Below are 62,322 nucleotides of genomic sequence, written 5' to 3'. Positions count from 1 at the left end.
GTCACGTGCACACAAGAAATATTTAATTTAAATGAGAGATGATTTGATGAGAATTAAGGTTCGATCCCATAACCTTTGAGTTTGATATTATGTTAAATTATCAATTGTCCCAAAAACTTAAGTCGATAGAAAAAAGTAAATTTAATTGCTTTAACATTACTTTGTGACAATCAAAGCAATGGTGTGATTGGAACCTTCCTTAGATAAAGCCGCAGTGCTTCAAAGTGGTGGACGAGAAAAGGCTGACTATTTCTAAAGAATTGCTCAGAACCTTCATGCGGTACAAAATGCAAGTGGAGCCTGCCTTGGATGTGATTCTTCTCAAACAACGAACCAAATTGATGTGGTATTCGGATTTTTATATTTACACCCGCTTCTTCATGCTCATCCAATATACAATTGGCTATTCTTTTAGCTGTTGACCTGCCCCTTTTTTCAACTCAGTGTTCAAATTTAATATAAATGCATCGTTTAATTAAATGGGTCGAGTTATGATTGATTTATATTGTCTTATGTCCATGTCTCGATACAACATGACAAGTGATATTTAGGGCTATTAAATTTTGACACGAGTTTGACAAAAACCCAACATAAAATTAGCAGGTTAGAGTTGAGGGATCTGACCCGTTTAATTAAATATGTTAAGTTATGGTTGACTTATATAGTCTTATACTCATTCATTGATACGATTTGAACCCGACACGTGAAAACGAATTGCCTCCCTTATCTTTAAGCCCTTAGAGGTCGGGATACAAATTTGAGTGAAAATGTAACTGCATCCTGCTAGCTAATTAATAAAAAAGAAATTGATCAAGTCAAACATATATGTGTGTTCTTAGGCTTTAAAATTAGGTTTGACTCATATAAAAAAAATTAAATTTGACCCTTGGAATGAGAAATTATGATTCTGTCCTTTTCTGTTTAGGTTTGTTTCACAAGACACGTCACTCATGCATGCTGTCTCTGTTAATTGTATGAGAAAACAAACCATTACGTAGAGATAATTTAACAAAATAATAACAAACATATCCAGAATCTTTTTCCTTTTAAAAGAAACCCTTGTACAGAGAAATGATTCTCAAAAAGGCCCCTATATTATATTATATTTGTGATGATTGTTGTGGAGGCGATAGAGATAGGGAATCAGACAATCAGTGATGTTATGCTTCATTAGAAAACTAGTTGAGGAAGTGGCCTTGTGTTGTGAATATAATTAGAATAGGATACGCCATTATATTTATTCTCCTTAAGGTCAACAAATTAAGGGAGGGCAGCAATATCTCTCTTTGTTAATGTGTTTTGATGAGTATTATTTATTTATTTATTATTTTTAGTTTGAAAAAAATGTTTTGATGTAATATAAAAGTGACAAAATTGCTTTGTTATTTTTTAAAGTATTTATATTTGACCTTTGTTTTGTTTTTGAGAAAATAAAAGACAAATAATACAATAGGGACCTCAATGGAAGACAAACATTTGCACATCACTCTCAAATTTCATTATTGTGAAGTGTTGTACTAGTTTCGGCAAGTAGCTTATTATATGAGAAATGTTTTTTCTTTTATATTTTGGGTCTATTTTCCTTTATTTTATTTTATTTATTTATTTATTTTTATATATATTTAGATCTGTAGAGATGTACATATAGCAGATCCTTGTTATATATATATATATATATCAAAGAAAATTCATTGTCATATATCAAATCAATGAAGGAGCAAATTGCTCTTTCAAAATTACATCACGGATACAATATGGGGTTTCCCCCATCCAATCTCTATCCAAGAAAATCTGTTTGGCCACATTTGCTAGAAAATGGGCCGCTTCATTACCATCTTGATGAACAAAATTGCACTTCCATCCACAGAAAGATTGTAAGACTCTCTGTACATCTGTTACTATATGTCCAAATCTTGACATATTAATCTCCGTTGAACAGATTGCATTAATCACTATTTGGGCATCACCCTCTAGAATAAGGTTTTGTATACCCAACTCTTGGCAAAAGCACACTGCATAGAAAGCTCCAACAGCTTCAGCCGAACTAGGATCCGGTGCAACCTCCCTCATCTGACTGCATGCTGCTACAAGCCTACAACATTTCCCAAGTGATCACGCAATACAATCCCCACACCCAAGCGTTCCTTGCCCACATCCAAACTAGCATCCCAATTTGCTTTTATCCAACCTTCAGGTGGGGCTGTCCAATGTGTACGAGACTCCACATTCTCGGTTTGTCTCCTTGTAACACATGACCGGTTTGCATTTTGAAATTCTTCCACTGCTCCCCTGCTAGAAACAAGTAGATTTGGATGAGTAATCTATCTCCATGCTCCACTTCATTTCTTTGAAACCATATTTGACTAAATGTATCTCTCGAAATTTTTTACATGCTAATTTTATATAAATCTTATAATATTCTCTAAGTAGCAAATAGTGCTTGATGGCTAATGCAACCAAAATAAATATCGTTTTTGCCTTATTTACTCAATAGAGAAAAAAAGATGGTTACCAATAATTAATTCAATAAAAAGCTTTCTCTTTCAAGTTATTTATTTATTTATTTATTTTAATTGAAAAATATATAGGATCTATTTTCAAAAAATTTTCTTATATATATATATATATATATATTTTAAGTTGTGGGGGCTACAACCCCACAGGCCCTAACGTGGCTCCGCACACTTTTTATTTTATTTTATTATTATTATTTTTTTTATAGAATCAGAACTTTACATTGAATTAAAAAGAACCTTGTTCGGAGAGCACAAGCTCACAGATACAAGAAGGATATGAATCCGTCCATAGACTTTCCTATCTAATGGATAAAGCTAATTTGGCTAATAAATGGGCCACTTTATTACATTGGCGGGGGACGTAATTGACTTTCCACTCCTGAAGATTATGCATCATGCTCCGCACGTCTTCCAGCATGTGTCCATACCTTCCAAGCCGATGACTCTCATTGTTAAGGCCATTGACTACTTCTAAAGAACTCCACATTTTGCAAACCCAGACGATGGCTAAGCTCTGCTGCCTTCCAAACTTCTAACGCCTCGGCCGTAGCTGGGTCAGCAATGTACTCCTTTGTAGCACATAAAGAAGCCAACAAAGTGCCAGTATGATCCCGGATGACAACCCCCATTCCCACCAGTTTCCGCTGCACATCAAGAAATGTATCTTAGTTAATTTTGATAACATTTGTAGGAGGTTTCTTCCATGTAGGGATTGCTTGGGCAATGTGTGGGTGGCCAAGGATCGGCCCCTGCTCAGCCATGTCAAAAGCCTTCATTTGCTCTTTCGCCCGTTGCACCACCACTGTAGGTGATTCTAGTACTCCTCCAAGCACAACTGTGTTTCCATGCAACCAGATTTGGTGAGCTACAGTGGCAAAGAGCTGAACCTCCTCTTTCTCCAAGATACCAGTAAGTTTCTCAAAAATTGCTACAAAGTCAGCCACATCACTGGTACACTTCTGTAATTTTTTGTTGCATTCCATCCAAACATCCTGTGCTGAGGCGTAACTCCATAGAATATGGCCCAAGGTTTTCACCTTCAACCCACAAATAGGACAAAGGGAGTCAGAAACCATGTGATGTCTAGATAAATTTTCTCTAGTTGGTAAAATGTTGTTACATGCCTTCCATAGGAAAAGTTTTACCACTGGTGGTCCCTTGGTTCTCTAGACTTTATTCCAAAAATCCATAGTTGCAAGTTCATTGGAACATTCCCCTTGTCCCCTGCCCTCAAGTGATCTTGCTAAATGATAAGCACTTCGAACAGAGAATTCCCCGTTTTTTGTGCATGACCACACCACCTGAGCCGGTTGTCTCCCAGGGCAAATTGCTATACTACAAATCTTGGCTGCCTCGTCGTCCGCAAAAAGTTCATGTATCAAATTGTAGTTCCATCACTTAGTTGTATTGTCAATAAGAGCACTCACCTTCTCCTCACTGTGAAGTAGCCGAATAGGGGATTGAATTGAGAAAGTGTGTGGAGAGTGGAGCCAACGATCCCCCCATATCTTAATATTTTGCCTATCCCCCACCCTTCACATCAACCCTTCCTTAAGCAGTGGGATAGAGTTCCATATACTCCGCCATGTGTACGATGGAGTCCGCCCAAGATTTGCATCTAGGAAAGAGGCACTTGGATAGTATTTGTCTCGAAGAATCTGTGCCACCAACGATTGAGGGTTTTGGAGCAATTTCCAACCTTGCTTTGCTAACATAGCTCGGTTAAAATCCTCCAAATATCTGTATCCCATTCCCCCCTTCTCTTTTGGTAGGCTCAATTTTTCCTAACTCTTCAAAGCAATTCTAGATAGGTTCTTCTTATACCCCCACCAAAGCCTCGCCATCATGGAATTGATCTTTTTGCATAAAACCTTCGGGAGTTTAAACACTCTCATCGTGTAAGTTGGGATGGCTTGAACCACCGCCTTCAAGAGGATTTCCTTCCCCTCCTGTGACAGGAATCTCTCCTTCCAACCGTTCATTCTATCACACACTTTCCCTAGTATGTTTTGAAAAGAGCGTTGTCGAGATCGACCCACAAGGATAGGTATGCCCAAGTACTTCTCAAAGCAAGAAGAAGATCTCACTCCGGAAATGCTAAGTATTTGGGTACGAATTGCCTCCTTGGTATTCTTGCTAAAGAAGATAGATGTTTTGGCTCTATTAATCTTCTGTACCGACGCACTCTCATACACCCCCAAAAGCTCTTGTATTTTCTGCCATTCCATCAAATTGGCTTTGCAAAAGAGTAAGCTATCATCTGCAAAAAAAAGATGGTTAAGCTTTGTGTCACCCCATGTGATTGGAAGGCATGTCAGAATTATGCTCACCCAACCATGCATTGTGGACAACATCATGGAAATCCAGCTTAATCAGCCATGCAGCTTCAAATCTGAAGCCTCTTCTTTGCTGCTGTCAATTCAGATTGTCATCAAAATCAACAAGAAGTGGCTTGTGATCTGAGGTACGTGTCGCTAGAACTCGCACCTCCACTGCCGTGAAAATAGAACACCATTCTTGATTGGCCATTCCGCGATCCAGCCCCTCCTTAGTGAATTCATGACCCTCTCTTCCATTCGACCATGTGAACCGTGACCCCTTATACCCCAAGTCACTAAGTCCACTCTCTTCTATTGTTTTCCTGAAGTCATCCATTTGCGTCTCTCGTCGCAAGGATGCTCCCCATTTTTCCAACTGAGAGACAATCTCATTAAAATCCCCAATGCACAACCACGGCTCCGGGGGAAACCCTTTGAGATGTTTTAATAATGCCCATGCCTCCTTTCTCTTTGCCACTTCTGGATGGCCATAAAAACCCGTGAGCTTCATTGCCTTCCATTTCGGAACTGAACAGTAGCGTTTATATGTGTTCTGAATGGTCAGTCCGTTCTCCTCATGCCAAAGCAAAGTTAGACCACCACTTCGACCCACCGGTTCAACTACAAACATACATGAGAAACCCAGTCTTACACGAATCTGTTAGAGTATATTTGAATGACCTTAAAGTTAGGGATTTGATTATGATTTGATCACCCTAAATTAGGGGATTTGATTAAGATTACATTTATGTGTAAGCTCTATAAATAAAGCATTATGTATTGTAAACAATCATTCAATAAGAGCTTAATAGTCCTTTGGGCTTTATCTGTGGATGTAGGTCGTTGACTGAAACACGTTAAAATCTTTGTCTCTCATTTATTTTATTTCCGCAATTTATTTCTATTTCTACTTCATTATGAATTCTATCATGGTATCAGAGCAATAGGCTAACGCCATTGTACGATCTAATGGTCTTGTGAATTTCTTTTTCCTTCAATTTATTTTTGTTTCTTGAAAAAAAAAATTGCACGGCTGCGTCCCACTCCGCCGCTGCCCCTTCGCCAACATCGGGTGAACGCCGCCAGCCACCGTCTTCCATTCCTGCTCACAGCCCAGCGGTTCCCACGCTATGTTTGGCCTTCCACGGCTCCATCCAGCTTGTCGCCGCCAAGCCAGTCGAAGACCAGCCTGTCGCCGCCCAGCCGTCGCACCTTCCTTAGCACTGAACACGGCCTTGTAGAACTACACGGCGTCGTTCGCCTTTGGAGTCTCCACCAGCACCCAGCTGTCCAGCGGCCACTGTTACTACTGGATTCGGCATCCCAACCCCGCTTCCTATTTGCCCCATCTAGTCACCGCCGCCATCCATGGCCGTGAAGCCCCTGCTCCCTTCAGCCGCACAACAGCCTTTAGGCACCGCCTGCCACCATTCCAGTGGCGCCGTTGATCTTCCAACCTCCATTCAGTCGATCTTGGCTTAGAGAGAAAAGAAGAAAAAGGCTTGTCATGAGATAAGAATTTGAAGAAGATGAAGTGTGTTTGGTTCTAGGTGTGAGTTATTCTCAATTAAGTGCAAAATTATTCCTATTCTAGTTTAGGAATATGATATTTTTGTTTAGTTGTTATATCAGGAGCTGTTTGGTTACGGGAATAGGTTATTCTTATCCCAACTTATGTAAATAGAGTTGGGATGGGCTAGTTGAGAGGGGCTTCTTTGGCCCGAAAACCCATGGACCTGAGGAAAGATTGGTCTGACCCGAGAGTGCCTACCGTAAGAAAATGAACCAGATTGAACTACGCCAAAGAAAAAGGCTATGAAAGCAAATTGAACAATGCATGAACCGACTTGAACTGCATAAAACAAACGCCTAAATTTGGAGAGAATCTTATTTTCTGCCATATACAGATGCCAAAAGAAAAAATAGACCACAAATTTGAAATCAGGACGAAAAATTAAGTGGGAAACACCTGGTCAACTTTTCGAATGCTCAAAGTCAACGGTCAACGATCAACACTGTAGAAAGTCAAAGCCAAAAGTCAAATCAAGAAAGCCAACTCTGGCAAGGTAATGACGTGGCAGAGTCGCTGATATGGTTGATATGCTGACGTGGCAGTGAAGCTAATGTGGCCATTCTGAAGATGTTGTAGAAACGTTGATGTGGCGCTGGATGACATGGCCTAGGGCTGACGTGGCGAGTTGGAGCGCTAAAAGAGGCCTAAGTTGCCCACCAAAAAGAGGCCTAAGTTGCCCACCAAAATTCAAAAGATGCCAAGTTGCCCATCCATTGGCCCATAGTTGGCCTATTTTTGCTCGGCTCTGTAGTATTGTTTAAAACCCATGCCATTTCAACCCATAGTTAGCTTTCACTTGAGCCCAAAGTTGGCTTTCATTTTATTTAGCTTTGTGGTATTGTTTAAAACCCAAGCCCACTTTAGCCTACAGTTGGCTCTCATTTTAGTCAAAAGTTGGCTCTCCTTTTTGGCCCATAGATGACCCACTTTTATATTGTTTTGCTATCTTAAAAAAAAAAAAAAAAAAAGGTCAAACTCAAGGTTTCAGGATCTTCCACCTTGAGTTTGAGAGAGGATATTAGAGTATATTTGAATGACTCTAAAGTTAGGGATTTGATTATGATTGATGAAGATTAGATTAGAATAATTTATGGATTTGATTATGATTCGATCACCCTAAATTAGGAAATTTGATTAAGATTACGTAGAGTATTCTGTATTGTAAACAATCATTCAATAAGAGCTTAATATAGCCCTTTGCGCTTTATCTATGGATGTAGGTTGTTGATCGAACCATGTTAAAATCTTTGTCTCTCATTTATTTTATTTCCGCAATTTATTTCTATTTCTATTTCATTATGAATTCTATCATAATCCTCTTCATTTTAGACGGAGAACTTTTTGTTTCCATGAGAAACAAAAAGTGGGGCTTCTTATCCTTTACCAATTGGCAAAGGTCCCGAACTGCCGTGGGGTCTCCAAGTCCCCGACAGTTTCAACTTAAAAGAATCATTGTTTGCGGCGGGTGCAGCCTTCGCCATGACACCCATAATAGATGCCTCAATATCTTCCTTCTATGTTCGTTCCATGTTCTTTAGTATCGCCGCTGGCTCCACTCGGGCAAGCTTGTTTTTATGTGTCTCCTCACCCCCCAAGTCAAGCTGCAATTTTGGGCCTGGACTGCTCCTTGCCTTTTGTATGTATATAGTAGGGTTATTAACTGCTACCACAATTAAATTCATGTCAAAAAAAGAAAAAGAAAAAGAAGGAAACACCATTAAATTTATTCTTCTTAATTAGGTCAAGAAAGTGTCTCTCTCATGCATAAGACTTTGAGTGAGCAAATTTCTCTTTTGCCAATGTATTTTGAGGAGAATTTTTTGCTTTTAACTTAGAAAAGTGTTCTAATGTAACATAAAAATTGTTTTATTTATTTATTATTTTTTTAAAGAATGTTTATGTTTGAGTTATTGGACCAAAAAAGGAGGGGAAAAAAAAAATCTAACAAACAGAGCCTTATCTTCTCATTAATTGACTGTAACCACCTTTGACATTAAATAATACAATAGGGACCTCAATGGAAGCTAAACTTGAAAACAAACATTTGCAGTAGAACTGCAGCTCAACAATGCATTAGTTAAATTAAAAGATCAATTTGATTACTTTTTCTTTTTTAGAATAATGAAAATAGATAAATAAATAATATTTTAAATTGAATAGTAAAAGTGGGTAACTAATATGCCGAACCAGATATAGTATAGGTACTTTGAAAAAATTGGTAGCTAAAATAGAAAAATATGTTCATTAACTAAATTTTAATTAAATATTTGTGATGTCAATGCTATTAAAATTTTAAAGGTCCTCCTAAATAGGTCAAAGGCCCTTATAAATAGCATTTAAGGTAATTTATCACAACAATTATTTCCTTTCTAAGATTCAAAAACTACTATGAATAAAGGTGCGTTTGGGAGTGCGTTTTTTTAAAAATAATCTGCGATTTTAAACCAAATCACAATTTTAAGGTGTTTGGGATTGCGATTTTAAAAACGCAAATTTTAAAATCGCAAAAAAATCTGCGATTTCCATAAGCTGATTAGAGGGTGCTTATTTAAAAAAGTGCGAATTTAAAACAAAATATCGATTTCTATTAAAAAGATATTTGGCGCAATAGTTACCTTTTTTAGAACGGGAATAAAAAAAATATCAAGAATACCCACCTAAAATATATTAAAACCCTTCTTTTTTTTTTTCTTTTTTTTTTTTCTTCATCCTCTCTATCTTGTTCATCCTTATTGGTAATTTGGTCATAAAACCACAATTATATGCTAATGTTATCCAAACACTCAATTGATAAAAAAAGTACTTTTTAGTATGTTTTACCAAACGTCTGTGCGATTTTAAAAAGTAGCGATTTTAAAAACACAATTTTTAAAAACATAATTTTTAAAATCGCACTCCCAAACGGGCCCTAAGCCAAGGTCTTAGAATTAAGATTTCATTCAGAAAAGTTACAGGAACAAGATTGTCTTCTGGAGAGAAATTCAGTTATTTTTCCACTCGAGGCAATTTTTATAGTTTATTTTTGCTAAAGAGATTACCAATTTATTTTTTTATTTTTTTATTTTTTTTATTTTTTACTAAATAAGTCAAAGGTCCTTAAAATAAATAACTTTTAAAGTAATTGACCACGAATTATGATCCTCTACAATTTTAAATAAATTGTAGATTTTCAAATTACAGAATTTAAGTCATTTCTAAGCATTAAAACACTTTGAAAACGTCACGTATTAAAAATGTGGCATGTTACAGTTAAGAATTGAGCATTTTCACCTGATTCTTGTTCTCTATGTTGTAAAAAAACTTTAAACCAAAAATAGGTTTTTAAAGAAAAAGCGCCTCTGTGTTTTTTTTTTTTGTAGAAAAAAAAAAAAAAAAAACTTTTTAGGAGGACAATTTTTTCTAGCTATCTCAATAACTTGCCACCTTTTATATATAAATATATGACATTTTCAAAGTGTTTCAATACCTAGAATGGAAACAACCTAAATTCCATAATTTGAGAATCTACAAATATTTCAAAGAAATTATAGAGCGGCAGTAGTTTAAAAATGGTAGCTATCATCATATTTCTTACCTAGAAAGCTTTGAAACCTAGATTTCTAGAATTGTCGGAAGCAAAATTTAAAGATGAGAAATAATAATAATAATCATTCTCTTTTTCTTTTTTTTTTCTTTTTTTTTTTTTGAAATAAACTGATTTCATTCCTCATAAAAGATAATTAGCCAAGAGCATAAAACTCTAAACAGCCAGAGCAGATTGCTCTAATAAGACAATATCATAAATACATCTAGGAATTTTTTCCATCCATATTTGCTCCGTGGAACATATAAGAGCAAATTTCGCTAGATTATGAGCCGCTGAATTTGCATCTCGCTTGACATGATAATAATAAGCATTCTCTCGACCATCTTTGAATCATATATGTATAGTGAATGTGTAAATTTACCATTAAATTTTTGTGGAACCCTATATGAATATACAAATCCAGCCAAAATAGTGAATCTATTAAATTTGTTTTTATAAATAGTTCCTTATAAATAGTTCAATTAGTTCCTTATAAATAGCTTTTATGATAAGATCATTTACTTGCTCAGATTAAAAAAAAAAAAAAATTCCACTATAAATAAGACCAAGGACCAAGGTCTTTATAACATTTTATTCCGAAAACGTCAGAGAAATTAAACAGCATTATTAGTTGAAAAATGGCAGCTACCGTCAAATTTCTTTGCGTGCTTTTCTTCCTCGGTCTCATTGACCAAGGTAAATAATCTATAGTTTATTTTTTTATTTATTTTTTTACAATGTATGACGGTAATTAATTAATTAATTAATTAATTGCTTTATTATGTAAAAATGGCAGGAAATTGTCAATGCAGCCTTAGCCAAGCAAACATTACTCAGTCTAAAACGGGAGAAGTAGTCCAAGGGAAGCCGGTGTGGCGCGTGAGTATCACAAGCGGGTGCCCGTGTTCTCAGTCAGACTTGCGATTGGGGTGCAATGGTTTTCAGACCGTGAAACCGGTTGACCCGTCGCTGCTTTCCAAGTCCGGCGACGAATGTCTGGTCAACAACGGCCAGCCCGTTTGGCCACCTTCGTATACTCCATTGAACTTCACCTACGCTTGGGACACCCCATTTCCATTCAGCCCGCTTTCCTCCCAAATTAATTGTTCTTAAATATTAAGGATGCATGTCTGAGACAGTTTATTGTGCTCTTGGTATAAATAAGAGCTTCATGTTTCACCCCATTTTGGATTATAAATCCAATATATATATTGCACAATTTCGGTTTATTTATTTATTATTTTTTTCTTAAAGCTTCACAAAGTATTGTATTTTGTTCTTATTTCTTGGGTGATGTTAATAATATAACAGTGTGTTTATAATATAACTGTCTCCTATTTAATTATATGAGAATTAGGGTACGTAGATGAAAGCAATACAAATATGAAGATAGTATTATATTTGAATGTAATCTAAAAGATAAGAGATTACAACCAAATCCCATAGTATAACATAATCAAATATACTCTAACAAATTGTCACTTCTCTCTTTTCTAGAGAGAGAAGCTCTCTCACTTGGGCCACTTCTATCCAGTAAAAGTTTTTCCTCCTCCTAATAACCATTTTTCCACTATTGAAAAAAAAAAAAAAAAACTCAATTAATTCATATCTCCCAGTCATCAACCAAGGAAAGAGAATCATTTATATTGAGAAAATAAGTCAATGACAAATCAATGGGATGGAATCATTCTCCTCCATAGGAACTACAATTATATTTCATACAATTAAAATATAAAAATAAGAGATATTTATATTTATTAACAATTAATTTTAAAAAATAATTTAAATATACAAGTTTACGTAAACAATTTTATTATTTAATGACAATTTAACTCTTGTCCATCTCTTGTTCAACTCTTTTTTAAATTTACTATTGGACCTGTTGGACCTACATGTTAGTCCTACACATTCAATAATATATTTAATTTTTTTTTTTTTTTTTAATAAAGTTGGATGCGAGATGAACATGATAATGAAAGAGAGCCCCTACTATCCTGATGGGCTGTACAAGTGAGGTTTTACAGCCTCCAATGAGAGGTTGGCATATCATATTAAAACACCAAATACAATAAATATAAAAACGTTGGATCTTATAAACATTGGCACTTTGGGTTTTCCCTTTCAAGAGACCCCACAGCCCTAAAAAACCCACCATCTTCTAAGCCTAATGCCGCGGCCGGATTCCGCTAAAAGCCACCGTTGAAGGCCATTGCCTCAAAGCCACTATCATCACTAAAAATGGTACAAAGGAATACAAATTAAAGGAAAAAGAAATCAGAAAAGAAAACCATGACACCACTACGGATGTCAGATGGTACCTGTCTCATCCTCTTCCTACAAAATTACCGACTCCACAACCTGATACACACGCCACCCACAAATAGAACCACCGCACTGCCCAAGTTCTAGCCCGCCACAGAACAACCACCCCCGACCCACAACCCATCACTGCTTGTAACCACCACAAAATTGCCACCCACATTCATGAATCATCACCCGCCTGAGCTCAGAACACCATCATTTTTGGCCAAACTAGCACAGATCTAGCCGCTCCTTTAGGAAGCACAACCAGGTATGGATCTCCACCGTCAAAGGTCGTCTCCCAAACCTCTAAATCGACCTCCTAGGTCACTAAAAACCCATCCAGCACCACATCGTCAACCCTTGGCCTTAGTTGCTCGTGGTGTGGTTGCTCTCCACAAAATTAAAAAAAATAATATCCACCTACGACCAGAATAACACCATGAGAACACCTAACATTCCCCATACTCAAAAGCCCACCACAAGAAATGTGCGCACTTGTCCTAAAAGCTTAACTTGTGGGCTCAAACTCATTTTTAATAGGTAAGGCTCAACATGTGAAATATTTAATTTAAATGTGGGGTGAATTAACGGAGTCAAGATTCGAATGAGTTTGAGCCCATTCGAATCTTGACTCAAACTAACATGAGAACACCTAACATTCCCCATACTCAAAAGCCCACCACAAGAAATGTGCGCACTTGTCCTAAAAGCTTAACTTGTGGGCTCAAACTTATTTTTAATAGGTAAGGCTCAACATGTGAAATATTTAATTTAAATGTGGGGTGAATTGACGGAGTCAAGATTCGAACTCAGAACCTCTAACTCTGATACCATGTTAAATCATCATTTGTCCCAAAAACTTAAGCTAATAGGAAGATGTAAATTTAATCACTTAATCAATACTTTAACAAGAAGAATATCAGGAGAACATATATCATTTCCCTAATCTAAATATAAAAGTTTACGTTGACAATTTTATTATTTAATGAGACATGCTATATCTTTAAACTCTTGTCAACCCAAGTGTCAGTCCCACATATTTAATGGTAGATTTTAAAATAAATGGATATAAATTTAAAAATAAATCAATGAAAAATTTAATTACATACCTAAAATTTTTAAGGACAAGAAAAACTATTTGCATTATAGTAACACTTGTTATTGGAGATTGTGCGAAACTGCAAAACTGAGAGTAAAAATTATTATTTGACTAGGGTCGGTGCGTTACGTGGTAGGTGGGAAGGGAAACATATTTTTGGGAAAAACGCACTTTACCTCTTCGAAGTTTGACCCATTTTTCAATTTGAACCCCAATATTTAAAAATTTGCAATGTACCCTAAAAAAGTTACAAAATTTTGCAATTCGATCAATTCGTTACTGAATTCTATCTTCTTAGATAGAAAGTTAACCACGTGACACGCACGTGAGCTTTTAGCTCTAATTCTTCCCAGATTGCCCCCAACCCCACGTGAAATCTTGACTCTACCCATGATAACATCCACGCATGTTTAACCATTTTTAAACTTCTTTTTTTTTTTTTCAACTCCCCTCGACAGCCTCAAACCCAACGTGCTTTAGAGAAGACAAAGAGATAGCAGAAGCTTCTCCATGTTCTTCGTTCTTCGACTGTTTCGAGTTACAAAATATTGTAGTTCTTTCGAGAAAAGGTGAAGTTGACTGGCATGGCAGAAAAGTTTTCGTGATCTTCCGATTATAGATGTATGAAGGTATCCAAAAAAAACCATCTTTTTAGAGTTAGGGTTATGTGTAAAATTGGGGGATTTTGGGGGGAATATTGTGGGTTTTTCAAATCCATTGTCTTGTAGTTCTTAAATTACTTTTATTGTTTAATTATTGCCTTTGATTTGTGAAATTTTGAAACTCTTTTGAATAAAATGAAACATGTGACGTTGATAGATGATAGGGTTGGAATGTTGCTTTCACATGTGGATGGTGGGGTTGGTGTGCATATTTTGGTCGTGCTTTGTGTGTAGTTGATTGTTGGTTTACATTTTGTGCTTTCCAAAATTAGCGGTCCCCTATTTAACTCTTTATTTTTCTGTAACTAAATATGTTGTTGACTTGTTGTATGTTTAGTGTTTCTTATACTTTTATTATTGTCTATATTTTATTATTGTCCAAAATTAGTGGTCCCCTATTTAACCCTTTATTATTCTATAAATGAATATGTTATTGACTTGTTTCCTTATACTTTTATTATTGTCTATCTTTTATTATTGTTCAAAAATAGTGGTCCCATATTTAACCATTTATTGTTGTCCATCTTTCATTTTGTTTATTACAAATGGAAGGACAATGTTTAGTGTTATTAAATATTTATTTTCACCTTGGAGGATGGCCATTTCAAAATTAGTGTTTGAGCTTCATTATGGGAGTAGATTCAACAGGAAACTTGGTTGTGAGTTCGTGGGGCTGGACCATCCTAAACAAAGCCTAACAATTCCAATGTAGCTGAGAGTCAGAGTGACAAATATGATAGGAATTAGAGAAGTATAAAAGAAAGTAATAAAGAAGGTGACAAAGAGGGTGATGAAGATAGAAATGATGATGTTGATGATGAGGGAGAGGGAGATGCTACTGTTAACCAAGATGAAGGGTATAATAGTGGTTGTAAGTTGAAGAAATCGTTTGAAGATGATGATGATGACACCCCACCCCATAAATGGGTAGGAGTGACATACTTGAGTCAGTAGTCATTCGTGATGAAGATGGTGAAACCACATTTGATTTTCATGTTGTGGATCTAGTTAATCCAATCATTAATCTTCGTATGAAATTTCCAAACATTCAATTTTTTAGAGAAGTTGTTAGGGTGTATAACCTTAAGAGGGGGAAGGACAATAGATTTTTAAAAAATGTATTAAGGAAGTGCATAGTGGTATGTAGAGATGCCAAATATCAGTACTGGGTGTATGCAAGAAAGATGGCTGATGAAGAGTCATTTCAGATAAGTTTTTTACAGTTTAAACATATTTGTGGTAGGAAATACAGAAACTCCATGGTCAACTAGCCAACAAGCTAATAGAAAAGTTTAGGATTCAGCCCAACATGCCTTTGGATATAATCCAACATGAAGTGAATGATAAATGGAGGGTGGATGTAAATCCAAGCATGATGTATAGAGTTAGAAGGAAGGCCAAAAGAAAAAAGATATATGCTAAGCTTGAGGATCAATATGGGAGGCTATGAGACTATTGTGAAACCTTGAGGCTGACTAACAATGGAAGTTGTGTACCGATGAAAGTGGACAAACCAAACCCAAATGTGTCTCCAAAATTTCAAAGAATATATGTTTCTCTAGCAGCAATGAAGAAAGGTTTTTTAGAGGGTTGTAAGCCTATCATAGGGGTAGATGGGTGCTTTTTAAAATGATAATTTAAGGGCAAACTACTTTCTGAAGTTGGAAGAGATGGGAACAACAAGATGTACCCAATTGTTTTTACTAATGTTCATACTCTTACTTTTGTTTTGTTTTGTTTTTGGAAAATAGGTTAAGAGTAAAAATCATCCAAGTGGTGCTGCTCCAGAAGCAACAAATGCCCTAAGACTTGTTGATGAGAGAGACCACACACCTCCCCCTAATTTGTGATGAAAGAAGAGTCTCACCTCCCCTTGGATTTGATCATGAACAAGGATTTGGTGCAGGCATTATCCTGCTTCTAGAATGAGGTATGTCAGCTAGAGCCTTAACAGAAGATACATGAGTTCTTATATTGTCCACATGAGGGTCTGCAACAAGGACTCGCCATTCTGATCAGATATCTGGTATTTGTTGTAGTGTTCATATAAAAAACAAAGGCGTAATACACATTGACCTAACTGAAGAAGCATGTCCAATTGACACTACTGCAAGAGGACCTACACATAGGGGTGGTGCAACCAGAGGAGCTTCTACAAGAGGACCATTAACTAGAGGTTGTGCAACTGCAACAACTGCAATTAAGGGTGGTGCAGCCAGAGGTTGGTAAATTGTTTTACCTGTAAACACGCGTGATTTTTTTTTTTTAATGCGATGGGAAATATGTGCAATAAGTTGAGCCAAGTTCAAAAAAAAAAAAAAAAAATCTCAGAAGGGGGTGTTTGCCCCCCTCCTGCCCCCCTTTGACTCAACCTATTATATTGTTCAAAACGTATAAATGTAATTTATAATTTATTTAGTTGTCCTTAGCAATTTTTCATATTTTGCAATTGCTATTTAATTTCTTCATTGTTGAATTAAAATGATGTCATATTTTTATTTTTTAAGAAATGTTCTATTACGCTTAATCTACCTCAACAAGAGTTTGTTAATAATTCAATTGAGGCTCAATAAAATTATTGTTGTCATTAATCTCAAGCTTGGAAACGACACCATTTTAAATTAAAACGATAAAGTTAGATCAAGTTGGGTTCGTCAGAATTCCAATGAGCCACTTTCAACTTTCCACTTGATTTCGGTCAAAAATCTAAAGGGTTTGGAAGCCAATCGGTCAAATTCCTTTGAGGATAAGGTTGGACCCCTCGGGTCAATATGGGGTCCATGTGTATGACCCATATAGTTTCACAGATTCAATGGTAATTTTAAAAAGTGGAAAGATGGAAAAAGAACCCGGAGAAAAAATATAGCATTTTCCTATTTTTAGGAGCCATTTGGGGTAGTTTCCCACCCTATAATATATTCGGTAAATCTTTTTATGTAAATTGTGAGGCTACAATTGCTTTGACCTTTGATAAGTTTTCCTCCATAAAGCACATATTTGCCTTTTGAGTACATAACATTATAACTGCTTTCGACTCTTTCTTAGAGCGGGTAATCATAACTAAAAGCCTAAAACGGCAAATTATACATAAACTACTTAAATTTTAAGCGGGTTAGAGGGGTGTTTGACCTCTTTCATCCCCCTCTAGCTCCGTTTAGGAAAATGTTATGTGTTCTTCTAGTGTGCTCATAGTGTCCTTCCAGCTGTGATGTGTCTTTTAAAATTATCGTTGAATTTGAGATTATCATTATTGAATTTTAATTTATTGGTGATTTTAAAAGTCACATCACAATTGGGAGAGCACTAAAAGAACACCTAGCATTTTCTCTCCGTTTATTATACCCCATCCTCCCAAAAGAGGAGGTAAACAATGGGTGTGGGTAGACTTTTTTTTTTTTTTCTTTTTTTTCTTTTAACCTAATTAAAGGATTAAATGGGGGTATCCAAATTAAATGATGTGGAGATCTTCTCATTCTAATCATTCTAGATTTGGAGATCTTCTCAAGTAAAAAATTATGATGTGGTTATTTGGAGCTAATTTGAGGAGATATCTGTTAAAAGTTGTCTCCTAAATAAAATTGTGAAGAGACATCTGTTAAAGTTGTACTTACCATAATTCTCAAGGAAATTAATTCATTTAGAAAATCTGTTAAAGTTGATTTTGAGCTAATTTTAAGGTGATACCATAATTATCTATGGAACTCCAGAGCATATATAATTTTTTTTTTTTGACATGTCGGCACGGGAAGAGGAGGAAAATTCGAACTAGTGACCTCTGCTTCCCTCATGAGGTGTGATTCCCAGCCGATTGAGTTACCCCTTAGGGACCAGAGCATATATAATTGAATTAGTATCCTTTCCAGTTTATTTGAACTAGATAATATTCAGTTAGTTATAGTGGAGGGTTATTTTTATCCTCTCAAAAAATGAAGAGACAAAAATACGCATCAAGTATAACTAACTGGATAATTTTCAGTTCATTTGAACTGAAGAGGATCCTGTTCCCATATAATTGGAGATCACATGCCCATTCCCTCCTCCAAATACCAAGAACTTGTATTTCAAAAATATATATATATACCAAGAACTTGAAAAAATTTCTTAGCAATGGCAGCCATTACCGAGTATTTTATTGCTATTCTCTTTCTGGGTCTCATTAGCAAAGGTACAATAATTGCTTAATTTTGTCACTTTTCTTGTTTTATTTTGTCACAATTCTTAACGCATCAGACACCCTTCCTATAGTACGACATCTTCCTTTAAACCTCGTTGTACAAAAACTTTTAGGGTAAGAAACACTATAGGCCAAATGATCGAGTAAAATCTTTTTTGATTTGTTTTACCAATTCTGAATTTTTTTTAGTCCAAACAAAATCTTTTATCCATTTTCAGTTTCTCAAAAAGGGAGGTTTCTTTTTTGGAGAGATTTTTTATGAAATTTCTTCCACTTCTTGTGGAATTCATTTTTGGAAAATCACAACCTATTTTACAAGATTCTTTTAGAATTTTGTCACAGCATTTTTGGCCTCTTTTTTTGGCTTTGACTAATAAACATTGGTCTATTATTTGTCTAAGAACAAAGTTTGTACAACACAAACTAAGGGTTTGCGTCTTGTATTATGTGTACAAAGGACACAAGGTGTCACATTAGTAATTAGAGACGTATAACACTCTTAACTAGCTTGTGTCCTACACACACAACACAAACCAAATGCTTGTGTCTTGTGTTCAGTGTGCACGTACAGAATGCAAGGTAGAGATGTCATGTCAATAATTAGAGGCTCACAACACCCTTAGCTAGCTTGTGTCCTATGCACACAACACAAACTAAAGGCTTGCGTCTTGTCTTCAGTGTGCACAGAACGCAAGTTGAAGATGTCATATCAGTAATTAACTTACAACACCCTTAGCTAGTTTGTGTCATATGCACACGACACAAATTAAAGCTTACGTCTTGTGTTCACAGAACACAAGCTGGAGGTGTCACATCAATAACTAGAAAGTCATAGCACTCCTAGTTAGCTTGTATCCTATGCACACAACACAAACCAACGGCTTGTGTCTTGTGTTCTGTGACACAAGCTGAAGGCGTAACATTAGTAATCGAAGGCTCGTAACACTAGTCCTAGGTTGCGTGTCTTTGTGCGCAAGACACAAACCAAAGTGGAGTAAAATAAAGTAATGGATTAATAAAAATGCATGCATGCAAGGGTGTACGGCTGCACTTTGAACGACTTTACGATAGGCACGGTGAGGAGCGGGAGACAGATACAAGGGAAGCCGGTATGGGACGTGACAGTGATCAACAACTGCGCCTGCCCTCAGAAGCTCATAAAATTGGCCTGCAAGGGATTTCAGACTGCAGAAAGCATTAATCCTTCTATTTTTTCAAAGGAAGCTGGTGATAAATGCCTCCTCATCAAAGGCAACAGCTTGGCGGGATCCGCTTCGGCTTCGGTCAAGTTTTCTTACGCTTGGGATCCTCCTTTTACCTTTTTTCCTTCCGAGGCTGTCACAGTTGCGTGTCGAAAGAACTTCTAGCTAGCTAGCTTAATTAGCTAGCATCCAAATAAGTGAATGGGAATAACTTGTCATTTAATTTGAATCATTTAAATTTTAAATGATGGTTACTGATGAAATAAAGGAGGTTGATTATTATTTTCTTGTGTTTTGAATGTTACGGCTCCCTCAAAATAACAATAAGGTCACGACTCCTTCAAAATAGTCATTTATCGAACGTAGGGGTAGAGAGTGTCGTCGCATGCGAAGGTAGGTAGGTGGAGCTGGTAGTGGAGAAGGGAGGAAAAATGCAGCAAATTAATCTTACCTTCAAGATGCAGACGACACAAGAGGAAGAGAACAAGGAAAAGAAAAGAAAAAAAAAAAAAGTGCTTAAAAAGGAAAATAAAAAGGTGGTAGAGGATGAGGGAGGAGCCTTCCCAATTGGCAATAACAAGGAGAGATCAAAAATGGAATCTGAAACCATAGTTGCAAGATGCTCTCTGGAAAGCTCGAGGGGAGAATTATTAGTATTTTAAATTTCAAATTGATTTCATCCTTAAACTTACCCACGTTGCCGTAATGGCATTTATTTTTTTGTTATTCAAACCAAAAATATAAATGAAGCAAAGAAATAATAATAAAAAAAACTACTCATTTCTTTGGGCTTTCTTTTTTGTGTTCTTTGGACTTTCTTGCTTCCTCATTTAATATATAATTTTATTCTTTAGTATAGTTCTTACGTCGTTATTGGACAGAATATATAAAGTAGCATAATAGAGCTGTAGAATTAGAAAGATAATGAAGTTTATTAGAACTGCATGCATATTTCTCTAGTCCATGTCGACAGACAACCTGAGCCCTTCTATCAGGGCGGGCTCAATTTTTTCTGGGGCGTTAGGCGAAACTTTTAAATGAAGCCTTTGTTTTTTTTAATATTTATATATTAATTAAATAATATTTATTCTAATATTATTATTATATTTAGAGTTCTCATTTTTATTAATCCTTACAAAAATAAACACAACAATAAAAAAATCAATTTTTTTTATGAATCAATCCAAGAACCCCACCAAATCTCTGCTAAGCACATATTTCAAAACTGAAGCACACAAAAGCAAACTAACCCAAATATATATATATCGTGGCAGTAATTAACTTCCTCACTTGATTCTTTGATACACCTCTGTTTCAAACAAAACCCACCAAAAAAATTGTCAAAAACCAATACAAAACCCAATAGAAAAATCAAGCACAGAAATAAACATTACAAAAAAAAAAAAAAAAAAAAATTAATGAATCTTTACCTCTTTGATACACCTGTTTCAAACAAAACCTACAAAAAAATTGGACAAAAACTCATACAAAACCCACAAGAAAAATCAAGCACAAAAATAAACATTAAAAAAAAAAATCTATGAATCCTTACCTCATTGATACAAATGTTTCTCTCTCTCGCCTAGCCTCTCTCTCTCTCTCTCGCTTCATCTCTCTTCATCACGTTCTGTTTTGAGTGAAACTAAGGAAAGAGAAAAAAGAAGATAAGAGGGGGAGCTGTCGGCAGTGGAGAAGAAAAGAGAGAAAGAAAAAGAAAGGAAAGGAAAAAAAAAAAAAAAAAGGCCTTAAATTACAACAAAAAAAATAATTATTAAAAAAAAATTTTGGCAAAATTTTTTTATTTATTTTGGACCTTATTAATCCGGGGGCCCTAGGCGAGCACCTCACTCCCCTAGTGGTCTAGCTGGCCCTGCCTTTCATGCTTGACCTTTACTACCCCCACCCCCCACAATCCAACAAAAGATGCCAAAGTAAAAGTAAAAGTAAAAGTAAAAGTAAAAAAAAAAAAAAAAAAAAAAAGATCCAAATTCACACTTTTGAGGAGATCTTCTCAATTAAAAAATTAATGATGTGGTTATTTGGAGCTAATTTGAGGAGATATCGGTGAAAAGTTGTCTCCTAAATAACATTGTGAAGAGATTTCTGTTAAAGTTGTACTTACCATAATTCTCAAGGAAATTAATTCATTTAGAAAATCTGTTAAAGTTTATTTTGAGCTAATTTTACGGGGATACCATAATTATCAATGGAACTCCAGAGCAAATAATTGGAGATCACATGCCCATTCTCTCCTCCAAATACCAAGAACTTGGAAAAATTTCTTAGCAATGGCAGTCATCACAGAGTATTTTATTGCTATTCTCTTTCTGGGTCTCATTAGCAAAGGTACAATAAATTGCTTAATTTTGTCACTTTTCTTGTTTTATTTTGTCCCAATTCTTAACACACATCAGACACCCTTCCTATATTACGACATGTCTTCCTTTAAACCTCGTTGTACAAAAACTTTTAGGCCAAAGAAACATTATAGGCCAAATGCTCGAGTAGAATTCTTTTGATTTGTTTTGCCAATTCTGAATTTTTTTTGTCCAAACAAATTCTTTATCCTTTCTCAGTTTCTCAAAAAGGGGGCTTTCCTTTTTAGAGAGTTGTTTTATGAAATTTCTTCCACCTCTTGTGGGAATTCTCTTTTGGAAAATCACAACCTATTTTCCAAGATTCTTTTAGAATTTTGTCATAGCATTTTTGGCCTGTTTTGCTTGGCTTTGACTAATAAACATTGGTATGTTATTTGTCTAAGAACAAAGTTTGTACAACACAAACTAAAGGCTTGTGTCTTGGATTCTTTGTGTACATGACACAAGTTGGAGTTGTCACATTAGTAATTAGAGACTCATAGCACCTTTAGCTAGCTTGTGTCCTATGCACACAATACAAGTTAAAGGTTTGCGTCTTGTGTTCAGTGTGCACAGAACACAAGCTGGAGATGTCATATCAGTAATTGGAGACTCACAACACCCTTAGCTAGCTTGTAACCTATGCACACAACACAAACCAAAGGCTTGCGTCTTGTGTTCGGTGTGCATAGAACGCAAGCCGGAGGTGTCACATCAACAATTAGAAACTCATAACGCCCTTAACTAGCTTGCATCCTATGCACACAACACAAACCAAAGGCTTGCGTCTTGTGTTCGGAGTGCACAGAATGCAAGCCGGAGGTGTCACATCAATAATTAGAAACTCATAACACCCTTAGCTAGCTTGTGTCCTATGCACACAACACAAACTAAATGCTTGTCTTGTGTTCAATGTGATAACGTAAGTTGGAGATGCCACATTAGTAATTGAAGACTCGTAGCACCCTTAGCTTGTGTCCTATGCACACGACACAAACCAAAGCTTACGTCTTTGCGTGTATTTGTGCGCACGACACAAACCAAAGCGGAGTTAAATAAAGTAATGAATTAATAAAAAATGCATGCATGCAGGGGTGTACGGCTGCACTTTGAACGACTTTACAATAGGCACGGTGAGGAGCGGGAGACAGATACAAGAGAAGCCGGTATGGGACGTGACAGTGATCAACAACTGCGCCTGCCCTCAGAAGCTGATAAAATTGTCTTGCAAGGGATTTCAGGCTGCAGAAAGCATTGATCCTTCTATTTTTTCAAAGGAAGCTGATGATAAATGCCTCCTCATCGGAGGCAATAGCTTGGCAGGATCCGCTTCGGCTTCGATCAAGTTTTCTTATGCTTGGGATCCTCCTTTTCTCTTTTTTCCTTCCGAGGCTGTCACGGTTGCGTGTTGAAAAGAACTTCTAGCTACCATCTAAATAAGTGAATGGGAATAACTTGTCATTTGACTCATTTGTATCATTTAAATGATGGTTACTGATGAAATAAAGGAGGTTAATTATTATTACAATACAATTTGCTGTGTTTTGAAGGTTACAACTCCCTCGAGCGTTAGTGGAGAAGGGAGGAAAAACGCAGTAAATCTTACCTTCAAGATGCAGACGACACAAATAGAAGAGAATTAAGAAGAAAAATAAAACAAAGGAATCTGAAAGAGGTGAAACCAGAGTTACAAGAGAGACAAGATGCTCTCTGGAAAGCTCGAGGGGAGAACTATTAGTATTAAATTTCAAATTGATTTCATCCTTATATAAACTTACCCATGTTGCCTTAGTGGCATTTATTTATTTTATTATTCAAACCAAAATAAATTAAAAAAAAAAAAAAAAAAAAAAAAAAAAAAAAAAAAACAAACCCTACTCAATCCTGGAAATAGATTGTTCTTAGAACTTTTTTTTTTTTTTTTTTTGGGTTCTTTGGACTTTCTTGCTTCCTCATTTAATATATAATTTTATTCTTTAGTATAGTTCTTACGTTATTGGACAGAATATATAAAGTAGCATAATAGAGCTGTAGAATTAGAAAGATAATGAAGTTTATTAGAATCCACCCCCCACAATCCAACAAAAGATGCCAAAGTAAAAAAAAGAAAAAGAAAAAAGGTCAAAAAAAAAAAAAATGCAAAATTCACACTTTTATTTTCTCTTCTTCGCAGGTGGCTGAGGCACCTCTTCCTCATCTTCTTCATCTTCTTCTTCCTCATCCTCTTCATCTTCTTCCCCATCATCATCATCATCATCGTCCTCGTCATCATCATCATCATCTTCGCTTCCACCATCCCCATTGGCCACAGGCTCATCTTCAGGATCCGCTTCATCTTGACCATCATCACCAGATTCATCATCGTCATTGTCTCCATCACCATCCTCTTCATCTACAGCAGCATCGTCATCATCCTCATCTTCATCATCCTCTGTTTCACTGGCATCTTTGTTCTCGGGGCAAGGTTTTTTCACTGCATGCAGCTCAGAGACTGGAAACCTGAAAAATGAATTGGTTTAGTGCTACCTCTTTCAAAGCTAAATTGAGCAGGAATTAAAACAGGGCTGTAGAAATAAAGACACTAACCCGCCAAATGTATCGGGCTCTTTGGGGAAGACATCAATTCCATTTGGCAAAACGCCCATCTGAAAACAAATCCAAGCTCATATTAAATAATATTACACCTTAAAGAAAGATTAATTTGTGTTTTTGGAAGGGAAGTAAGAAAGTGGAGCCCAAAGATCAATAATAAGGTGACACAACAGGTCACACACACCCTTTCTAGAGATTAATGCTTATACCAAATTAATTACAATCCCTTGCACATGGCATTTTTCAGATTGTACAGAATTTCTCTTTCACTACATCACACAATTCAATCATATGTACAATAAATAGTGTGAACTGTGAACAACCATGTCCTTACTTTAAAGCTAACACTCTGTACCTCCAAAGATCAAGGAAAACGTAGACATGAATACACACATAAAATGATAATGCATGCTCATCATTTAGGCTGCTAACAAGTTCCAAAACCCAATCATTTCCTTTGAGGAAACACTTGTACAATTACTTATGTATGTCTCTTCCCTCATAAAACTCTATTCAATTTGACAGTCATTTCCATACGTATTCACAATGGAAATGCTGGCCGGTTAAAGGGGGAAAAAAAAAAGGGTAACAAGTAGCAAATCCTCTCACCTAGTCTACTCCCCACAGGATAAGGATGGTTAGCCTAATAAATGCGTCTAGATCAAAAATACTTATGGGAAGAGAATGTTGCAACACTACAAATGAGGATTATTAGCGGAGTAATGCTACTCTTCACACTCGTTTATCACACCCATTTTATACCGATTGACGTTGAGTATTTTAAGTGGCTTTCCTTTTCTTTTCTTTTTTCTCAAGTGACTGACATTGGAAGCTACTTAAAACATGTCATGTTAGTCTATGTAAAATGAGTGTGATAAATGGGTGTGAAGAGTAGCATTACTATGATTAGAGTTGTACATGTACACAAGAATCATTCTTTCACATGTATCATATTCCCCTGCAAGGAGAATAGGATGGAATACAACATATCAGTGTGAAAAAGGAGGAGCAGTCACAAACTGAGACTGAGAAATTGGAAATAAATCATGAATTAAACAAGACCAACGCAATCTTTTTGCCTAACCTATGCAGAGGCCGGAACCACGTTAGTCCACGGGTTCCACTTGGAGCTAAAAACCAAGTTATCAAACCAAAAACATGAAAAATACATACGGCAGCATAAGATCAATCATCAAGAGGAGAACCAAAGGGTGTAAACACCTATGCCAGCCAATGAAATATTTAAACATTAAATTAAATCATACACATGTTCAAGGTTTGAAATTAATAGACAGCGTCAAGGCCAATGCCCGGACCACAGCTACAAAACTGGAGTTGATTTACTCATATCAGTTTTCTTTTGAACCCAATGAGACCAAAATAAGAAGAAGAGAGATTCAAGGACGAATCTTCCCTTATTCTCCAAGCCCCACTAAAAGCCCCGGACAATAATTTTCAAGAAACTTGCAATCAACAATTTCAACACAACGTTCAAATACAAAAGGCCAGTTTCCTCTGATACAAACACTCCCTGTACTGAAAAACAAAATGCAACATGACCAATCTCTTAGGTTTGGATAACAATTAACAGGAATAATTCACAATAAAAAACCCATCTTTCTCACAATCAAATAATTAAAGCGAAACCCAAAAGACACGATACAAAACAAATTCACATTTCAAAATTCAAAAAAATAAAAAATAAAAGTAATTATAAACTCATAGTAGCAAACATAGCAAAGAATAGCGAAATCTCAGATACCCATATAGTTCATACCATCAAGAGCGAGCAAGCAAGAGACTTGGCAGCGACAATGGCCGTCTCAACCGCTACAGAGCAGAGAAAGCCCTCCAAAACGACAGCGTTCGAGCGAATAGTATCCATATCCATCTCCCCGGACCCCAGCAGACGAATACTCTAGAGAGAGAGAAAAAAAAAACACCAATTGAGATTTCTTGCGGTGAGAGTTTTTAGGGTTTTGGAACCTTTTGAGGGGTTTAAGGTTTAGGGTTTTGAGAGGATCAGGACATCGACCGCTTTGCCGCTCTACTTGTATGTACTTGGGATCTAGTTCTAGAAAAAGTATTTGATGTGTAGAAGAAGATAACTCGACGGTGGAGTCCTTGCGTCACAGGATGACAGGCCAAATCGGAACCGTTCATTATGTACAATCCGACTTTGACTATAACTGTCGGAGTGCGAGACCTGATCCTGTGACTTAATAAATAGGCTGTCCGTTACATTTAAAGTTTATCCAATTTTTTTTTAAAAAAAGATGTGTTAATATATACATTAAATATACCGTTAGATGCATTCATTTTAAATTTGAACTATAAAATAAATACTTTTAGTTTTTATTAAAATAAAGAGGATCATATTCCGATCTGATGCTACTCTTCATACTCTCATTTTGCATTGAATGACGTAACATATTTTAAGTAACTTCTCATATCAGCCATTTAAAACACGTTATGTTGAACAAGTTCAGTTTGAATTAGCTCAATTCGGACTCGGTTCATTTATTAAAAGAATAAAGATCTCATATAAGCTCAACTCATATAATTTAGGCTTGTTTATTAAATGAGCCGAACTCATATAAGCTCAACTCAACTCGTATATGCTCGTATAACTTTATTTTTGATATTTTTATAATATTATTTTTAACTTTGTAACGAAAATATGTTAAGTATTTAAAAAGATTAAAAAAAAATTATAGCTAATATAATATATATAATTTTAATTATTGTAATTATGAGTCTAGATATAAATATATGTATATTTGTGTGTATATGAGTGAGTTTATATGTATATATACTGTGATGAATGTATATACATACTATAAGATAAATATATAAACTCATAGACAGTTAGAGATTTGAGTTAATTTCTTTAATTACTCAAATAATAAAACTTAACCATAATTAAATAACTAATAATTAGTATGGATTAAAAAAAAAAAAAAAAAACGACATTTATTTTACATATGGAATGAATAAGTTAATTGAACAACTCGTAAACAAATTCGAGATTGTTCAAAAAATAAATGAACAGAACTTGAACAGATTATATAGCTCAGTGATAAGCTCGAGTTTGGCTCGTGTTCGAAAATAATTAAACAAATCAAGCTTAAACATTCAATATTCAGCTCGATTTGGCTTGATTATAGTCATAAATAAGTGTGAAGAATAATATTACTCCTTGTGATATAATCTAAACCAGGTTGAATTTACTTATAGATTATTCAAAAATATGTGGGTCTCTATGTCTGTTTCATTTTTTGTCTTCAATAAAATTTAGCAAAAATGTCACTTGCCCCCCTAAATTTCTATCACTTTTGTAATGTCCTCCTAATTTTATTTTTTTTTAATAAAAATAAAATCTCAATTTAGTAATAAATTAAACTTCTAATTTTTTGCAATGTCCTCCTTCCGTTAAGGTTTGGATTAAAGTAGACGGGCAAAATGGGTGAAATGACCAATGTACAATTAGTAATAAGAACAATAAATTTCAATAAATTTTTGGATAAAGTTTTTCTTCAAATTGAGTTTGAATCTAAACTGATTTGAAGAATTTTCTTCAACCCAAGTTATTAAATTAACGTCTGTCCTTAGAGCAAGTGATTCGCACATTCATCTTAAATGTTCTAAGGACATATGTCAGGTCAAATTAAAAGTATATGTGAAATTTCATACTTGAAAAATATATATCAATTTACTAGACTGGATTAAAAAGTTCATTCAACCTAATTTAAAGGAAAACTATGTCCTAATTTTTTTCTTTTTTCTGCTATAGTTGGTTAACAGCTAGAATTCAGTAAGAGTATAGCACAGCAGTTAATTGATGCATCAAACATAACATCCATTCTATACAAAAGAGATGTATAAACTTCAACAAGTCTTACAGCAAACTACATATATAGATATAACCTGATAGCTGGTACTAACATTAACCCAAATATGCAGAAACAGTCTGATAAAGTTAGAAAAAAGGCAGCCAAATTGTTTACTGCTATACATCAGCTCTGGGGTTGATCCATTGGAGATGCAATAGAAATGCAACTGGGTGATCCATCCTCAACAGGTGGGGGCACACCCCATTTGCCTTCAGATTCAAGTGGCTCAAACACATGAACCCCCCCATCAGTTAGTCCTAGGGCAAACTGGTTTGGTTCTTGGGGATGTGCAGCAATCACAAGTGGGTATGCTGAAGAACTGCATCAACATGGGAAAAAAAGAAGTGGAAGAAAAAGAAAATTATCATATATATTGAATTCAGGCTTAGAGCATGTTTGAAATTGTGTTTGAGAAATAGAGTTTTTAAGTCAAAAAGCGCTTTTGGGCAAAAGCTTCATTTTTAAGCTTTTATCAAAAGTGCGTTTTTGTCATTTTTAGGTTTTTTTTTACCCTTAAAAACGTTTTTAATTTTCTTATCAAACGAGTATTTTTTTCTTTAAATGGACTTTTTGAGTGTTAAACGCACTTTTAGATCCCTCAAACGCAATCCCAAACAGGCCCTTAAATGCCACAAAAGTGGAAGAAGAAGGAAAAGAGGAAGCCTCTTTTGCCATCTTTGAGTCACTATATACAACATGGATATGTCTTAAATACTTGATAATTCATACAATTTTCTTTATTATATTTATGTACTCTTCCTTTATGCTTAAACTTTTGAAACTGAACAATGGAAGCTAACTACTGATTAGGAAAAGTTGATAATACATATATCTCACTGAATGAAACATAGGCCAAGCATCTGGACAGATAGATTGGAAAAGGATAAATGAATACCTGACATTAAATGGAACATAGGCAGTGGGATTAATCTGACATTGTAAATGGAGATTTGAAGCACCAAATACACGCACGGTTCCATCTAAAAAGCTTGCATAAATTAACTGGCTATCACAGGAGAATATTGCATGGGAGATTGGTGCTGAAGATTCTTTTACAATCCACTGGAAACACAGAGCAATCATTAAATATTCTGAAGAAAAATGGGGGAAAAGAGGGAGTAGAGTGGAAGGAAATTGCTCATCCGTGATTGTTTTTTCTCCATACATTACTGGCTTGTCTCCATAATAAAAGAAAATCCTTAACAATTTTCATAGAACAATTATAAAGGAGGATACCTGCTTTACACATTCAAGTTTCTTTGTTTCATATATGGCAAGTTGAGTCCCATTTACACCAAGGAAGTGTATTTGATCCTGGTGAAACTGAACTTTCGTGTCTAACATCGCCGTGGATGTTCTCCCAGCTGGAATCTGCAAGAAACCACTGTTTTGTCTTTCCCACTTATCAGAGCTCCACACGATAATCTGGGAGAATAGGATACAAAATTTTTGATCATATATCAGAAATAAATTTGAAGACCATGTTTGTTTGATTTAGGGCATGTTTGGGTGTGCGTTTGAAGGGTCTAAGAGTGTGTTTAACATTCAAAAAGTCCGTTTGAAAAATAAAAATCCGTTTGGTAAAAAAAATTGAAAGTTCTTTTAAGGATTCAAAAAGCCTAAAAATAGCCGAAACACATTTTTGGCAAAAGCTTAAAAATGTAGCTTTTGCCAAAAAACGTTTTTTGACTTAAAAGCTTTATTTTTCAAACACAATTTCAAACATGCTCTTAGTCCACTGTCTACAACTCGTATGAAGGGTGAAATTCAGTTGTGTGTCTATTTTTCACTTCTATGTATGGTACATTGAAGAGTTCCCTTGGATATGATCTCCCATTCATATTGGAAATCTCTCTCCCTCTCTCTCTCTCTCTCTCTCACATGACCAAGTACAAGAAAACCATGTCTAGTGAGTCATTTCCCCCATCAGCCAAAACAGATTGAAGGTATCAAACAAGAAAATCTATCACATCAGACAACTGTGAAACCTAGTTCTAACTACTAGATGTCCTTATATGCAAGCTATACTAAATGAATTACTAACCTGAGTGTCTGCTCCTGAAGAAACAAGTACATTCAGCACATTTGAGAAGGCAAGGCCAGTGATTCTTTTAGAGTGACCTGTAAGGTTGCTCATAACCTACAACAAGAAAGAACATGACCAGCTTCCTTGATATTCAATTTTAATGAGTATCATAATAAATATACGTTACCTCATCTACGCGAACATTGTATATGTGAATTGTGGAGTCATTCATGCCAACAGCAACTATATTGTTGTCTTGAGGGTGGAAAGCAAGATATGTTGCCGCAGGTGGTGGAGGCATGAAAGTTGCCATTGTCTGTGATTTCCCAACAAAACTCATAATTGGTCAGTCAAAGTGTGGAGTACACCAGATGCAGCATTAAGATAAGCCTCAAGTGTTCTGCTTTATGGATGATGGGATGTAGGGGTGAAAAGGCGGGCGGTTAATAACCGCCCACTAACCGTAACAGCCTTTTCACCCCTAATGGGATGAGACAAAAAAGATACTTTAGTGTCTCAAATCTTGTGTTAATTATTAACCAAAATTAAAACAGGCCTAGAACCATTAGTGACCTGGCAAATAAGCTCTCTCACAGACATCTGCAGCTGAAAAGAAATTATATTTTGTGAAAGCATATAGCTCTCACCCATTTTCAACAAGCACATTTAATCCACACCTCACAATGACTTGGTTTCAAACATTACCTTAAATGTCATCATGTTAAACAAAGAAATTTTCCCTCCAGATGCTGACATGACATAAGAATCATTCTTGGACAAAGCAAAACATGATAGAGCTTCTTCAGGTTTAGCCTCAGTTAAATCATTGGTCATTGTTATGCCTGATGATGGTTGTACCAATTGAGGAGTAATCTTGGCCGTTGCCTGCATCACATCATTATCACCATCTTAAACTTACTTAATAAAGTGTAGGTTGAGAGTGAAACAGAAAGCTAGTGATCAAAAGGAACTTAAGAGGAACAGATTTAGAAAAAAGATAGGAACTTTATACCTTGCCATTCAAGTTAAGGTCACTTCGCGGCCACTTCCAGAGTAGATGGATGGCATTTGTGGCTAATGCCAAAATAGCGGTACCTGAATTAGTATAAATCAACCTTGAGATCTGCGCGGTCATAGGAGAACCCAATCAGAAACTTTTTATTTTAATTATCTGGCATTTAAAGATAACAAACTCTAAAAAGATGAAAGATATAATAAAAAAGGTGGCATCTGAGATCAATTCAAAAGAACCTATGGCGTTAGAATTCCGTCTATTGCTGCATTTATATGACCAATGTTTTGTTTGAGGTATTAATTAATTCAAACAATAAACCATTAAACTGAATGGTGCTCAAGACTTGTTCAAATAAATTTTTGTGAATTTAATCCAGACAATTTACCTATAGAAAACTGTGTGGAACTAGAAAACTTGAATAATTAGGTTCATAATAGCTATAAATTAACAACACTTCTGCTAATATGCTCACAAACTTGTAATGGAAATCCGGTGCATGCTAGACGTTAAGTAAAATGTGTGTATAAAGTGTATACTTCAGAAAGAGAGGAATATAAATAATAAGCACCAGGCCAAACTACTGTCCATTTGTATGTGCAAAGGATCAAGAATCGTTTCAGTATCCCTGACAATATCTGATATCCATAAGAAATCATACCTTGTCTGGTTTGGCACAAGCTGAGAGCCTCAATGACCTAATCTGAGCAGGTTCACTAATTTCAGTGAGCTTCCAACTCTTTGTTGAGTTGACTTCTTCAGCTAATTTAAGTTTTGCATCCTCCAAGTTTCTTGTATCTTCATTCTAAAAAGACCACTGAATGAGTTAGTTCAAGGGTACTTTTTTAAGTATTAATGACAGCAACTGAGATTCATTTCAATTTGAAGAAATATTGAGAGAGAGAAATTAATGTAATTAAAACTTATGCAGAAATTATGTGGGATGGAATTACTAGCATTCCTCTAAAGTGTACTGAATTGCACCCTGCATGATATAGAAAGTACTTGAATAGAATGTCTTTTTTCTATTTAGTGCAATAAAAGAAGGCTTTATAAGACTGACCTTTGTTACAGTTTCAGATGCACTTCCTGCCGCAATAAGAGAATGACTTTCATAAGTGCACATCAACCGGAGACCATCAACTGTTGCTAAGATTTTGATTCTATTGTCATTTGCAGAAACAGCCAATAATGTGCCTTCCTTGTTGAAACGGATACGTGGACTTGCCTTAAATTCAAAGAATTATTTGAGCAAGTCAGATTACTGTTCCTTTTGCGCCCGCGCGCACATATATATATATATACAAACACCCATAAGATAACTTACTGGTAGGCCACCCTCAGCATCAATACTTGTCAGAAGATTGACATTATCCATTTCCCAAAATTTAACTGAATGGTCATCACCAACAGCCAAGAAACGGTTCTTGGTTGTATCAAATTGAACAATTCCCAGAGAACGTTTATAAAATCCTTGATAGATTCTCTTCACAAGACCTTCATTTTCATTCCACTCAACAATGTGTGACTCACCATCTTTATTGGTTCCACATGAAAAAAGCCTACAATGTTCAATCAAAGCATCTACTTCTGAGGTTATCCATAATAGAATTAGACTGAAAAGAAAACATTATAATGGAGTAAAAGTCAGTAGATAAACCTTTTTCCATCAGCACTATAAGCCATTGTAGTGCATGAGCGGCCAGGAGCATCGTAATCAACCCTAGATCCCAACATGTCATATAACCATGCTTTTATCTTTCCATCCACTGATGTTGAAAAGATAAACTGAGGCATTACAACAAGGGCAGAACTTTTAATACACTGAGAGCAAATCAGCCCAAGGAGGCAAGTGGTGTATAAATTAGTCAAATTGAAGCATCAAGCAGATTCCTCACATTAACATTTTCTTTGCAGTGAGGGCAAACAGAATGAACGGGAGCCTCATGACCTTCAAAAGTATACAACTTTGCACCAGTAGCCACATCCCACACCTATAAAGACAAAAAATAAACGTAAATAAATAACCTTTTTTCTATGACTAACCACATAACTACTATTTTCATAACCAACCTTGATGGTCTTGTCATCACCGCAAGTTATAACAGAGAGTTTTTTATTAGGGTAACAGAAAGCAAGATCGTTCACGCTTCCAACATGAGCATCAATCTAGAAATTAAAAAAGAAAAGAAAGGTGTTAAAAAAAAAAAGAAAAAAGAAACGATCGATCACTAGAAAGAAGAAAACAAACCTACCTCCAAATGTTGGCGAATGTCATTCCCACCATGAAAGGCATATAGCTGTATCATGTGCTTAGAGTATGCAACTCCTGTTGGATGAAGGGACAAAAAAGTTTAATGAATTATAGTGATTTAGGTTATTTCAAAAAATGTTGTAGTGCATTTCTTTAATCTCACCAAATAAAGAACCGTCAAGTGTCCACGCTATACGCTTAACTGAGACACATGGATCTTTGATTAGAGTTGCCTGCATATGATCAGATTTAGAATTCAGATTTCTCTGATGAAATGAACTGTTGACTTGCTTTTAATTACATTGATTGAGAAGGAAACATACCTTTAACATCATCGAACTTGCTCCAATATTCCATACCTGAAAATGTCTAGAAAACAACTTCTCCCCTGAACTAACTTCCCACAAACTTATGCCCCCCACATTGGTCCCAACTGAAAAAATCACATTGGGAGACACTAGTCAATTTAATCTTAAACAGATAAGATGAACCTGATATAATAACCACTATAAAAACCAAATGCTCATGAAAAAAAAAGGCCATGGAAACCAACCTAGAAGTAGTGTCAGTTGAATGGGATGAAAATCCATACTCATGGGAACTGACCCCTGATTCAATGTTCGTGCTACAGTCTTGGGCAATTCATCGGTTGGGTTAAATATCATGGTGTGACTTTTTGGACCAGGATTGATTACTGGCAACATCACCTACAGAAAAATGTATAGATATAATTTAGAGAATTGTATTAACTTAGAGCCAAAAATTAAGATCATGTGCTTATGCTATTAAACTAACCCTGTCTGAAGCCCCAGTGAACCTTGTTCTGTATATATCATCAGAATCCCCAATACCCTTTGAAATTGCAGCTATAGCAGGCAAAAAAAAATCATATTTAGAAATGAACTTGGACGCGTTTTCATGTCTGAGATTAGTATAACATACGAAGTTCACTCAGGGCTGTAAAGAAAATTAGTGAATCAGTCACATCACTACCTGGATTTGTTACGCTACCAAAACCAATACCACCTCCAGCAACTGTTGGATGAGCTAAAATTGAGGGATTTGACATCCATGTGGTGAGAGGTGCCTGAAATGGTGCTGATGCAGGTTGGAACGGCTGGAGTAAAAAAAAAAAAAACAGCATTAGAAAATTTAGCGGAGACTGTAAGAGAGAAAAGATGTAACTTTATCATATACCCCGTTTGAAGCCATTGGCAGAAAACCTTCAATTTGTGGTGGGGAACCTATCAACTGATTGCTAGCAGCAAGTTGTGCAAATGAATCATTGGAATTTTTACAGCTGTGATCCACAAAGAGTGTTCTTATATCAGGATTCTGTCTAGGATTTGAGCAAAGTGAATGCTGCCAATTCAAGCTGTCAAATCACATACCAAAAACAATTTAATCTTCATGGCATATAAACATAACCAGAATTTCTAATGAGTTTCATACTATACGACCCCAATAATTAGATCTTCCTTTAGTTAACTTCCCATATATTACCTTTGGTTGATGAGCATCCTCAACCTTGAACCTCTTATGCTAGGGAGCTGCAATTTCTCACGGAAAAGCGGATTTGCCTCGAAAAGCTTCTTGAGCTCAATCAACATGATTGCTCTTGCTGTCTTTGTATCTCTATAATTAGAGAGTTGATCATTTTCCCTGCATAACAACCCATATGATTTTCATAATGCCATCTACATATATCACTATCGCGAACTTGAAGTGGAAACTCACAATTTCTGTATAAAACATATACCTAAAATTATCCAGTGTAAGGAGCATAGTCATTTCCTTGAACAGGTCTTCATTCAATGAAGCAAAAACTTTCAGATCCTTCACGAGAATATCCACCGCCTTGCCGCGATCCAGCCTGATTAACAAAATCCCATAAGAAAAAAGGACTTAAAATGCTTTAAGGAAGATCAAGAAAACTGAAAACTGCCATCTTGTTTTTCTTTTTTAAGAATCACAAACTTACTTATCCAAAGCCTCAAGGTACTTCTGCTTTCGAATTTCAAAAAAGATCTTCATAGAGTGCCGGTTATCATCCAGCTTGGTGAACCCAGATAGATACCTCTCCACCTCATCCCAGTTCCCGCTAAGCACCAACTCCTCAAAGTACTTGAGGTTAAAGAACAATCCTGATTCTTGCTCTAGCCTACTCAAAAACAAAAACAAAACAGAAGAACGAAAGGACCAAAAAGTTGATTAGAACAGAATTACACGAGCAGCACAACAAATTGGAAGCTGAAAAGCAGGGTATTGGATGAGAAATTACTTGTGAAGAGTGTCCTTGAACCTTTCCTCATCGAGGAACTGCAAAATCAGGAAGATGAGGTCCCTACTGAGAGAAGTAGTCATTGGAAACTTCCGTTCTTATCACAGAAAACCTGCAAACGAACCATTATCACTAACAACAATAACAAGAGGAACAAGTAAACAAACAAAGAGTTTCGTTTTGTTTTGTTTTGTTCATCAGTAAAAAAATATTCCCAATAAAAGGTTTTTCCTTGGAGAGAAAATATATGTTCTTTTAAACCTTGTGTAATCCTTCAAACTAAATGGAACCTCATATCATTTCTCAGAAAAACTGTATTCCATTGAAGCATGCAGAGCTTTTACATCTTTACTTAAGATCAAAAGAGAAAATCAAGACTAGAATGTCAAAATTGAATTAAGAACGCCAAAAATATGTATGTCAATCAATATTAGAACAAAATACTAAAAAAAAAATAAAAAAATCAGGGTTTACAGAAGGTACACGAAAAACCCACTTGATTCTTAGTGATTAAACAAAAAATTTGCAGAAATGGAGACGGGTGAGCAAGAATTACCTAGACAAATTAGAGAAAAGTACGGTTCCCGAAACCAGAAACAGTAAAGTAGCTTTTTAACTTCTAATCCAATGAAATTGAAGGCGCTGGAAAGCAGAATATGGGGGTAGAGAAAAAAAAGCTTGCCTTTAGAAAGCTAAAGGCAAAAACAGGGAAGGCTCACCTGTAAAACAGAGAAGAAACAGAGCACTAAAAGCTCTCTCTCTCTTTCTCTCTCTCTTTCTCTCTTTCTGTGAGTATGAGAGAGAGAAGAAAAAAATAAAAATAAAAACTCTCTTTCCCAGAAGATGCTGATGGGTGGCTGCATCAGAGAGAGATTTATACTAAGAGGCGGCACTCACGAGGCATCTGATAAGTACAGCTGCTTATCTTATCATGATAAATCGTGTTTTACCAAATAAGTAATAGGTTTTTGTGCATGTTTGTCAAGTGGTCGGATGTGGGGTCCAGAAGCGAAAGACCATCGCCATAGCTATCTCAACTTTTGTTTAAAGAAGACAGCGACCGACATTGTGCGGAGCACTTCCATGGAACTCAAACCACACTTTCCAATATCCACCAAGATTACCGTCGGCATGGGGTGTAAAGAGTTGTCCTTGTTTCATGTAATATTCGCATCGTGTGAGAGGGTATTCTACCTTTTTTTGAAAAAAAAAAAAGAAAAAAAATTTATGAATACAATAATTACTTAATAGATTGGTGCTCAAGTATCTTCTCATATGAGTCGTTGGAATGGCATATAATACGAGCAGTTCATTGTACTCAATCGGAATTTAGCTTCCAAGTTAAAGTTCTTTGAAATTATTTAAAGGGAAAATTACAGTTTATCCTCCCAAAGTTGACAGCGTTTTTCAATTCAAACACCAAAGTTTTAATTTTTGCAATCTACCCCCTAAAGTTTCAAATTTTTGCAATTTGACCAATTGTATCCAAAACTTCAAATATTGCCCCTAATTTTATTATTTTTATTTTTTATAAAAAAAATTTTAAAAAAAAATTAGGGTGGCTCTTTGCCCATCTGGCTATTTTTGCACCCCCAAATTTGTTTTGTTTTATATATATATATATATAAAATAAAAAAATAAAAATAAAAGTCCAGGGCAATATGAGAATTTTGGGATAATATTGGTCAAATTGAAAAAAAAAATTGAAACTTTGTAGGGATGGATTGTAAAAATTGAAACTTTGATGTTCAAATTGAAAAATGTTGTCAACTATGTGGGGTCAACTGTAATTTTTCCTTATTTAAAAAATCGCAATTAAATCTTTTGGTTCATATGAATAACAAAATCTAATAATTTTTCATTGTTCCTTTGCAAAATGACCCAAAAAAAAAAAAAATACTTTAAGGGTTAATGAATAAGGATTTTCTGTTTAGAAAAAATTAAGATAGAAGAATTTATTGATGTGATATAAAGTATAGAAAAAGTTTTGATATTTTTTTTTTTTAGAGAAGAGTGAAGAAATGACATTAATGTTTGTCGTAATGGAAGACTACGGTAACTAACCAAATAGTAACGTCTAAAAACAAGCTCACAGGCTAAAAGAAATATAAAATGTGAGAGAACCCTCTCTGATTTGATAATAATTTAATAAGTTTTTACATAATAAGCTAGCCTATTTATAGAAAAAAAAAAATATTTGTAGAGAAAGTAAACATAATTATAGTAGTGATAGTAAACATAATCCTAGTAGCAATAGTAAACATAATCTTAATAAGGAAAAAAATAATTAAAGCAAATCTAACCCAAGGAAGGGAAATAAAGTCCTAATAAAATAAAATCGAATTATAATATAAAATTGACAATCAGCGAAAATCATGACAATCTTTCCTTTTGTATTTTCATTGTCTGAGAACATGTAAAATTATGATAAAGCGGCACTGCTTTAATATTCTTTTTAATATTTTCCTTATTTTCATTTTTACCGAAAATATAGGTAAACATCGTCCTTCATCAATGTTGATGTTTTGTTTTGATTGATGTTGATTTTTTTTTTTTTCTTCTTTTTTTGTTAAGAGAAATGACAAATCTTGAATCCCATTTTAGTCCTTCGTCAAGACATCCAACGATGATGACAATTAAAGAAGGCATCATTGAATCACTGGCCTCATTGATAATCATATGGCGGGTCACCCATAGGTGACCCATGACATGACCCATTAAGAGCAACATAAACGGGTCGACCCGTTTATAACTCAAACTCGTTTAAGGTAAACCTAAACCTGCTAATTTCGTGTCGTGTTCATATCAAAATTGCCCGCCCTAGTTAATAACAGGTGAGCTCATTCATTTCCCAAGGTAGTAATTCTTAGGTTAAAACCTTTAAGACTTTGTTTGTGATTGTATTGAGAACTATAACATTTGTCTATAGAAATAATCTGAAATTGATTGTTAAAAGACCCACTAAGGGCATTTTTGGATGTGCGTTTGAGGATCCTAAAAATGCGTTTAACACTCAAAAAGTCAGTTTGAAGAAAGTATCCGTTTAGTAAAAAACATTTGAAAGTACTTTTAATGGTTAAAAAAAAAAGGGGGCAAAACGCATTTGACAAAAGCTTAAAAATGAAATTTTTGCCAAAAAAATGTTTTTTTGCTTAAAATTATATTTTTCAAACATAATCTAAGCATGTTTGTGATTGCGTTGGAAAATATAACTTTTAAAGCACAAAATATATTTTTAGGAAGAAAAAAAAAAAACCATTTTTGAGTTTTTCTAAAAAAAAAAAATGCGTTTTAACAATTTTTAAAGTACAAAAAAAAAAAAAAAAAGCCGAAAGTGCTTCTTACCAAACAAACGAGCTTTTTCGTTTGACACAATTTTTTAAGTACTACAAGTATTTTGTAACTTCGATAACACAATTTCAAATATACTATAAAATAGCCAACTACATATGATAATAATCAAACAGATCAAAGACTGCAATTTGGGTCGTATTCAGCATATCATCCTTATAAAAGAGACACTCGATCTAACCAAACAACCCAACTCGGGTATTTTCACCTCTCCCTCTCTCCATTCGATTGCTCTTCCTTTGTAACACAACATTAACTTAATCATCAGAGAATTCTCAATGCCTTAAGGAATATTTTGTGTCGGTCCGAATATGACTATCTCGTTAATAACTCTCCATAAAACATATGTAATATCGGTGAATTAAAGTGCTTGTGAATAGGTTTCATAAAATAAATTCTTCCCATTCCACTTTTTCTTTTTCTTTTTTCTTTGTCTTTCTTGGTTCTTTGGAGTTGGCTGTGTCGGCAGGGATTGGACGGTCCAGATGAGATTAAAAAAATAAATTAATAATAATCACGTGAATTTCGAAGACTTGTGCAACAAGATTGATGTATCCTAAAGCCATCGTGAGGCCAAGACGCACTTTGAACTATGAAGGTGACAAGAAAGAATAACGTAGGATTCCTTTTTCAGTGCATGCACGACTCCGTCTTACGTCAAAGAAAACAAAAAAGTCTTTCCACGTACGTCACATAGTGTAGCTCGACAACAGAATGCACAGAATTTCTGTACGACCGAGATTGAAATAGGAGGATCGCGTTAGTCCCAACATGCACCAACCTGATTTGATGTCACTACCACCAGTTCTTGACAGTATCAAAAGAAATAAAGTGTAATAAATTGAAAGATAAGAGAATATATTATAAATTGGCTAATCAATTTTAAAAAATAAGTGTAATTTTCGAATGAGAACCTTTTTCTTTTCTTTTTTTCTTATTTATTTTCATTCCTATTTTTTTTTAAAAAATTACTATTAAATTTATAAGTCCCACACGAATCTAATGATAAATTTTTAAAAAATAAATAAATGACAAATAAAACAATAGCATGTCTTTTTTTAATAAATCATCCAATTTCATATACTGTGTTATTTTGCAACAAACTATAACACAAAGTCATGTCGTATTTTAACATCCATGATTCAAAGAACTCAAATGAGTTAATCCATGGACATCAAATCCTCCGACGAATACCCACGATGGAGAAATCACGAGCAAATGCCGAACAATCAAATAGACATAAGCAAATTCGGTAAACTTTTATAATGGTAAGAACTGATTTATCAAAACCCTAAGCTACAAAATACCAAAAAGTGCATAATTTTCCCTTAAGATTAAAATAAAGATTAATTTCATCATTAGTTTAAGATTAGAGTTCGTAACATGTACTTCTTCCTATAAATTCTACATTCTAACAAGTACTATTGCCTTCAAGCCATTCAAAATTTTAAAAATTTTCTTAACTTTTTTTTTTTTTGGGTAAAGTCCACTTAACCTTTTTAAACGACCAATCCAATAACAATCTACTCCCAAAACTATCAATTATGATAATTTATTCCCTAAACTACCAAAATAATGACAATGTACCCTCCAATGCTAGCAAAATGATGAAATTACCCCTATATAATTTTCAATAAGATAAAAATACCCTTAAAATTTTGAAAAAATAAATAAATTTTAGTATTTTTGTTTTTATTTTAGTAAGTGTAATTTCATCATTTTGTTAAAATTGGGGGTACATTGTCATTGTTTTGGTAGTTTTAGGGGTAAATTGTCGCAATTGATAATTTGAGGGTAGATTGTCATTAGAGTGGTAGTTTGAGAGGGTTAAGTGAACTTTACCCTTTTTTTTGTTTTTTAAAGGTAGACCCCCAAAATTTAATTTTTTACCCCAAAAACATTTTTTCATAATTTTATTTTTAACCCCCCTCACATCAAATTTTTTGGTTCTCGCCTCGTTGAAGCAGGAGGTGGCAGCGGCAAATTTTGGCCCTTGATCGAGTCCTATGAATAACGAGGCTTCAAGTCAATCCATAAGCTATTATGGGTTGACCAATCTGGAATATTGTAGCCCGTTTGGGACAAGCCCAAAACCTTAGCCCGAATGGTACGTAATAGCCCACCATCACCATTTCGAAGAGGAGAAAATAAATCACTTAAATCATAATCCATCAAAAAAACATTAATATTATAAAAATAAAATAAAAAATCTAGAAAATTTTGTAAGAGATTCCATCAAGTTGACTTTTTATTTCCTTAAAGATATATGGTTTAAGAGTAATGCTAGAAGGACTTTTAGGGATAATGTGGCTTTTAAATTTATAATTGAATTAAAAATCCTATTTCTAGCATTACTCATGGTTTAAGCGTACTTTTACCCCCAAAAATTTGAAGTTAACTGTGAAAGATTGATTTAATTATTTAATTAATATTTAAGTATTCTCCCTCACGTGTCAAACTTCTTCTAATAAATGAAGCCCAACACTCAAAATATTTAATTAAAATTGAAAATGAATGACAATATAGAGAAAGTTTAATTTGATACCATATTAAATCATAAATTATCATAAAGATTAAGCTAATAGGAATTTGTTGATTTAATCATCTAATTTTATCACAAAAGCCTAAATTAATAAAAAAAAATTATAAACTTAAACATTTAATTTAAAGTAAAAGTACTTTTTTTTTTTTTTGACATGTCCACACAAGAGGGAAATGAGGGATTCGAACTACCTCTTGAGGACAATAATAGTACATACTGAGTTGATGTCAATGTGCTTATTAGCCTTTGAATTTTTCTTTAACAAAGAGTTGATGGACATTGATCGATAAGCCCAATAAGATGGAGTGTAATATACTAGCACGTAGCATTATTCTTTAATTTATATTATAACATATATTATTTTGGATAGAGCTTTCCTTCAAATTGGGTTTGAAAAATTTCCTCCAACCTAAACTATAATAATGACATGTGTCTCTTAACATGTGAGAAATACATAATTTTTTAATAAAATTTGAGATACACATGTTTTTTTTAATAAATTTTCTTTCTAAAAAAAAATGAGGCTTTCACATACTAAAATGACACATGTCATTATTATAGATTATGTTTGAGAAAATTTCTCCGTCCCAGTTTGGAAGAAAACTCTGTCCTTATACAAGTACATATATTTTAAAAAGATTATTTTATTTTACATAAAAAAAGGTCATAATCTTTGGAGTCAAAAAAAAAAAAAAATGTCAATCTTTAGTAGAAAATTTATGTCTAAAAAATACAAATAAGAGAATATCTTAAAACAAAAAGGGTTAAATACTCCAAACCCCCTTAGGATTTTTCAACTTTATTTTTTCCTCCTTGGGGTTTCATTTTTATCACAGGAGGTCCCAGTGATTTTGATAAATGACCAAGTTAGTCCATCCGTTAGTTGACCGTTATGATTGACACGTGAACCAATCAGATGCTGACACGTGGCACATACTTAATTTTTTTAATTTTTTTTTAAATTAAAAAAAATGTATTTAAAAAAAAAAAAAAAAAAAAATTGGGGGTGATCGAGCCACCCCCATCTGGCCGGATGGGGTTAGCCGAGCCACCCCCAGTACCCACTAGGGGTGGCTCGGCCACCCCGTTGGAGCTAAGGGGGTGGCCGAAACCACCCCCAAGGCTTCATGGGGTGGCCGAGCCACCCCCTGTGGGTATTAAGCTACCCCCAATTTTTTTTTTCCTTTTTTTTAAAATATTTTTTTAATTTTAAAAGAAAATTTAAAAAAATTAAGTAGGTGTCACGTGTCAGCATCTAATTGGTCCACGTGTCAGTCCTAACGGTCAATTAACGGATGGACTAACTTGATCATTTATCAAAACCACATGGACCTCCTGCGATAAAAATGAAACCTTAGAGGGGTAAAAATAAAGTTGGTAAACCTCCTAGGGTATTAGGTAATTAACCCAAACAAAAAACAATGTTATGCGTTTTCTAATTTCCAGTTGTCGGCTGCTGACAAGACCGTTTGCCTCCTGGAGGGACCCACTTCCTTGGACTGCAGTTACAGAGGTTCGAACAGACGTATATAGCTAAAGTGCTTATCACCCCTTGAATTATCGGCCTTTATCTAAATAAGTAGTTGCACTTATCTTCTTGTCCATATCGCCAGTGGCATTTGTCCTTCTCCACAGCACTCGACGGTGCTGACCTAGCTTGAGAGACCCAGAGAGAAAGTTCAAAGAGAAAGCTTTTGATAGTGGTGGCAGTAAAAGGTTTTTAGGATCTTTCAATCTTTAACCGCGATCCTCAGGTCCCTTGTTGGCTTTCTGCTGTGAATCTTGATCATTTCAGGTGGGCTTTGATCAGAAACCTTTTTTGTTGATCTTTCACCTATGCTTTGATCAGAAGCGTTTGGCTTATCTATCAGAAAGCTCTGCTTTGTTTTTAATACCCATCATGTATTTCCTACAAGTTCGCATTTAGTTTATCAGAATCCGGATCTTTTTTTCTTTTTTTTTTTTGTGTAATAAGTTCTTTTCTTGATGATCGGAACCCAGATTTCTCTAATGTTTTCTTTCAAGTATTCAAACTTTTACCGTATGTATTGGTCAAGACGACCATAGAAATCTTTCTCTGTTTTTATTTTTTATTCTGGGTTCATCTCCAATTGATGATGACTCTAACCCTTTGTTTGATTGCGAGAAAACTGATGACTCAGTTTAAATGCTAAGAAAATGAAGAAAAAAGAAATTTTCCCTTATAAAATGAAAATCACCTCCAAAAAGAATCCCTCAGGAAAAGAACATCTGTTTATGGGTCAATTAGTAGGGCTCAAAACCCCAATTTAATTAATTTAGCTGTTTTAAGAGAGGGCTTCTCAAAACTGCAATTATTCTATTTATACTAATGCAGAAATGTGTTAAGCAAAGCCAGTCCCTAAATTTTCCACTTGCTTTAGAAATTTTTTAATCCAGATCAAAGTCCTAACCGTTTGTTTGGTTACCAGATCAAGCTTCATTTGACGAAACTGTTTGCCAGGTTTGATGTGATGAAAAATTTGAAGACTTTAATTTGTAATTTTATTTTCCCACGTTTCTACAACAACAGAACAGTACTTATTTTTTCTTTGTCCTTTTCATCTGTTCACATAGCCAATTGATCTCAAATAATGATCATCCCTTGACAAAGAGTAGGTCTCTGTTGAATTAGGATTGAATATTCTCAACGTTAAATTGTTTCATTATCTGTGCTTGATAGGAATTTTATCCTCCATTTGGTTGCCAAGGGAACGTGAAAGGTCTTCTTTTTTTTTTTTTTTTCTCTCTTAATGATGTACTGGTATTGTGTTGTGAAACAAGAAGGCCTATTCTAGCTAAGAACAACATTTGTAGTACTTCAGTTAATTGGGTCATTTGCTTCTTTTTCTCCTTTTTTTTTAATGGTTTTTTGGGGGGATTTCTTCTATCTTCTTTTGTTTTTTGTCTTTCTTTTTTACTCCCCTAAATTTTGTTAGCATCAAAATGGAGCTGGGTTCTACATTTTTTAGATATGATGTTTATATAAATGTGTAGTTTCTTTATGGAAATTTGGATTCATTTGTTGTACTTGGAGGTTTAGGAGACAAGAAAGGACATTCTGGGGATGTCTACTCTCAGCAAAGAGCTTGTCTTCTTAATCTTGCAGTATTTGGAGGAGGAAGGTTTCAGAAAAGCTGCTCACATGTAGGTTTCTCTCTCTCTCTCTCTCACAGACACACAGAGATTCACACACACCCTCTTTAAATTGAGCAAGTTTCTTTTTCAATGTATAGACTTGAGCGCGAAAGTGGATACTACTTTGACATGAAATATTTTGAGGAATTGGTGCTTGGTGGGGAATGGGATGAGGCTGAGAGTTATTTTTCTGGTTTCACAAGTGCCAGTGACAATAGGCACTCGACCAAGGTTTATTTTGAAATCAGGAAGCAGAATTTTATCGAGGCACTTGACAAGTAAGCTTGTTATATTATTTTATCGTTCTCATGTAAATATGATGTTTGAAGCCTTGTGTCTACGTGAAATTGCTTGATTCTTTTGTAGTAATGATCGAGAACAGGCGTTAGGTATACTCATGAAGAGACTAAAAGTTTTTGCCCCAGATCATGAGGAGATGTTCAAAGAAATGACTCTGCTATTAACATTCAACGATATAAGGTATCACTTAGTAACTAAGTTTCAGATGTGGTGATATGCTCAGATGAGCTTTATTTTGTTGCGTGGGTATAACAGGGAACATGATGCACTTTCTGGATATGGAGATACGAAGTCTGCAAGAATGATGTTGATGTGTGAACTCAAGAAAATTATTGAGGCAAATCCTATTTTCCATGGCAAACTGAAGTTTCCTAGCATCCAAAGTCAGAGGTTGCGTCGTCTCATTAACCAAAGGTAATATTTTTTAATCTCTTTTTATTTAAAAAGAAAAAAAAGGGAATTGGATTAAGTGACTTATATATCACTTGTTAGACCTGTTCAGCTTCTTGGATACTTAGATATTCGTTAAAACATCTAGCCATGTTTATCGTTCATTGAGAGAGAAGTGAGAACTGATTATAGTATGTGAATTAACAGCTTGAATTGGCAGCATTTACGTTGTAAAGATCCTCATCCAAATCCTGATATAAAAACCCTTTTGATGGATCATGTTTGTCAACCACAACACAACTTTTCATGTGCCCAATCAACTGAGAACAATTCATTGGTAAGATCTGTACTGAAAAGCTGGAATTTTCTCCCTGAAGTTTTCCTCTTTCATTACCCAATTGATTCTTGTATAGTTCATGACCAAAACAACTGAATTATTTTTGTAGTCTTTTTTATTCTTTTAATAATGCTCAAAATTTATGTTTTAGCCTTCTCAAGCCACACCACTTCCAGTTCCAACTTCTTCTGACGATTGGAATTCCAGTCCATCTACCATAACAAAATCTGCTTTTCTTGGAGCTGTCTGTCATGGTGCTCCAAAGAACGCAGGTTGAGGATTCTTAATCTTACATAGTGTTTCTGGTAGGCTCAGATTTTAGTTCATATTTTGCCCTAATTACACATTGCACAATTGTTTGTTTCCCCTGGCTACCCTTTTTTAGCTACAGCTGTGGAGGTTCTCGAGGATTCTGATAAAATGTCCACAGGAAGGCCCTCTGGCACCTTGGATGAGGTAAGCTGGATCAATGCTTTCTGCAACATACAAAGATGTTTTTTCCGACCTAGGTTATGTATATGTGCAGGCGACTTCAATTGTCACTAATCCTGGTCGAAGTCACAACTCAGTGTCCATACCAAATGACTTGCCCAAGACTGTTGCAAGGACATTGAACGAGGAAACATCTCCAATGAGCATGGATTTTCATCCTGTTCAGCAGACCGTTCTGCTAGGTTGACTTATATGAAATTTTGTTTCTTTTGTGATAATTTGGATTTATGGAGTGATTACTTGAGATAACTATTTGTCTCTGGAGATGGAATCTACTCATGAATGCTGCTAACATGTTCTTTTAGTTGGAACCTGTGCTGGAGATGTAGGGCTGTGGAATGTACATTCTGGGGAAAAATTGCTTTCAAGAAATTTTAAGGTTTGGGATATTGAAGCATGCTCAACGACATTCAAGGTACATCCCCTTTCGCAGTGTGATACTGTAATAGCAAAAATTTGGTTTGTTTACAGAATCTAAAATCTGAACTGATCTCAACTTCTTTTAGGCAGCTCTATTAAATGATCCGCAAGTCTCTGTCAATTGTATCATGTGGATTCCTGATGGTTCCTTATTTGGTAAGCGCATGGATGTTGAAATGCTGCAGTGTTAGCCACTGATTTTATTATTGCCTTTTGGCAATCCCAAGCATCATCGCTTTGCATTTCATCAGGGGTTGCATATTCGAAGCATATTGTGCAATTATTTTCTTATCATGGTGGAGATGACACACGACAGCAATTGGAGGTATCCTTCTTTTTTTTCTTTTTTTCTTTTTTTCTGTTTCTACTTTCATGATACTATAAATATTTATTTAATTCTAATGCATAATTTTCCACATTTAGATTGATGCTCATGTTGGCGGTGTTAATGATCTAGCCTTTGCTGCCCCTCACAGGCAACTTTTGGTCATAACATGTGGAGATGACAAGATGATTAAGGTTCATTTATTATCCCAGTTAGTATACTTTCATGGTCATAAACTGACATTTTCACTACTATTTATCTAAGGTTTGGGATGTGGTTACCGGTACCAAACAATTTTCTTTTGATGGTCATGATGCTCCTGTTTATTCTGTCTATCCTCATATCAAGCAAAATATTCATGTAAGGACTACTCTAGATTCTCTCACTGACTGCGATAATATTTAAAAGGGAAAATTACTTTTTACCCTCCTAAAGTTGGCAGCGATTTTCAATACGAACCCTAAAGTTTCAATTTTTGCAATCCACCCCCCCAAAATTCTAAATTTTTGCAATTTAACCAATTGTATCCAAAACTTTCCATATTGCCTATAATTTTTTATTTTTTTATTTTTTATAAAAAATTTTAAAAAAACATTCGGGGTGGCTATGGCCATCTTGGCCATTTTTGCACCCCGTAAATTTGTTTTTTTTGTTTTTTTTTTTTTTTTATAAAAAATAAAAATAGGGGCAATATGGGAATTTTGGGATAATATTGGTCGAATTGAAAAAAATTGAAACTTTGGTGTTCGAATTGAAAAACGCTATCAACTTTGGGGGGGGGGGGGTAAACTGTAATTTTTCCTATTTAAAATTTGGTTTATTTGATGTAATTTTGGATTCCTCTCGTACACAAGTCTTTTTATGCTTTTATGCCTTAGGTTGTTTTTTCAACATCCGTGGATGGTAAAATCAAGTTATGGTTATATGATGCTTTGGGAGCCAGAGTTGATCATGATGCACCTGGTCTTGGTTGCACAAAAATGGCTTATAGTGCTGATGGTAAAAGGTTTGTTCTATTGGACCTTTCCTCTCACTGGAATATTATGTGCTATCATATTTTTACTGGAAAGTAATGTCGTTGTCATGGAATACTTTGCTAGGCTTTTTTCCTGTGGTACCAGTAAAGATGGACAGTCATTTCTTATAGAATGGAACGAAAATGAAGGTACTGCAGAAAGAGTTTACCAAGGACTTGTTAAATGTCTTTCATCTGTTGTGCAATTCACCACAATCAAGAACCAATTTTTGGCTGCTGCTGACAATCACGTGATTAAATTTTGGGATATGGACAATGAGGAGCTTTTTACAACTATTGATGCAGATGGAGGCCTACCAGTAAGTTCTTCAGTGGTGTCTTGATTCATATTTTGGATGTTATTCATTTAAAGTAACGTTGATGTCGATGGACGTCTTGGTTCTCTACCATCTTTTGTACTTCGAGTGGTAATTGATAGCTAACTGTAATTAACTGTACTAAACAAGAATAATGGTGATCTAAACTGTACATCTACATCTTTTCTGAGATTTAGGCAAACCCACATATATGCTTCAACAAGGAGGGCACATTATTGGCTGTTTCTGCAAATGAAAACAGAATCAAGATCTTGGCAACGGATTATGGTCTTCAGTTGTTGCAAACATCTGAAAATTGTTCTGGAGGTGCCTCTCAGGTTCTCTCTGAAAAATTGAGGAAGGTCAGTATATTAAACTTACTCTTGTTGCTTCTGGTAGAATATTTTCCCACCTAATGCTTTTAGTTTCATGCAGCTTGTTATTAATCCAATTACAGTTGGTGGTAGTGCTGGAGTTGCTGAGGGAGGTCTTCCCATGGTGAGTAATCATGGAATAATCTATTTAATATTAATGTTCTATCTCATCCAGCATAATCATAAGCCTGATGTGTCAGAATTCAATCTCTTTCTACATCATCATGATTTCGGAATATGCCTTACTGCCATGACTTAATAAGTATTTTATCATCAGTTATGAAGTACCATAAAAAATAATTGGCTTTCTTTAGGATGGGGATGCAAAAAACTTGAACGACGTGGAATCTAAATCTACTGGAGAAGTCATTAACAAATCAAAGGTTTGGAAGCTTCTTGAAATTAACAGTTATTCTCAGTGCCAGTACTTGCGACTCCCTAAGCATGTGAAGACAAAAAAAGTATGGCACTCCTTTGTCCCAACTTCTCTTATTTCATTGATTATTTTTATAATGTTATTGGATATATCTATCTAGCATTATATTTCTTGCTAAACTGTGCCTGGTGGGCAGATATTAGCAGATTGCTCCTACCCAAATTATTTATAAAAATCATACCAGCAAAATCGAAACTGCTGACAGTTTTTACGCTCTTTGGAAGTTTTTTGCAGTCTTAATATTTTTTTAATACCTTATTTGGATTTCTAATTGCACAAATCCAATGATTATAAGTACTTTACTCTCAACAAAAACTTAACTTCCTCAATGCTGACAATGATTTTCTGCAATTGATGTAGTTGAAAAATCTATCCTGTAATGAGGTATAAATGTGTTCAGCACTTTCAACTCGTTGGGATGCGATAAAGTTATAAAAATAAAAAATCTAGGGAGAGCATGCTAACAACTCTATAAATTTTGTTTCCATTCCGAGTTCATTTACATGCCGTTTTGTTGCCTAGAATCTAGGAGAGAGAAAAAAAAATTTGTAAACTGCAAAGATTCCATATCTTGTCCTATTCTTCAGATGTTAGTTTGATAAACTAAATGTTGGGGTTATCCCACATCGATTCTGGAAGAGGTTGATAATCAATTTATAAGTGTAAGAGAAAACATCACTTCTTAAGCTAACTTTTAAAGTTGAGATAGGCTCAAGACCACCTAACACTGTTATCAGAGCTCTTGTTTACCAACAGGTCTCGGCCCAATAGTCCACAGGAGAAACGGGTTGTCATTGTTTCGACCCAGGGCCTGATGTGTGAGGGAAAGATTATTGAGGTTATCCCACATCGGTTGAAGAAGGAGCTGGTGGTCAGTTTATAAGTGTGAGGGAAAGCTTCACCTCTTAAGCTAACTTTTGGGGTTGAGATAGGCTCAAGATCACCCAACATTAAATTCTGTTTTTAGGAGAACAAAACACTTTTCTGCTGGTACAAGTAGTGATAATAGGGGCTAATTGGTGATTTGGATTTTGCACAAGTCCAGTTGGTACGATGTCTGTGCTGATGGCTGATATAGCAAGCATAACTGTTAAAGAGTATATCAAGACTATCCCTAATCCTTTCTAGATGTGAAATAATTTCATTCTTTATCTTTTCAGTAGAGCGATACTTATACAACCATCTTTGACATGAAAGGAAGGTGGAGCAAAACTTAAACTTAATTGCAATGGATAAGTAGTAAAATTAGAAAGAAATGTGTGGGAAGTGGAGGTCAGCCTTATATTTGAATATCGAAAGATCCAAGGCTAAAAATAATTTAATAGAAGAAATAGCTCGAACTGTACAAGTTTCCATGTAAGTTTTTTAATTCATCAAAAGGAATTGTTTGCAATTACTGACTCCAACATAAGGATTGCTAATACATGATCTAGGCAGATAAGTGTGTACTAAATTAAGTGCATGATATGCTTGCACCAACAAGCCTCTTATCTTTAAAATATTCTTAAATTTATTGAACTCAAATTGAGATCAATGGTGTAGTTGATTATTCAAATCAGACCTTCCAATTCAACAGTTTGAGAAGTTATATTATAAAAGGAATATGCCCATTATTGACTTTTAAGGAAAGAACATCTTGGTAAGAATCAAGTACAATGATAAGGGATTAGTAACCAATGTGATGACATTTAATACAGGTGTAAAGACTTCAATTCACTAATGCATCTGTTTAGCACTTAATCCTTATGTTTTTGTGTCATGCATGAATTGAATGACTATACGATCATAATGCATTATATGTACAAATGAGTGACATGGTTAATTTAAGGTACTAAAGCTGGTTATTGAAAAAACCAGATTAATGGAGGATCCAATGAAATTTAAGGAATATTGAATCTGATTAACAGACAACAAATGAAACATAAGTTATTTTAGTAATCCCTTAAATCAAGGTGGGGTGTTCAAAAATGTTTACAACCAGACATTCACAAACATCTAGGTTTTTTAGGTTTTATCTTGCGCATTAAGTTTAATATAAATTTTACTCAGCTGCCTCTTTGACAACTGCAGATCTCAAGACTGATCTACACACATTCAGGTAATGCCATTTTGGCTTTGTCATCAAACGCCATTCATCTGCTTTGGAAATGGCCACAAAATCACCTTAATTCAAGTGGCAAGGTAAAGGGAAACTGTTAATAGTTCATATGCCATCTGGAGTTTTTATTTTGCCTGAAAGTTGAATCTGGAAGTTGATAACTTCATTGTGATGAGATATTGAATGTAGGCAACAACCAAAGTTCCCCCTCTATTGTGGCAACCAAAGAGCGGCTTACAACTCATGAGCAATGACCTTACGGGCCCCAACACAGAAGAGGCTGTGCCCTGTTTTGCTTTGTCCAAGAATGGTTCATATCTCATGTCAGCATCAGGAGGGATGATTTCCCTGTTCAACACAATAACATTTAAGGTAATTAGGTAAGCTTCATAAATGAAATTAGTGCATGGTGCATTGTAGCAGTTGCAAATTTTCTGTTGCTGTTTGTTATCATTACAAATTTACTAAATATTAAGAAATCCACAATCCTTCAAAAGTATTCATTTATACCATAAAATCCCCATTTTGCTTTGAAAGTAACAGATTATTCCATATTTTTCTAGGATGACAACATATGTTCTTTTTATTATTCTATGAACTTGCAGTATCAACCTCACAACCACGAAACTTCTTGACCCTTTTCTTATTCTAGATTATTTCTAAGAAGTTTGTTCCAAGTGGTTTGCTCAATATCTGCCAAATATTGTTCATTAACATCATAAATATTTTAATTTTCATGAACCAAATAATGTTAAAAATGTCCAGTTTCTCGACATACTTAGACATTGCTTACCACTATGTTGGGATCTACTGATCATATTCTCAAACTTTCTTGATAAAACAGACCATGATGACTATCATGCCTCCACCACCTGCAGCAACATGTCTTGCTTTCCACCCTCAAGATAACAATATAGTTGCTATTGGCATGGACAATTCCATAGTTTTGATTTACAATGTCCGCTTGCATGAGGTAAAATTTGTATCCATAAAAGACTAATGCATACACTGTACTTTTTTAAATGTTATCACTTCATGCATGTAGGTCAAAGGCAAGCTTGAGGGTCACTCTAAAAGAGTAACTGGCCTTGCCTTCTCTAATGCTCTGAATGTACTTGTTTCTTCTGATGCAGATGCTCAGGTTAGTATTTGATATGTCATGCCATGCATATTTTGAATCAGTACTAGTATTTCAAACAAAGCTAATGTTTTGTTCTGTTTTATTTTTACTCCCAAAACTATGCACTTTGTCTTCTATGGTTCATGTTCCTCCTGATGATTGATTTTCCAGGCACATCAAGTGTATTCCCCGAGGGAGGGAATGATCAAGCAAACTACTGACCATCAGTACTTAAATAAGGGGAAAATAATAAAAATAAAAGACCTGAATAAAAATAAAAGACATGGGGATGATTATTTTTAGTGTTTATGAAATCAACCCAACTCTAGTGGAAACTCCAATGATAATCTGGACTAAAAATGTCCTTTTTTCTGCAGCTTTTTGTCTGGAACTCTGTTTCATGGGAAAAACGTAAAAGCAGATTATTTCAGATGGCTGGTGGAAAGTTACCAACATCACCATCAGACACCCATGTCCAGTTCCACCAGGACCAGAACCACTTCCTTGCTGTACACAAGACTCATCTTGGAATATATGAAGCAAGAGAATTAACTTGTGTTAAACAGGTTTCTGCTCTCTCTCTCTCTCTCTCTCTCTCTCTCATATGATAATGAGGTCTTTTTTGATTGTTCGCTGTTCTTTTAAGGAGACAAAATTGTCACAAGTTTTTTTTTTAATATACAGTGGGTTTCCGGAGAATTTTCTGCACCCATCTCCGACGCAACTTTCTCATGTGATAACTGGATGGTGTATGCCAGCTTTGTGGATGGAAGTGTGGCCATTTTTGATGCTCTGAATCTCGAACTGCATTGTCGGATTAATCCTACTGCTTACCTTCCTTGCAATGCAAGGTACACCACATACTTCATTAACTGATCCTTATTTACAGTGTCCCGAGGCATACCTTCATGGCTGGCTATATGCTGGTTTTCCAATCCATTGTTAACTCAAATAACATTATACAGTGCATCTTTCTTCTTTGTTTCCAAAGTTATGCCCTAACCTATAATGTTTACAATTAAGTAGCCCACCAGAACTTGAGAAGGATCTTGACACACAGACCCCTGACAAATTCATCTATTTGATGTGCAGTTCCAATGTCTACCCGCATGCTATTGCTGCACATCCACACAAACCAACCCAGTTTGCTGTGGGTCTTACTGATGGTGAGGTTTATGTCTTTGAACCTCAGGAGATTGGAGGTAAGTGGGGCATGCTGCCATTGGTTGATAGTGGATCAACCACCAGCATGCCTGTGGAATCTGAGAGTTGAGAAACCCCATCCTTGACTAAAGAAGCAAAAATTTGGCTTGAGTTCATAAATAGATATATATAGTTATATAGGTACTATTTTGCTGAGAAAGTTCATAGACAAGCAAATATTCTCATTTGTTCTCTTTTCTTTCTGCTCGTTTGTATTCCTTCCCCCTCCCCTGTATTGCTGAATGCCTGTGTTGAGAAATAGTCCTAAACACACTGGTCATGATCCCCAAATAATATATTCTGTGAGACCTCCTGAACATTTATAGCTTTACATATTAACTTTAATAAATGTCCCTCTCTTATAGTTCCTCTCTTTAATGGACTAATTATATGGTATTGAAATTGTATGGAATTTCTGGACTAATGTTTTTTCTCCCTAATTGAGGGTCTCTCTTATGAGTAGATTTAAAAAATAATAATAAAAAATAAAAAATAAAAAAAAAAGAACCGAATTGATTGCAATTGCTTCAGAAACTTTGTTTATTTTGTATTTTGTTTTTTAAAATTAAAAAAGAAGGAAAAAGTTGTGCTCAAGTTGGGCAAAAAAATTGGGTCTTTAGCATTTCCCAACACGCTCGTCCTTTTGGGGTCCTAGGTTGAGCTGACATTTAATTTAATTTAATTTATTTTTAAATGCCAACTCAGCCCAGAAGACTATAATCATTTCATTAATGGATAATGGTTTTTTATATTTCATAAGACTCTAGTAGAATTTTTAAACCCTAACCATTTATATGATTGAGAGTTTACCATCTCTCGAGCATTTTAATATGAGTTTAACTTCAATGTAATCAGTGCATAAAAGTGGGGTTTTGCAGCACCCAATAGGATAAAAACACATCACATAAAGCAAAAAAAAAAATCCGCACTTGATTTTCTCTTCTCTCCCACTTTCTCTTCTCTGGTTCTTCACTGAAAATTTTTGCAGCCTCCTCTTCTCTTTCTCTCCCACTTTCTCTTCTTCTCTCTCCTTCTCTGGGTCACGCCGGCCAGACCACGGCAGAGCAAGACCCACAACATGGCTCTATCACCGTGATCTCCAGTTTTAGGGCAATAAAATCCCAAAAAGGGTTAACCTTCCCTCTAGGTTTTAGTTTTGAATCAAAAAGTGAGTTTTAAGGCATTAGAAACGAATTTTATGGCATTAGAATCAATTTTTTAGGCTGAATTTGGCAGAAAAGTCATCGGAAAGGGTGACCCAAAGTCGCCGGAGAGGTGACTGGGTCACACCTGACCCAACGGTTGGGACTGGCATAACCCAACCGTGGGTCACGCTTAACTCATCGACTAGGTTTGCCGCCGCTGGTGGGTTTGTTGTCGCCGGGCAGGTGGTTTAGTTGTTTGTTTGTTATTATCTGATGTTTCGATCTTATTTTGTTAAAATAAAATGGGTGATATGTCAGACTGTCAGCACACGAATGGATACTGCAAAATACCCATTTTGTGCACCGACCGCATGGTAGAGCTTCTCTTTTAATATTTTTTTAATCCACTGTATCTCATTAAATTGTAAAATTTGAATCATTAACGATTAGAATTTAAAAAATTTCACCATGGCATGTACACTACAGAAGCATGCGACGTGATAAAATATCTCGAGCAAACTATTGGATCATCACAAAGACATCTTAATTCTCCTTCCAAAACCAAAATATTCACATCTCAATACACAAAACACTGAAAACTACTTTCATTTTTTTTTGTCACATTGAAACACTTTTTTAAACAAAAAAAAACACATTTGAAAATACATTAACACAGAACCGACTGTTTTTTATGACCACCAAAGCTAAATCATGCTATGTCAAGACATCATTGAGCTACAATAGACCCATCTATTATTGCCACCCCCACCATCCCCGTTGACAAATATTTGTAGCTAATTCATTCAAACACATATAGTAACGGCACATGTATCCCTTAACATATGAGACGCACGGGACACATGTCACTTTATTAGACGGGTTTGTATGAATTAACAACAAACCAGTTTGTAACAAATTTATGTCCATCCAACAAGGGTCTTTGACGATATCATCTTGTAACGAAAGCAAGTCACACATCATTAGTTTGAGCTCAGTAGATGATATCTCATTGAGAAAATAGAAAGAATATTAGAAAATGGACATAAATTTCCTCCAACCTACTTCAATAAATGTCAAGTGTCATTTCTCACACTTGTCACTTATTAAAATAGGTCGAAAGACATTTCCTCCGAACTAATTTGGAGGAAATTTGTGTCCTTAGAAAAAAGAGTTGGCTCAATACATCAAGTGCAGCAAAAGACAGAGGAAATAGATTGGCAGGATGATCCATTTTTAGCAATAAACATATAAACAGGGAAGGCAGGTACCAACATTCGCTGGTTCTTGCATGAGATTAAGGTCAAGTATTACAGCCAATTGAAATTAAATTAAATTTCTCAGTATATTAATGGGAGATATGGCAACACACTTAAGCTTCAAGCATATCCACCTTCGCTGCTGCAGATGCATAACTTACGCTGCTGTCTCTCATACTTTTGCATTGACTTGACTGCTCGTACCGCAGAAATTTGACATTTATCTTGGTTGAGCAGTTCCTCAGCATCTGATGAAATTGACAGGAATATATTTATTCAGGAAACTCTTTGCTATCTAGGTAAACCAGCTGAACTCTTTAACAAGATGGTCAAATATTTCAGAATGCCAAACACTTTTTAGCCTCTAGAAATGGCTCAAAGTTTTTCGGAGAATTTGAGGTGCACTTACATGAAGGAAAACGCTAATGGGATGGCGTCCACAAATGGTGTTGTCATATTCCATCAGATATTGTTTGAATGCATCTGGATCTCCTGTCTCTATTATCTCCATGCCCATCCTGTCCAAGGACTCGATTGATTTGTATATGGCCCCATGTTTCTTGTCATAGTGCGTGTAATTGAATCTGACACAGAACAGACAAGTGAAGATATGTAAAGATAGAATATCCAATTAAACTGACCAAGCAAACTAACAGGGAATCAAACCCAGCTTCATACACATATTCAGCAAGCATGTATGGTAGATGGGAAATAGCAAAATATGTACCCAAAAATAATCTATAAATAACATTTACCTCTGATCTGTTTCATAAGTTCACAAACCATATCTAACATTTACATGGTGTATGGTTTACGGAATTTAACATTCCCAGCATCCACATTCTTGGGAATCTAGATTCCCATAAATGTGACTATTCCCATGTTTGGGAGCGATTAGGAATTTGTTAGAATTCCTGAGAATATGAAATTCTCATGTTTAATTTACTCCTAGGTATCCTGTAAGAATTATTTATTCTTCTCAAAATATTTTTATCTTTCTCTCTTCAAGTGCATAAGGCTATTTGATAAAAAAATAAAATAAAATAACAAAAAAATAAAAATAAAATAACAAAAAATGACAGAATAAAAACTATATATAAACTATGATTGTTTTTTTTCATTTCCTAATATATAAACTGTTTATACCATTTGATTTATTTCGTTTATTTTTCATCTATAACCAAATAAAACATGTTCTCCATTTTGTGAAATAAAATAATTCCCCATTTTTATATACAGATTTTCCGATCATTTCTTTTTTTTTTTTTTTTTTGGTGTGGAATAAATAGTTCCTCATTTTTGTATGCAAATTTTACAAATGGTCACAATCAAAACCTTAAAAAGTAGCATTAAAAAAAATAACCATAATAAAATTATCACATAGTCTAGCTTTTCTTGTATAACCACGACACTACCCAATAAAAAAAATCAAAACAAATAAATAGTAGCATCAAAAAAGTTTAATGCCTTATTTAATAAAAATGCATGGGATGTGGCCATAGGAATGTGGATTCCCTCAACATATGTGCAACCGAACGAAGTAATCTTTTAGGATTCCCAAGGATTCTTAAAAGATATACAAACGTTCCATTATCTAATATTCATATTAAATATTAAGGACAACTTCTTAATATACAACCCCACTTTGATGGTGTAAAGCATTTTACAATAAATAGAATGATGCTAAACATAAAAATGCCACAGTAAATCTCAGAAATGCACTACGCTTGGCAACAAGAATTTGAATATTGATTGCAACAAAGAATAAGGCTTCAGAAAAAAATGAAAGGGGAAAGGGAGTTTGTGCAGCCAGTTAAGTTCAGAATCTAAATGCTCCCACGTGCGTCTATGTGGGGTGGAGAGAGAGAGAGAGAGAGAGAGAGAGAACAATGCATGCAGTATATATGTATAATATATAACATTTATCATATGCAAGTACTTATATGTGTATATGCATGTTTATAGTTATGTCTCAGGGTGGCAATGGAAGAGTGTAACTGATCAAAAACAAGCATTATAAACTGAAATCTTAGAGAAACTTGAACTACCTAAAGGAGCAAATGTGTTGGTAAATGTGTAAACAAAACATACCGAGAACCCCAATGACAAAAATCTGAGGACACAGAGAAGAAATTATTTGGATCATCCACATATTTGGCAAGCAGCCGTCCATAGAAGGCTTCATTTTCGGCACTAAGAGCACCAACCAAAATGGGTACAACTTTTACCTGGTGCCTGATCAGCATCATCTAAAGTCAGCTTCAACGAAGATGTTTGGAGAATAGAACTTGAATAGCTAAAGAAATTACCCCTCAAATACTTTAGCAATATATGGCAAGTGCATTTCCATGCTATGTTCAGCCTCATCAATGAGAATATCCATCATTTCAAATTTTCCGGTGGCTTTTAGCTCCTCAATGACTAAGATGAAAACAAACGTTGATTTCTTAAAACAAAAATCATAAATGAATGACAAAAAAAAAAAAAAAAAGATAAAAGAAATATCACAGTTCAAACAAAATTGAACTATTGAAAACACATTTAAAAAAATGTGTGCATCAACTCGACAAGCAGTGATATATGAGCAAAACATGCATGAATGCATACAAGCATTGATATATGTTAAACTTTAGAGCCAAGCTCACCAGTCCACAATACCCATGTTATCCTCCGCATTTTCACATGAAACTCACGTTGCATCTGTTATTAAAGCTTATTCTTACAAAGGAATTCTGGAAGAACACAAGTCAAGCACATGTAAAAATTAATGTGGCAATACCTTCCAAATCAATAGGTAGGTCCCCTATGGGTGTCTTGTAAACTGTTGCTGTTGAAAGAGCACATTTTGGAGTATAATGGTGATGAGATGGACCAAGAAGGAACACCCGAGAACTGAAATTGTAAGCATTCTCATATTAGCAACCAACCGGGCAGAAAACAGGAATCTTTCCAAATAGTTATTCTAATTTAGTAAAATTAAGCCATCCCACAATTATACATGATCCCTTGTATCATGAAACTACAAGTTGAAGCCAATGAGAATCAATGTTACATAGAGCTTAAGCAAAACAAGAGGGGAAAAGGGGGGAGGCAGCGAGCAAGAAGAAACAGACATGTTTGTCGGATCTATGTTTCCAAATGCATAGGCAGCAGCTCGACCTGAATATGAGTAACCTGCATGCCTGTGGGTTCAGTGCCACCAGAATAATTATGGAATACGTTAGAATTGTCATTAACACTTGGAGAAGCACAGCATTAGAGGTCCATAATAACTTACGGAGCAATTACACCTCTTACATCAGGAGATTTTTCCAGGCCAGATGCCCTCAGCCATCCTTCAAGCTCTTCTGCTAATTTCTTGGCTGAAAAGGAAAAGACAATGATATCAGAACCACTTTCCACATAGTTATAAAGATGTTTGCCAACACAAAGAAGAACACACATATACTTCTTTAAACAGCATACACAATCTTTCCAAATAGCCTTAAGAACATGTGCAAACTTCTGTAAAGGCGAATGCATGCAGAAACTATTCCTTCTAGTGTGTCATTACAACATCTACTAATCAATGTTTCTGCATGCACATACACACCAGTAGAAGAGAATTCGAGTTTGTCATGGTGGTGGCTGTGTACGAATCATCAAAATTATTAACAGAAGTGATAATTTTGATCAGAATATAAAGAGTTTGAATACAATAAAGTTATGTAATCTGAACTTCCTTTTAGGATATTATAACAATAAAGGATGAAAATGTTCAACCCTTAGATAGTCTTACCAGTAAATAAATAAAGCATGTATCAAATTTACTTAATACTGAACTACGATGGATTTCAATGTACTTCATATTAACATTAGTTGTTTTCTAATTTACTCTTATGTTTTAGACAGATGAAGTAGTGGAGTATTCAAGTTAAGAGTATTTGAATCACAACAGCAACCATTTTTCACACTTAAGTAACATGTTACTATAACGCAGTACTGCTAAGTGCTAACACTAAAGTTGTAATGAACCAGTAATAATTCATGCTTTCTGGGTTTCTTCCATCTGGGCTAATTGATGATTAAGATGTGTTTATTCAATAGCTAGACCTCATTGCCATTAGGATTTGTAATCCATAAACCTCTTCCAAAGTTTGTTAACATTCAACTCAGCAATCAAGTAGTCACTGCTTGGAAGTTTTGCCTGAAAAGCGTGCCGCTATGCAGTTTTCAACCAGACCGACACCTTTTTACAAACACTTAATGCTACACTCAAAATCCTCATCAACCAAACCCTCTTTTCATGAAAAATCCTACATGACAAGTCCTCCACTCTACTAGTCCAATGAACATATACCTTGTGGTAAAAATAAAAAATAGAAAATCAATTAATTTTCCCAAAAGCAATCCAAAAATTTGACATCACACTATCACCTCAAAACCCAGTAGCCCTTTAATTCAAATATACCTCATTGCATGCAACTCGAGTCCCATAAAGCCGCAATCTTTTGGGGAAAAAAAACCATTTTTTTCTTTGGTTTTCCCAGTAACCAAACAGATGGGTATACATTTTAACTTAAAAAGGTCTGTAAATATGTGAGAGAGACTTACGATTGTCAGTGTACCAAGAACCAGCATGGGATGCTCTTCTGACGTTCTCCATCTTCACAAATTTCGAAAGAAGAAGACGAAGAAGATCAATGATTTGGGATCGGATAGAGAACCCTAAATTTGATATTATATCAAACAATCAACCCTTTTTCTTTTTGTCGAGAGATTATAATAAAGAATATATATTTATATTTATATAATTGAGAAGTCTTCAAGAGTGAGAACTAACACAAGAACCAGAAGCTCTTTCTTTTGATTCTCATTCTTTCTCTACATCTGGGACAAGTAATTCTTTCTCTCACTCTCTTTTGGGGTTTCAATCGTCTACAGTTATTGCCGGATTCATCAGGCTGTCTGTATATTACACTGAAGAATTTTAAATAGATGAACGGTTGAGATATGTACATCTAATAGTGATGTATGGTCATGATGCGTCTCAGAGTTCGAGATTTCCCTTCTAACCGGTGTTCGCATGGTATTCATTGTAGTGTCGGTCTCGTAGTGTGTGCTCCTTTGAATTTGAGATTTTAAATTAAAGCACAACTATGGACAGAAATTTCCATAGAGAAAGCGTATTAAATTTTTGGGAAAAATATAAAAAAAGCCTCTTAAACTATCAGTCGTTTTTTATTTAGTCTTTTAATATTCTAAAAGTGATAAAGTAGCCTTCAAATTATCAAATTATTGCATTTTGGCCACTCCGTTAGTCAAAACCGTCAGTTTGGATGGAAACTACAAAACAACATCGTTTTGTTATGGATAAGCTATTACAATGCCCTTTTATGAAAAAAAAATAATTTGGAAAAAAAACTGAAAAAATATAAAAAAGCCTCCCAAACTACCAGTCGTTTTCATTTTAGCCCCATAATATTCATAAAATGATAAAGTAGCCCCCAACAAAACGACGTCGTTTTTCAGTTTTCGTCCAAACTGACGGTTTTGACTAATGGAGTGGTCAAAATGCAATAGTTTAGTAGTTTGGGTGGCTACTTTATCACTTTTGAAACATTATGGGGCTAAATAAAAAACGGCTGATAGTTTGGTGGTTTTTTTTTATATTTTTTCCTAAATTTTTAAGTTTATTAACTTAGAGCATCTCCAGCAACATTATATATTTTACTTAGTAAAAAAATATAATTTTTTACTTTAATTATTATTTTTTCATTGAGTAATTTTAGGTGACCTACTTATATCCTACTTAGAATGATGTAACTATTAAAGTCACCATTGGGTTTATGATTGATCATTATTGAATTTTAATCAAATGATGATTTTAATAGCCACATCATTCTTAGTGGAACACAAGTAGACCACCTAGAATTACTTTTTTTCATCATACATTCCAACAGATTCTCTATTCAATTTTCCACTTGTTTTAAAATATTATTTTTCATTATTTTTTATTGTATTATTGCCGACACTTAATTAAAGGGAAAAACAAACACATATATAGAAATCATTCATAAAAACAAAAATAAACACATATGAGAAACATTCATCTCACGTGCAGGTACTAATTTTTAAAATTAATAATATAAATAAATTTTTTCATCCAACTACAATTGATTTGTTTCTATCCAATAATTTTTTTTTGCATTAAATTTTTTTATCCAAGTGCAATTGA

The 62,322-nt window shown here is 35.0% G+C and overlaps 8 protein-coding genes across 10 annotated transcripts; 4 read left to right on the top strand and 4 right to left on the bottom strand.

Annotated features, from left to right (window-relative positions):
* Positions 1 to 4,931: 4,931 nt before the first annotated feature.
* LOC148583584 (uncharacterized) lies at positions 4,932 to 6,183 on the bottom strand. Its single transcript, XM_088510452.1, has 2 exons — positions 6,064 to 6,183; positions 4,932 to 5,492 (listed from the first exon to the last, which is right to left on the bottom strand). Exons 1-2 carry the CDS (start codon positions 6,181 to 6,183, stop codon positions 4,932 to 4,934), a joined length of 681 nt encoding a protein of 226 aa, XP_088366578.1.
* A 4,427-nt stretch (positions 6,184 to 10,610) lies between these two features.
* Positions 10,611 to 11,085, top strand: LOC148583583 (TPD1 protein homolog 1-like). The gene is made up of 2 exons (XM_088510451.1): positions 10,611 to 10,668; positions 10,769 to 11,085. The coding sequence occupies exons 1-2, from the start codon at positions 10,611 to 10,613 to the stop codon at positions 11,083 to 11,085; spliced, it is 375 nt and encodes a 124-aa protein (XP_088366577.1).
* Positions 11,086 to 18,144: 7,059 nt separating this feature from the next.
* On the top strand, positions 18,145 to 19,578 carry LOC148583582 (uncharacterized). Its single transcript, XM_088510450.1, has 3 exons — positions 18,145 to 18,202; positions 18,268 to 18,325; positions 19,248 to 19,578. Exons 1-3 carry the CDS (start codon positions 18,145 to 18,147, stop codon positions 19,576 to 19,578), a joined length of 447 nt encoding a protein of 148 aa, XP_088366576.1.
* A 2,123-nt stretch (positions 19,579 to 21,701) lies between these two features.
* On the top strand, positions 21,702 to 23,182 carry LOC148583581 (TPD1 protein homolog 1B-like). The gene is made up of 2 exons (XM_088510449.1): positions 21,702 to 21,759; positions 22,863 to 23,182. The coding sequence occupies exons 1-2, from the start codon at positions 21,702 to 21,704 to the stop codon at positions 23,180 to 23,182; spliced, it is 378 nt and encodes a 125-aa protein (XP_088366575.1).
* Positions 23,183 to 23,782: 600 nt separating this feature from the next.
* On the bottom strand, positions 23,783 to 26,522 carry LOC132190001 (uncharacterized). Its single transcript, XM_059604864.2, has 3 exons — positions 26,140 to 26,522; positions 24,357 to 24,415; positions 23,783 to 24,269 (listed from the first exon to the last, which is right to left on the bottom strand). The coding sequence occupies exons 1-3, from the start codon at positions 26,251 to 26,253 to the stop codon at positions 23,924 to 23,926; spliced, it is 519 nt and encodes a 172-aa protein (XP_059460847.1). The 5' UTR covers positions 26,254 to 26,522; the 3' UTR covers positions 23,783 to 23,923.
* Positions 26,523 to 28,177: 1,655 nt separating this feature from the next.
* Positions 28,178 to 36,657, bottom strand: LOC132189201 (topless-related protein 1). Its single transcript, XM_059603805.2, has 25 exons — positions 36,385 to 36,657; positions 35,829 to 35,940; positions 35,529 to 35,708; positions 35,307 to 35,420; positions 35,051 to 35,209; positions 34,745 to 34,922; positions 34,541 to 34,664; positions 34,343 to 34,413; positions 34,101 to 34,254; positions 33,871 to 33,980; positions 33,711 to 33,780; positions 33,549 to 33,622; positions 33,367 to 33,462; positions 33,192 to 33,287; positions 32,954 to 33,081; positions 32,621 to 32,855; positions 32,357 to 32,521; positions 31,955 to 32,098; positions 31,294 to 31,404; positions 30,987 to 31,166; positions 30,469 to 30,597; positions 30,300 to 30,395; positions 29,492 to 29,680; positions 29,151 to 29,317; positions 28,178 to 28,574 (listed from the first exon to the last, which is right to left on the bottom strand). Exons 2-25 carry the CDS (start codon positions 35,909 to 35,911, stop codon positions 28,379 to 28,381), a joined length of 3,249 nt encoding a protein of 1,082 aa, XP_059459788.2. The 5' UTR covers positions 35,912 to 35,940; positions 36,385 to 36,657; the 3' UTR covers positions 28,178 to 28,378.
* A 6,659-nt stretch (positions 36,658 to 43,316) lies between these two features.
* Positions 43,317 to 54,082, top strand: LOC132189132 (topless-related protein 1). 3 transcript variants are annotated; one of them, XM_059603672.2, is made up of 27 exons: positions 43,317 to 43,516; positions 44,783 to 44,886; positions 44,976 to 45,155; positions 45,244 to 45,357; positions 45,433 to 45,591; positions 45,775 to 45,904; positions 46,056 to 46,176; positions 46,290 to 46,360; positions 46,431 to 46,578; positions 46,702 to 46,811; positions 46,903 to 46,972; positions 47,068 to 47,141; positions 47,240 to 47,335; positions 47,406 to 47,501; positions 48,020 to 48,147; positions 48,242 to 48,306; positions 48,463 to 48,476; positions 48,671 to 48,835; positions 48,909 to 48,971; positions 49,162 to 49,308; positions 51,354 to 51,464; positions 51,571 to 51,753; positions 52,226 to 52,354; positions 52,427 to 52,522; positions 52,879 to 53,067; positions 53,186 to 53,352; positions 53,594 to 54,082. In XM_059603672.2, the coding sequence occupies exons 2-27, from the start codon at positions 44,807 to 44,809 to the stop codon at positions 53,772 to 53,774; spliced, it is 3,087 nt and encodes a 1,028-aa protein (XP_059459655.2). In that variant the 5' UTR covers positions 43,317 to 43,516; positions 44,783 to 44,806; the 3' UTR covers positions 53,775 to 54,082. The 3 variants fall into 3 exon arrangements, with proteins under 3 accessions (XP_059459655.2, XP_059459654.2, XP_059459652.2); XM_059603671.2 differs by having other exon boundaries at positions 46,296 to 46,360; positions 48,242 to 48,476; XM_059603669.2 differs by having other exon boundaries at positions 48,242 to 48,476.
* A 1,956-nt stretch (positions 54,083 to 56,038) lies between these two features.
* On the bottom strand, positions 56,039 to 61,002 carry LOC132189830 (AmmeMemoRadiSam system protein B). The gene is made up of 9 exons (XM_059604636.2): positions 60,928 to 61,002; positions 60,699 to 60,812; positions 59,383 to 59,467; positions 59,219 to 59,287; positions 58,885 to 58,997; positions 58,415 to 58,526; positions 58,197 to 58,340; positions 56,515 to 56,689; positions 56,039 to 56,353 (listed from the first exon to the last, which is right to left on the bottom strand). Exons 1-9 carry the CDS (start codon positions 60,959 to 60,961, stop codon positions 56,219 to 56,221), a joined length of 981 nt encoding a protein of 326 aa, XP_059460619.2. The 5' UTR covers positions 60,962 to 61,002; the 3' UTR covers positions 56,039 to 56,218.
* Between the last annotated feature and the right edge of the window lie 1,320 nt (positions 61,003 to 62,322).

This window comes from Corylus avellana, chromosome 9, assembly GCF_965113065.1.
Source record: "Corylus avellana chromosome 9, dhCorAvel1.hap1.2, whole genome shotgun sequence".
Taxonomy (NCBI): Eukaryota; Viridiplantae; Streptophyta; class Magnoliopsida; order Fagales; family Betulaceae; genus Corylus; species Corylus avellana.
Note: the sequence above shows the minus strand (reverse complement) of the source record. Positions and strands in the feature narration are given on the sequence as shown.

Excerpts from the sequence above, each read along its gene's own strand:
- LOC148583584 (XM_088510452.1), bottom strand. The coding sequence starts at position 6,183 with ATGGGGCAAATAGGAAGCGGGGTTGGGATGCCGAATCCAGTAGTAACA. Across the intron at positions 5,493-6,063 it reads GTGTAGTTCTACAAGGCCGT|ATTCGTGTAAGACTGGGTTT; the intron begins GTTCAGTGCTAA and ends ATACTCTAACAG.
- LOC148583583 (XM_088510451.1), top strand. The coding sequence starts at position 10,611 with ATGGCAGCTACCGTCAAATTTCTTTGCGTGCTTTTCTTCCTCGGTCTC. Across the intron at positions 10,669-10,768 it reads CCTCGGTCTCATTGACCAAG|GAAATTGTCAATGCAGCCTT; the intron begins GTAAATAATCTA and ends TAAAAATGGCAG.
- LOC148583582 (XM_088510450.1), top strand. The coding sequence starts at position 18,145 with ATGGCAGCCATTACCGAGTATTTTATTGCTATTCTCTTTCTGGGTCTC. Across the intron at positions 18,203-18,267 it reads TCTGGGTCTCATTAGCAAAG|ACACCCTTCCTATAGTACGA; the intron begins GTACAATAATTG and ends TTAACGCATCAG. Across the intron at positions 18,326-19,247 it reads GTTGTACAAAAACTTTTAGG|GGTGTACGGCTGCACTTTGA; the intron begins GTAAGAAACACT and ends CATGCATGCAAG.
- LOC148583581 (XM_088510449.1), top strand. The coding sequence starts at position 21,702 with ATGGCAGTCATCACAGAGTATTTTATTGCTATTCTCTTTCTGGGTCTC. Across the intron at positions 21,760-22,862 it reads TCTGGGTCTCATTAGCAAAG|GGGTGTACGGCTGCACTTTG; the intron begins GTACAATAAATT and ends GCATGCATGCAG.
- LOC132190001 (XM_059604864.2), bottom strand. The coding sequence starts at position 26,253 with ATGGATATGGATACTATTCGCTCGAACGCTGTCGTTTTGGAGGGCTTT. Across the intron at positions 24,416-26,139 it reads TTGCTTGCTCGCTCTTGATG|ATGGGCGTTTTGCCAAATGG; the intron begins GTATGAACTATA and ends ATTTGTTTTCAG. Across the intron at positions 24,270-24,356 it reads GAGCCCGATACATTTGGCGG|GTTTCCAGTCTCTGAGCTGC; the intron begins GTTAGTGTCTTT and ends TTCATTTTTCAG.
- LOC132189201 (XM_059603805.2), bottom strand. The coding sequence starts at position 35,911 with ATGACTACTTCTCTCAGTAGGGACCTCATCTTCCTGATTTTGCAGTTC. Across the intron at positions 29,681-30,299 it reads CTTCAGGAGCAGACACTCAG|ATTATCGTGTGGAGCTCTGA; the intron begins GTTAGTAATTCA and ends CTATTCTCCCAG. Across the intron at positions 28,575-29,150 it reads TATGTTCCATTTAATGTCAG|TTCTTCAGCATACCCACTTG; the intron begins GTATTCATTTAT and ends ATGTTGATGCAG.
- LOC132189132 (XM_059603669.2), top strand. The coding sequence starts at position 44,807 with ATGTCTACTCTCAGCAAAGAGCTTGTCTTCTTAATCTTGCAGTATTTG. Across the intron at positions 45,156-45,243 it reads TTTATCGAGGCACTTGACAA|TAATGATCGAGAACAGGCGT; the intron begins GTAAGCTTGTTA and ends ATTCTTTTGTAG. Across the intron at positions 46,177-46,289 it reads TGGTGCTCCAAAGAACGCAG|CTACAGCTGTGGAGGTTCTC; the intron begins GTTGAGGATTCT and ends ACCCTTTTTTAG.
- LOC132189830 (XM_059604636.2), bottom strand. The coding sequence starts at position 60,961 with ATGAGAATCAAAAGAAAGAGCTTCTGGTTCTTGT. Across the intron at positions 60,813-60,927 it reads AAAGAGCTTCTGGTTCTTGT|GGTTCTCTATCCGATCCCAA; the intron begins GTTAGTTCTCAC and ends TATCAAATTTAG. Across the intron at positions 58,527-58,884 it reads CCTACCTATTGATTTGGAAG|TCATTGAGGAGCTAAAAGCC; the intron begins GTATTGCCACAT and ends TTTTCATCTTAG.